This window comes from Lontra canadensis, unplaced genomic scaffold (genome assembly GCF_010015895.1).
Source record: "Lontra canadensis isolate GAN:19392208 unplaced genomic scaffold, GSC_riverotter_1.0 scaffold9, whole genome shotgun sequence".
In the NCBI taxonomy this organism is placed as follows: domain Eukaryota; kingdom Metazoa; phylum Chordata; class Mammalia; order Carnivora; family Mustelidae; genus Lontra; species Lontra canadensis.
In genome coordinates this window covers 15,932,356-15,993,303 of record NW_022631003.1, presented here as the reverse complement: position 1 = coordinate 15,993,303, position 60,948 = coordinate 15,932,356, and the positions used below count along the sequence as shown (strand labels likewise).

Genomic DNA, 60,948 nt, shown 5'->3' with positions numbered 1-60,948 from the left:
TTGGAATTTACCTAAGCATTAGGGGAATATATAGAATATACTTCTATTTGGACACTTTGAAAAAAGATTTTAAGTAATCTCTCTACCCAATGTGGGGCTTGAACTCATGACCCCAAGATCAAGAGCCACATGCTCTACCCACTGAGCCAGCCAGGTGCCCCTCAATTTAATTAATTAAAAGATTTATTTATTTGACAGAGAGATCACAAGTAGGCAGAGAGGCAGGCTCCCCGCTGAGCAGAGAGCCTGATGCGGGTCTTGATCCCGTGACCCTGGGATCATGACCTGAGATGAAGGCAGAGGCTTTAACCCACCTAGCTGAGCCACCCAGGCACCCCTAATTTTTAAAGATTTTATTTGACACACAGATCACAAGCAGGCAGAGAAAGGGGGGAGCAGGCTCCCTGCTGAACAGAGAACCCGATGTGGGGCTTGATCCCAGGACCCTGAGCTGAAGGCAGAGGTTTAACCCACTGAGCCACCCAGGCACCCCTCAAATTGACAGTGATCTGGCAACTTTATGGTTGTCCTCGAATATCTTGTTTTTCTACTTGGTTTTCATAATTTGTAAGATAAGAGGCAACCTCTTAGGTCAGGTACTGGCAAATCCTGGCCTGTTTGGTAAGTAAAATTTACCAAACATAACTACTCATACTAAGTACTGTGTTCCAACAGCAGAGATAAGTAATTGTGATAGAGACATCCCTTGAAGAACAAGTCTGTCAGCCCCCATCTAAAGTCCTTTGTTTAGGCCACTACATCACATGAATGGACATCAAGGGAAAGCACCTTGGAAGTTAAGCTTACTTGTACCTAATTTAAAGTCTGCCAGGATAAGACTTTTCCTGTAAAGTGGTAAACGCATAAAGATTTATCATTTTTCTCCATGGTGCTCATTCAAGGCTATCGGTCAGCAGGAGAGCATGTACAGGAGAGCTTTCCAGGTAGAGACTACGGCACCCAAGGAGGAAAGGCCTGTTCTCCAGTCTTAGGTGAGTGACAAAAAGATTAACCGGCATCTTGTCAGGATGACTACTTGTGGACTAAAACAAAGGACACATTCCCACTAGAACAGAAATAAATTTTAATTTGTTGAAAAGTGCAGCAGTGAACAGGGTCTTTTGAAGGGCACTTTCTAAGTCAGGTGACTGAGATGACACAAAGCCAGGGCAGAGTAACTTTTAGGAACAGATGACACAAACACAGGAATTCACAGAGGTCATGGGACCTAAGTGGTCAAAGTAAAGAACCCAAATACTCCATCTAATTCATTGGTGGATCAATGGTGGAAATATCCTTTGCTTTACCTTAATAAGGACCCTGGAACAGTCTATCTTCTTTGTTAAAGTACTAATCCTTAGACACCAAAAATATATTTAAGAATATTTCTCACAGATCAAGGTATCACTTCCACAGCTATGGTCAGTATTTTGTACAAATCCTTAGTATTGTGAATTAAAACATTTTACAACAGTACTGTTGGTCAAATTCAAAGATGCTCAAAAGGGGTTCTCCACTGGATATTTGAGGGGAAGCTTTTAATAGGAAATCTTATAAGGCAAAAGTCTCTGTTCATTCCTGTGGCCTTGGGTCACTCCTAATGGTTACACAATTTTCTCCTCTGAAGGGCACCAACCAGTCCAGACCTGGCCTTCGTAAAAGAGAAAATAATCAAAATCCAAATTCATACAGTTACGAGAGAAAGAAGCCAAGCCTCTTGCAATGTGTTCCTTGTACATACATTCTGTAAAGTTCAGTGCATTTTGTAGTCTGCTAGGCTACGAACTTGAGAGATGATTTTAGTACAGATCCAGAATGAAGCCAGTCTAAGAAAAAGTCAGATTATAGGCCATTCCCAGGTTAGTAGGAAATGTACCAAATACAGGAGGTACACAGAGCGGGCATCCCATCCCCACCACCCGAACACGGTCCGCTGAGTGTTCAGAGCAGTGTGGCAAGGTTCCTGTGGGCAACGGTCTTGGGTCACTCTTAATGACTTCACCAGCAGTGCTCTCAGGAGCCAGCATCAGAAAACTGAATAATAGGACATCACAATACAAGACCTGGTAAGAGTTGGTTTCTTTTTATTCGGGAATAACTATGGTCAACTTTGAGTAAGGTAGAAGTTGACTGATTAATGTTAAGAATCAAAGTGTAGAATAAAGCTGATACCCATATGTAACATTGTAGTTTGCTTTTTAATCACAAAATATTTAGAATATCTTCCCCTAAAACATTCACAGCAGAGGTGTTCATTTTACTTGCCAGTTTCACCTCTAAATACCACCACAGTTACTGGGATTGCATGAGGTAAAGGAACAACCCAAAGGCTATTAAACCAACATGGCTCCAGATCTGGAGTTCTGATAGAGATGTTGCTTACAGCCATGTCTTACAAAGTGCTTAAAGCTCGACCTAAGACCTTAAATAAAGCTAAAATCACTATTGCCTGAGTTGAACAGGTTATAAACCACAGCTCTCTTCCTCCTCCCCCTGCTGTTCCAACCACAGATTAGCTTTCTTCTGAAGAAACCAATAGAAACCAGATTGGTCTTGGAGCCCAGAAACCTACTAATGTAGGAAACCTCCTCAAGGTCTGGCTTTGACAGGGGAACAGTGAATGAGGCCCAAATTACGCGAGACTCCAAACCCTCAGGCAGAACTTCTCTACAGGGGAAGAGAGTAGGGTGAAGCAAGCTGGAACTCCGCGTCACCTGTGCTAGAGGAACAGAATGTCCACAAAATGCAGAGTCAAAACCAAACCCAGGCTCCTGCCACACAGGCACTTACGCCGTCCCAGCTGCAGCCCTTCCACCCATCAAGCTGTGAGCCCAGCCGCAGAGGCCCTCAAAGTGCAACCTTCACCAGCCCTTAGAAGTTCTTTCTCTCTGCTGAGATCCCTAAGCCACTTTGTTGTTCAGATCTCAGAGGGGTAATAATCGAGAAGAGACGTTCCCTCTTGTGGTTAGCGTGTGGTGAGCAGCCCCCCGGAAGGAGATGGCTGTCACCTTTTAGAACTACCTGGAATTAGCCTTTACCAAAAACTTACTGTTCTCTTTCAGTGTAGCACCAGCCCAGAATGCAAAAGAAACGAAAACAAGAAAAACCCAACAGAAAACAGTGCTTGGTTGACAGGTTTGGAATTTGTGACCTTATCACATTGTGATGTGGATATTATAAACAATGTATTTCCACTAATCTGACAACGGTGGTACTTCTTGCTCTGATGGTTATTCAAGGCGTGTGATGTTGGCATTTGTGAGAGTGAAGTGGTTGAGCTGTAAAATATACCCCCCTCCCAAAGTACTGCCGTTTATCTGAATGGACTTACAAATTCAGACTGACCACACGGGGAATCATCAGGAACTGGAACCCCAGGAAAGGGAGCATTTGTGATTAGCTGAACGAGGGATCAGGGCCAGCCATCCCTGACGGAGGGGCAGAGTTCACAGTTTAACACATTGCACAAGGTGGTCAGCTGACTGGGTTGCCTTTTCAGACAGGACCTAGAGCCAGTCCAGAAAGTCTTCCAGGCGCGGTCTTGCGGACTAGCTACAGATACCTACTACAATCACTTCTTCAGACAGAGGCGTGCGGGGACCCAGTGCAGAGGTTGCTACAGAGGAGGTTTTGAAAACCTTCGAGTCCTGACACTGCCATGATTGTTGAACATGAGACGAGGATCAAACCTGTATCTGGGGAGGGGAGAAAAAGGATGTCACGTTAACCCGAGTTAGCCACTGAGTACTTCAGTCAGAATGTTCAGTGGGAAGGATGGCAGGAAGGAAGATCAAACGAACCATTAAATCACTAGGAAGGAATCCAGTAGCAAAGTCTGTAGTACAAAACAGAAGCACTGGATAATGAAGAGCATTTTCAGCACAAGGAAGCGAGCACAGAACAATGTAGTGAAAAGCAAAGAGGAGAAAAACAAGGTTATTCTTGAGAGGCATTAGGAGGCATCAAGATTTGAGGTGGGGATCCCCCCCCCCTTTTTAGAGGCGGTTTGGAGGCATCCTGAGGGTTTAAAGCAGCCTAATGGCAGTCTAGCCCTTGCTGGAATCCTAGCAGCGGCTTCAAAGCCCTTCCAGTCACCGTTCAGACAGAATGACAGGTAAGAGCACAGGTGTGCACCTCAGACACAAGTAGTTTCCATCTGGCTCATCACGAACTGAGGTAGGTCATTAACCTATGGCTACCACTAAAATAGTAAGGCAGTTCAATTTCTGTGAAATATCTACCATTCAGCTTTTATTCTTTTCCTTTGCTGGTAAAATTAGATTAGCTGGAAAGACAATTTACACGTGTAGTCTAGACATAACACTGTATTTTACCTTTACCTGCAATTTTTTGGGATTAACTTAACCAGCATTATTTGAGAACAAGGGTGAGCCATACACTCTCTGTCCCAACGACTCAACTTAGTTACTGTATGTAAATGAATGAATGTGGCTATTTTCAAAGGGTGGTGGCTGGACTGGGCCTATAGGATCTAGTCTGCTGAACTCCATTTTCAGAGGATTCCACAGGCCTAGGTGTGTGGTGGGAAAGAATAAGCTACTGCTAAGGAATTTAAAAGCAACCAGGTGGGTGAAATAGCTGAGGCTAACATGAGGAAAGCCGGCATCTACAGTCTCGGTTATAAGCTTCATAGCAAGACAATTATAGTTTCAACAAACAATGCTTGCCTGGGAGTCAGGAGGTCTTGCTCTATCAGCTCTAATGGCGACGCTTGGGCAAATTTACCCGAGGGCTCAGCGCGGCTGCCGGGACGTTCTGTCTTCAGTCCTAACGCTTCAGGCCTGATGCTCAGCCTCCATTTGAGATTCAATTAGAGGATGGATTTAAGTTCCAAGAGTCATCCAGAGACTGCTCTAGACATCTCATTTTATTTGATAAAACATTCTGAGCAAAGCGGCTGCTGGAAACCACAGAATCATCATGTGTCAACCAGAAGTCTTGTGTCGTACTTTAGAGAATGAATTTCCTACCTCAAGGAATGGGCCTAAGTGAGGCTGCATTTCACTTACCTGGAGAAAAGCTCCAAGCTGGGCAGTCAGAATGCCTGACTGATGACTGCATTAACAGGGTTATCCATATAAAAGAAGGCTTAAGTGATATAAAATTACGATAAATATTGTCTTTTTATATTGTTACCTAGTTTGTTTGCTGGCCTCCACGTCTCTCTCTGACTCTATATGCAGCATTTAGGAAAAGTGGTTTTTTTTGGGTTTTTTAAAGATTCTTTTGAGAGAGAGAACAGGAGCAGGGAGAAATGGAGGGGAGAGAATCTTAAGCAGATTCTTGTTAGTGGAGTTCAGAGCCTGACGCAGGGCTCAATTCCATGAGCCTGAGATCATGACCTAAGCTGAAATGAAGAGTTGGGTGCTGAAGAGAGCCACCCAGGTGCCCCTACATTTCTTTAATAAACCATCTATGATCCAGTTTCTCTGCTCATCACATATATTACTAAGTTGTATATTACAATATACAACTTAGTAATATATGCTTATATATTACTGAAGACAGCTCACACAAAGCTAAATAATTGAGTTACTACTTAAGTTACTATTTTCCATCAGCTCAGGACATCAATCAAAATAACTAAATCCTTTTCTGGTGAAAATTCAACTTTAGAGTTCATAGTCTTCAAGCATAAAATGCCAAGTTTCTTGCTATAGGCAGCTCAAATTCATGGTGTGCTAAGACCCAGTGTCACTGGAGAGAAGTTATTTCAGAGTAATGAGTGGGAGGATGAGGGCTGGCTTAGTAGATGATAAACATCTTTTCTCCCTCCATATACTACGTGGTCTTACGCATTTCAACGTTTCAGAGTCTATACCTTCTAATTCATTTTGTGTATTTAGCATATTAAATTTACTGGCAAGCATTTAAGTTTCTCCAATTGGGGTTTCTGAGAAGTGAAATGAAGGCTTATCCTCTTGGAAGTGCTAGGGAACAGGGCAGCACTTGGTCGGCTTAAAGAAACACCTGTCACCAGTGCAATCAAGTTGGTACCATGACAAGAATCACACGAGGAAGGGGAGGGAGGAGAGTCCCATGTGGCAGCGAGCAGGGCTACGCCTCCAGCTAAAGCAGCAACTGGCACCGGAGAGCAGAAGTTTCAAAGAGCTTATTTTCTCAGCACAGGAGGTGAATGCACGAAGATGCAGTATTCCTACTACAAAGGAGAGTAATGAGAGAAACAGCTCAGAGCCAAAAGGACCCCTCAGGCTGCCTCTGGCTTCAAGAATGGCATGACTGCTATAGACAACTTGTCAAAGCCATCGAAGACAGTGGAAACTTACCCAGGGTCAAACACTCCTGGAGTGCGACAGGTTGGTCCAGAACAGGACTGTAACATCATTAGCCGGTAGTTCATTTTTCCTAAAAGCTCTGGGTCTATACTTTTAGCAATGTTTGTGATTTGGTCTGGATCTGCAGTCAGGTTATACACTTCTACAAATACCTACAAGAATGAAAAGATGGGGGAAGGTTAAGAGCAAGCGTTATAGTTGAAGTACTCCCCGTGTGCATGATTTCTAAACGGGAAGGGACGAGGTGGACAATGCAGTGCCCAGGAGAACACCGTCTGGTCTTCACGTCCTCAGAGAGCCCGAGGGTAAACCAAGACCACAGAGCATGTTCTTGGGTTAAGCGACTTCAGGTTCAAGGCCCACATGCTGGAAACGGGCCTCCAGCACACCCTGTGCTTTTCGGCAGAGACAGGAGGACAAATTTACTATCTTTCATAATAAAAGCAGAGAAGAGAATGCAGGACCCTCAAACAGCAAGGTCTCAGAAAGTAGACTCAGTGCTAATACTGTTACAGAAGTGAGATGTGACATTTGAAGGTTTATTTTTGTGTTAGAGTTGTTAAGACTCAAATGAGAATAAATATGAAAGTACTCTAGCCTGTGTTGTACAGATGCTATAGTTTCGTGTTTTAAAAAGCAGTTTTGGATGTCTGACACCAACTGGGAAAGGACACAATCCCATTATTTCTGACACTAGACAGATCTGATATCACTATTATCTCCCCTCCCCCCAACTCTGTACTTTATTCTCCAAGGGACAGGCCAGGAAAATGACAGTTAAACATTACAGGGAAGGAGGAACAAGAACGGACTCTGAACGATGCTCTTCTGCCTGCTGTCCAAAGTGCTTCTGACCCACAAACGAGTGGTGAGCAAGTCCATTTCCAAGAAACACAGTGAGTGTCGGCTCCACAGGGCATGATGTGGGATGCCAGATGGACGTGTGCTGATAAACAGTGTGAAAGCACGAAGGACTGCAGGGTGGGAGGTCTCAGTCCATACTGGTCTCTGGGTGCTAAAAGCCACCTTCTCACAAGGATGGCGCCTCTGGTTTTGCCTTTGATTGCCCACTGCTCATCTATTTGAGCAGCTCTGGGCTAGGCTGTTGTGGGGACCAGAGTTTCTGAACAAGCTGGTTGTTAGCCTTCTGGCATCCACAGAAGTTGAGGTGTCTTACTGTGGCCCCAAACTAGCAGGGAAGCAAACAGAGCAGGCACACAGCAATCTGAACAAGTGGACGGTGCCTTTACAGTGTGTGTGAGTGGTGCTAGGGGTGCAGAAGAGCCCATCCAGAAAGGGCACAGTTAGAGAAATGCAGTATGGCTTTGTGGAATTCTGTTTTTTGTTTTTGTTTTTTAAGATTAGCGAGAGAGAGCAAGCACACGTGAGTTGGGGGAGGGCAGAGGAGGAGGGAGAGAAAGTTCCCAGCAGACTCTGTGCTGAGTGTGGGGCCCAGTCTCAGGACCCTGAGCTCGCAACCTGGGCCAAAACAAGAGTCAGACACTTAACTGACTGAGCCTCCCAGGCACCCCTCTATTTTCTGAACTGAAGGAAGCCTCAGTAGAAGTACAGATAAGAAACCTATCTTCCTTAGAAAAAGGCCTTGGAATTGTTACTCTTCTGCTACCTCGACCAGCCAGCAGAACATCGGCACTAGCACGCAAGGGGGTGGGGGAGACAGAGGGCCTTCTTACCTCCTGGTCATCGAACTCACAATACTGTAAATTCCACTGAGCTGACAGGGTTCTCACACAGGCGTAGGTGTTATTGTAAGCATCTTCACAGACACAGTCTGGGAAACATTGCTGTAGGGATATTCAGAAAGTTAGATCAGGAGAGTTCTGTAGGAACAAATACCACCTGCCTACAGGGTCAACCAAGTTGGCTCAAGCCAGACCTACCACTGGATAGAAATTAGGGAACTTTCCACAGAGAAGTAAATCAAAGGTAGATGTGGGGCTTTGTTCCTTACTTGTGGCTCACTTGATTAAGGATGTTTGTGGTAGTTCTGCTTACAGACTCTTGCCATCACTGTCTGCTAATCTCATGACAAGAATGTGTTGTAGTGAGCAACTGGAAAATGGATGGGATAGATGCTAAGGAGACGAAATCAATCTCCTAGGAGTCACGTCTAAGGTCTATTAGGAACTGTCACCTTTTTTTTTTAATTTAATTGACAGAGATCACAGGTAGGCAGAGAGGCAGGCAGAGAGAGAGGAAGGAAAGCAGGCTCCTTGCTGAGCAGAGAGCCCAATGCGGGTCTCGATCCCAGGACCCTGGGATCATGACCTGAGCCGAAAGCAGAGGCTTTAACCCACTGAGCCACCCAGGGGCCCCAGGAACTGTCATCTGAACAGGTTGGAGAAAAAGGCTCAAGCGAGCTTTGTGGAATCAGCTGCAGGTAACTTAATGTTTTCATGTTGTCCTTACCGACTTCCTTACACTTTGGTATCGGGCTTCTCTCTAGAGTTGACTTTCCTATTTTGCATCATCCAAAGTGAGGCCAACATTGCTCCCACCACCTTCATGACCAGCCTGACTGCCACCAAGCAAGACACTTTATGATGGCAGTTACATATAACTGTGGTGACCCCGTATCTCTTCTGAGAGCTGCTGCTAACCTCCCCCATAAACAATGGTACCACTATTGGGAAGGGGAGGAAAACTAGAAGGGGAATGAAAAAGAATATGGGTAGATACACGTGCTGGTTAGGAAAACTGAAGAATTCAAGGTGCACATTCTGACAATAGGTCAGAAACATCATTTTCAGGATTACTAAATTTGTCTGGTCTACTAATTTCTAGTCAAGTGACAAAGTCAAGTGAAAGAGGACCAAGACTCAGATTAAGGGTTTTAATACTTGACACATCTAAGCCAATGCCTTGCTGTGCTACTGGTAAGAAAACTGTCTAAGCCAACTCAAGCTACTACTCACAGATACTCCAGGACTCAGCAAAGGACAGGTTGGGTCGGTGACATTACGGCCTTCTCCTTGATATTCCACCAAGACATCTGATCGCCAAGTCAGATTGCTGGCACCTTTCTGGAAGAAAGAGCAAAAGTGGTTTCTGTGAGGCATACAGACTGTGACTAGGATCACAGAGTTCTATTCTGCTAAAGGGGAGCGGCGGGTCAAAACGAATTGGACTATTCATTCAGTAGCTGCAGAGAATGGGAAAACCTCATGCAGATGAAGGCTTCTATCATGTTTGGTATTTCAGAGCACTTACAGATGACAGAAAATGCTTTGAGCATTAATACCTCTGTGAAGCAGGCTGGGAATGGAAACTATAAACTCCTAAGAATTCTTCTAGGGACACCTGGCTGGGGCAGTTGGCCAAATATCCAACTCAGGTCTGATCGTGGGGTTGTGGGATCAAGCCCTGTATCAGGTTCGTGTTCAGCGTGGAGTCCCACTTGGGTTCCTCTCCTTTGCTCTACCCCCCCTCCCAACATGTGTTCCCTATAAAATAAATAAAACATTAAAAAAATTCTTCTAAACCTATCTGATTTTATAGCCAAATACACACAAGGTTAAAAATTAAATATTAAAAAAGGCTAGTGTGCTAAGGGCTATAACAGGTTCTAAGTTTTTGGTTGGAATGAAGATACCATACATATAGAACTCACTTATTCTTCACTGTGCATTAGTGGAGTGAAAGGAAAGAAGCAACAGCACTTGAAATGGGAGAGTTTAAGACAGGAACACAAATGGTGAAAGGAATAAGGTTAAAGTAGTGAAAGGAAGTTTTGGATCAAAACAACAATATGAGCACGGTTTCCCAAAATCCAGCTTTTAGACAAGGAATGGAGAGAAAGGGTGGTAATTAGAATAAAATCAAGGCTGTGCTTTAGAAAAATCATCCTAGTGGCAGAATCTAGAGATGGAGTCAAGAGATGGAGGATAGGGAGATCAGGTTAGAATGCGCTCCTAAAATGGTCTACAGGCTTACTAATCACAGTCTGGCTTGTGGTGGTAAAAGGAAAGGGGAGGCCCAAAATGGAGTCACTTGTACTAAACTCCACATCAACAAACCAAGACTTAACACCTAAGCTAGTTGCAGTTGCAATCCTCCAGGAACGTAACTTCACCAGTCAACTTGGAATTACCTGGCTAGCACCAATGAGGTATTCTGCCCCACAGACCTTCCTGTTCCCCTTGGGAGGGTGACCTTAGCTGAAACAATGCATTCTTTGTTAATAATTTCCATATCCACCCCCTTTCCACTTTAATAAACTTTTCCCTTTTCTACAGCTCTACAGAGGCTACTACCTTCTATCGCAGATGAGTTGCTGCCTGATTCATGAATCACTGAATAGATTTTTAACAGATTGGATGGCAGTGCCAGGAGCTGAATCAAACCTCTGACAGCACTCTGGGACAATGAGAACCCTGGGAATGATGATACTTGCAAACCTATTTTTTTTTTTTTTTTTAAAGTAGGCTCCATGCTGGGACTCCATGCTGGACTTGAGGCTTGAACTCACAACCTTAGATCAAGACCCAAGCTGAGGGGCACCTGGGTGGCTCAGTGGGTTAAAGCTTCTGCCTTTGGTTCGGGTCATGATCCCAGGGTCCTGGGATCGAGCCTCACATCGGGCTCTCTGCTCGGCAGGGAGCCTGCTTCCCCTCCTCTCTCTGCCTACTTGTGATCTCTGTCAAATAAATAAATAAAATCTTAAAAAAAAAAAACCAAAACCCAAGCTGAGATCAAGAATCAGATGCTCAACCAAGGTGCCCCCTTACTCCCTCACAAACCCATTTTTGAGTTCATGGTCCTTTCACCATTTCTGAGGTTCCAAATTGTGATCCTAGTGTAATTGGCTTTCCAGTCCAGGACTTAGTCACCTTCAGCTGGCAGAATGTTCCATTCAGAACCCAGTTCCCCAACCCTTGGTTCAATTTGCATTTCCCAGTTATTTGGAACCTCTTTCCAGTCCACAGTCCCTATTTGCTGGAATTTGCTGGTTTAGTCCATGCTGGGAATTGCTGGTGGTACACACAGCCTTCTCTTGGCCAGTCTCCAGTAAACCTTTCTTAGTTACTACTAGTATGTTAAGGCACATATATATATTTTTTTTTAAATTTGACAGAGCTCACAAGTAGGCAGAGAGGCAGGCAGAGAGAGAGGAGGAAGCAGGCTGCCTGCCGAGCAGAGAAAGGCACATATTTGTCATCTTTTGTGTACATAAAAGCTATTGCTAATGAGGATTTTGGAAGCCAAAAAGCCACAAAAATGGGTGGACATGAGTGTCTTACAGTGCCTGTCTCCCTAAGACGACTCTTATGATAGGAAACTGGTCAAGAGATTGGTTACATGGACATTTGGTCACCCACCAACTTCAAGAAAATTTCTGTGCAACAAAGGTACACTGTAAAACACCAACCCCCAACCCAGTGGCACATCCCTTTTAGATACTTAGATTGGCACTGAGAAATCCAAAGTCTTAGCTAATTAAGTCTAGTGTACTGGCACACTTATATACTTTGTATCTAAAAACTATGGTTCCTGAAGTTAGAAGTATCTACAAAAGTGGCAAAATCTTACTAAAAACAGTCCAGAGTTAAAATGGGCCTTAATGGGGACAAGCAGACCAGATCCCTGAGTTAGGAAACACACTTGACCCTGGCACACCTGGCACACAGCTCAGACAGCACCAGAACCTTCCCAAGTGACCTCTTGCTGTGCCACACACAGTGGGAGGCTTTGCCTGGCATGAATGCACCTGCGGCAGGGTTGGGGGAGCAGCTCTGCACACGAGCGTTCCTGCAACAGCTGCAGCTGGACTTCGCAGCGAGCAGCACCAGAAGGCGGCCCTACCCACAGCTACTGCAGTCGCCGCACGGGAGAACTGCCCTGCATGCCGGGGAGTCCACACCAACCACAACCCAGCCAGGACAGGAGGGTGTGCACACCCCACAGGGACATCCCCGGGACACATGGCTTGGGTGACCTGGGGAGGTGGCACTACTGGGTCCCCTAGGATGCCTTTGGCATAAAGCCACTTCTTTAATACCAGGAGATGTAACTGATCTACTTAATACGTAGAAACAAATATATTTAAACTGAGAGGAAAAATGAGACAATATGTTTCAAAGAAAAGAGCCAAGACAAAAACCTTAAAAAAAAAAAAACTAAACAAAACAAAAACTGGAAGAAACACACATGCAGGCTAAGAGCAACATGCAATTAAACAACCAATGGGTCAACAAAGAAATAAGAGAAAAAAAATACCCCAAGACAAATGCAAATGGGAGCACAACAGTTCAAACCATAGAAGACACAGCAAAAACAATTTTAAGGGAAGTTTAGGGGCGCCTAGGTGGTTCAGTCAGTTACGTGTCTGCCTTGGGCTCAGGTCATGGTCCCTGGGTAATGGGATGGAGCCCTGCATCAGGCTCCTTGTTCAGCAGGGAGTCTACTTCCCCCACCCACTGCTTGCTCTCTCAAATAAGTAAAATCTTTAAAAAAGAAAAAAAGAGGGAAGTTTATAGTGATATATGCCCACCTCAAGAATCTAGAAAAATCTCAACTTTACACCTTTATAAAGAAACTAAAAAATGAACAAAGCCCAAAGTTAGTAGACTAAAGGAAATAAAAAGATCAGGGCACAAATAAATGAAACTGAGACTAAAAAAACAACAGAAAAGATCAGCGAAACTAAAAGCTGGTTCTTTGGGGCACCTGATGGCTCAAATGGTTAAGTGTCTGCCTTCCGCTTGGGGTCCTGGGATTGAATCCCCGAGTTGGGCTCCCTGCTGAGCAGGGAGTCTGCTTCCCCTCTCCCTCTGCTTGCCTCTCTGCCTACTTTTTCTTGCTTGCTCTCTATCAAGTAAATAAATAAAATCTTTAAAGAAAACCTGGTTCTTTGGAAAGATAAAATTGATAAATGTTTAGTCCGACTTATCAAGAAAAAAACAGAGACCAAATAAAATCAGAAGTGAAAGAGAAGTTACATGGAAAGGGACAACTTACAAGAAACGGGTAAATCCCTAGGAACATACAATTTTCCAAGACTGAATCAAGAAGCAGGAAATCTAAATTGACCTATTACTAGTAAAGAAACTGAATCAGTAATCAAAAAACTCCCACCAAACAAAAGTGCAAGACCAGCCTTCACAGACGAATTCTAACAAAGAAGAATTAATATGTATCCCTCTCAAACTATTCCAAAAATCAAAGAGGAAGGAATGCTTCCAGACTTCTCATTCTAGAAGGCTGGCACTACCTGGATACCAAAACCAGACAAAGATACCATACACACAAATTACAGGCCAATATCCTTAATGAACCCAGATGCAAAAATCCTCAACAAAATGTCAGTACACTGAACTAAGCAATACATTAAAAAAGATCATATGCCATCAAGTAAGATTTATTCCATGGATGCAAGGATACAAGTCAATATGATATACCACATTAATAGAAAAATCAGGGGCACCTGGGTGGCTCAGTTGGTTAAGTGTCCACCTCTGGCTCAGGTCATGATCTTGGGGTCCTAGGATCAAGTCCTGCATCGGGCTCCTTGCTCAGCAGGGAGTCTGGTCTCCCCTTCCTTTTTCCCCTCCCCACCACTACTTATCCTCTCTCCCTAAATAAAATCTTAAAAAAAAAAAAAAAAAAGAATCAGATGGTCAGCTCAGTAGATGTGGAAAAAGCATTTGATGAGATTCAACATTCATTTATAATAAAAACTTAAAGTGGATATTTAGGGAACATTCTTCAACATAATAAAGGTCACATACGACAAAACCACAGCTAACATCATAGTCAATGGTGATAAGCTGAAAGCTTTTCTCCTAAGACTAGGAACAAGACTACGATGCCTACTTTTGCCACTTTTATTCAACATAGGATTGGAAGTCCTAGTCACATCAGACAAGCACAAGAAATAAAAGGTGTCCAAATTAGAAGAGAAGTAAAACACATTTGCAGGCAACAAGATAACTATATATAGAAAACTCTATAAAGATTCCACCAAGAAACTATTAGGATAAATGAATTCAATAAAGTTGCCAGATACAAAATTAATATACATTAACTGGTTGTCTTTCAATATACTAATAATCTACCATGAGAAAGAGAAAGAAAGAAAGCAATCGCATGTACAATTGCAGCAAAAAGAGTACTTAGGAATGATTTAACCAAGCAGGCGAAAGACCTGTACTCTGAAAACCGTTAAGACAAGGATGAAAGAAATCAAAGATGACAAAAATAAATGGAAAGATACACCACACTCAAGAAACGGGAAGACTTAATATTGTTAAATGTCCATACTACTCAAAGGAATCCACGATTTAGTGCAGTCTCTACTGGCACAAAAACAGACACACAGGTCAGTGGCACAGAATAGAGTCCAGAAACAAACCCATGATTATACGGTCAATTAATATTTGACAAAGGAGGCAAGAACATACAATTGGGAAAAGATGGTCTTTTTTAAAGACTTATTTTAGAAAGAGAGAGCAGGGGAGGGACAGAGGGAGAGGGAAAGAGAAAATTCTCAAGCAGATGCCACACTGAGCTCAAAGCCTGACGTGGGGCCCAATCCCACAATCCTGAGACCACCACCTGAGCTAAAACCAAGAGTCAGACACTCAACCCACAATGCCACCCAGGTGCCCCAAGACAGTCTCTTTAATAAATGGTCTAGGAGAAGTAGACGGCTACATGCCAAAGAATGAAACTGGAGTAGTTTTTTTATACCATACACAAAAATAAGCTCAAAACTGATCAAAGACTTAAACCAGAAGCATAAAACTCTTACAAGAAAACAGGAGTATTTTTTTGGGCCTGTCTCCTCAGGCAAGGGCAACAAGGCAAAAACAAGTGGGACCACGTGAAACTAGAAAGCTTTTGCACAGTGAAGGAAGCAACAAAATGAAAAGGCAACCGACTAAATGAGAGATGTCTGCATATGATATAACTGATAAAGGGTCAATGTCCAAAATAGACCTCACACAACTCAGTATTTTAAAAAGTCCAATTAAAGGGACGCCTGGGTGGCTCGGTCATCAAGCGCCTGCCTTCGGCTCAGGGCATGATCCCAGGGATCTGGGACTGAGCCCCTCATCAGGCTCCCTGCTAGGCGGGAAGCCTGTTTCTCCCTCTCCCACTCTCCCTGCTGGTGTTCCCTCTCTCACTGTTTGTGTCTCAAAAAAAAAAAAAAAGTCCAATTGAAAAGTGGGTAAGGACCTAAGGACATTTCTGCAAAGATGACATATAGATGGCCAAGGCACATGAAAGATGCTCACATCACTCATCATCAGGAAATTCAAGTGAAAACCACAATGAGATCACCACACATCAGAATGGCTAATGTTCAAAAGACAAGAAATAACAAGTATTGGTGAGGAATTTCCATGCACTTTTGATGGGAATGCAAAATGGTGCAGCCACTATGTTAAACAGTATGGAGGTTCCTCAAAAGTTAAAGACAGAACTACCCTACGGTCCAGTAATCCCAATACAGGGTATTTATGTGAAGAAAATGAAAAGACCATTTGGAAAGATGTATGCGCCCCCTATGCGCACTGCAATATTTACAAACACCAAGATATGAAAGCAACCTAAGTGTTCACTGATAAATGGATAAAGAACCTGTGGTGTATATATACAATGGACTACTACTCAGCCATCAAAAAGAATGAAATCTTGCCATTTGAGACAACATGGATGGACTTAAGAGGGTATTATCCTAAAGGAAATAAATCAGTGAAGGACAAATACCATGACTTCACTTACATGTAGAATCTAGAAAAATCAAATGAACAAAACAGAAGCAGACTCAGATACAGAGAACAATCTGGTGGCTGTCAGAGGGGAGGATCATGAGGGGGTGGGCAAAATAGGGGAAGGTGATAAAAAGGTACAAACTACCAGTTATTAAATAAATAAGACACACAGTTGCCGCTGCCGCACAGATGCAGTGTGCAACACAGGGAATAGAGTTAATAATGCACTAACTTTGTACGGTGATGGAGGGTAGCGAGATGAACTGTGGTGATCACTTTGTATTGTATACAAATGTTGAACATATGTTGTACACATGAAACTAATATAATCTTGTACATCAACCATACTTCAATTAAAGAAATGTATTTGAAAGTAAGGGTTCCTGAATTAAAATGGAAAGAATGGGATACCTATTTTAATTGGTATGCAGAGGTTTCCAAAAGGCTTCAATATTCCAATATAGCCTCACTAGAAGATTCATTTCAAAAAGACCGAGGAGAAATTAAAGACACAGAGGCACCTAAAATAATGGACGATAGGACTGACTTGACTCCTCGCTCCTCTCTGTCCTCCTTTATGTGAGTACTCATGTTTTACTAATTTTTTAAAGGGTTTTATTTATTTGACACAGAGAGAACACAGCAGGGGGAGCTGAACAGGGAGAAGCAGACTCCCTGGTGGGGCTTGATCCCAGGTCCCTGGATCATGACCTGAGCCACCCAGGTGCCCCATGTTTTATTCATTCTGTCAAAATTACCTTTCCACTCTGAAGAGATTATTAAACTGTTACCTTTAATAATAAAATCACCTGATGCTGCAAGTGATCCTTCTCAGATTTATTTCACTCCTTGGTCAAAGACCAAACTAGGGGCCATAGCTAAAGAATTTCCTAAACCTACGGAAGAGCCTTGAGTTTTCTGAAGAGTTTAGAATCCTTATGAGTGCCTATGACCCCAGGCTGCCAGATCTTTACCAGCTTGTACACATGTTGGTAGAACCTCGTGAAGGCCAAAAATGGATTTGGGAAGCAGAATGGCATAATTCCAAGGATGAGAGTCAAGATCCTCAATCACCAACAAAGTCCTCTTATAGACCATGAAAATTTGGAAATAAATCAACTGATATTTTAAAAAGCCATTCTGAGTCTTCCCTGCCTGCACAGATTGCTCTATTATCCAAACATGGAAATAAAAGATGAATCTGTGGCAGAATCCCAAGGCTGTTTGGAAGTGTTCTTCCTATGGCACTCCAGATTCCATACGACCTGTTCAAGCTGCCCTATTTGCAAATGGATTATTTCTTGAGATTAGTGGGTTAATAAAAAGGCAGAACATAGGATGAGAGGCCACTGGCTTGACTGAACTTGTGACCACAGCAAAACACTCTGAGAGGACTTGAGCCAAAATCATAAACAAAGGTCCGCCACACTAATGGCCTTACCGGGTCTCCCACATCATACCCTCCTTGAAGTCCGTCATCAAATAGCTGGCCCAGGGTCCATTTTCTCATTTGTAATCAACTGGGGCACTTCAGAGAAACTGTCCTCAAAGGTCCTACACAAATTCCTCGATGCCCCCAAGGAAGAGCTCCCATATGGGCCATCTCCAAAACTAACAGGGCTCCAAGGCACCTTCCAGTAAAATTGCTATCAATAGTACCGTAAACATCCAAGGGGAAAGTAAAATTAATCAAGCATTTTGCTAAATTCTAGTAGATACCAGGGCTACACTTTCTACTTTAAACTGCACTCTTGGGCATCTGGGTGGCTTAGTTGGTTAAGCATGCCCGACTCTTGATTTTGGCTCAGGTTATGATCTCAGGGCCATGGGACTGAGCCCCCCATCAAACTGTGCTCAGTACAAAGTCTGCTTCAGATTCTCTCTCTCTCCCTCTGCCCCTCCCCTTGCTTGCATGCACGCTCTGAAATACATAAAATCTTTAAAAAAAATAATAAACCCCACTCTCACAGGACAACAGATCCCTCAGAGTGGAAAGAAGGTTTATATACGAAGGGTATCTAGTAAAGCTCTGACAGAATTTCTAGCTCGACCAATACAAATGACTATGGGGCATTTTACTAAAGCCGCCTTTTTTGTTCTGTGATACAGCCTCAATTTATTAGGTAGAGATCTCCTTTCTAAATTAAAATGGCTAATATATTTTGCTTCTAATGTGACTTCACCTTAGAATTTCCTGACCTGAAATTACATTTTGTTTTAAAGATTTTATTTATCTGACACAGAGAAAGAGATCACAAGTCGGCAGAGAAGCAGGTGGAGAGAGAAGGGAAACAGGTTCCCCGCCCCACCTAGCAGAAAGCCCAACACGGGGCTCAATCCCAGGACCCCAAAATCATGACTTGAGCCAAAGTAAGATGCTTAGCCAACTGAGCCACCCAGGCATCCCTGGTCTTATATTCTTTATGATTGGTCTTCGATAGAGATGAGAGATAATTCCAACAGAAATTCCAACAGAAATTCCCTAATTTAACTGAGATGCCTGAAAAATCTGTGGGCCACTTCCAATTCTGACATTGGGGGAATAACAAGTACAGAGCCTATAGAAATTCCGACAGATAGAATTAAACCTACTTCTGTATTGCCCTAATATCTATTAAGGCATGAGGCCATATAAGGCCTTACACCTTGCCCAGGGGTTAATCATTTCCTGTTCCAGCCCTCCCAACATGCAGAATTTGCCAGTTTGGAAACATAATGGGATGGGAAAGCAACTTGTCCAGGACCTGAGAGCTATTAACAAGTTATTCTCCACTGTTCCGAACCCAGGCACCCTTTTGTCACAAGTTCCACCAAACTCAAATGGTTTTCTGTTGTAGACTTGTTCGGCATTTTTCAGCATCTCTGTGGACTTCAACAGCCAATATCAATTTCTTTTACTTGGAACAATCAATAATATATTTGGACAGTCAGGCCTCAAGGATTCATCAAGGTCCCTGTCCCTTATCATCCCCCATGTACTCCACCAAGATTTCATTATCCTCCAGTTCCCTGGGAAATCCATCCTGTGATATGCAGACCGTTTCTTTCTATGCTCAGTTACCAAAGAGGTGTCCACAAAGGATTTGATATACTTGTTGAGTAGTTCACCGAAAAGGGACATAAAGTCTCTGAGGAAAAAAATCACAATTATTTCTAGACACTGTTGATTACCCAGGTCATAATTAAGCACTAAAAGAATTCAGTTATTTCGAAAAAGGATTAAGTTGAGCACAGCTTTGTGGATTTCTAACCTAGCTGGCTGTTACACACAATGGGTTTCTAATTTTTCTCTGTTGGTTCCCCACTCTATGAATTTACTAAAATTTCAGTCCCTGAACCTCTTGCATGGGAAGATAAACATGAGCAGTCATTTTTAAGACAAAAATAAGTACTAGAAGATTCACGTGCCCTAGAGTTGCCAAACGCAACCCTTTCACCTCATCTGTGCACGAAAGAGAACCAAGCCATGGAGATGGTCCTGTGAGAATACGGCAATGAACACAGGCCTGTCACTGCCTGTTACAGCATACAACTTTGATTCCGCTGCTACAGCCTATTCCAGCCACCATAAGGCTGCAGGTGTAGGAGAAGCCTCGTGAATTTAACTTTAGGAAAAGACATTTCTCTGTAAACTCCAAACACAGCTTAAAATCTCAATTCAGAATTGACCCAATACTTCTGCAAGTAGACTAACCTCCTGGGAGCTCTTTCTGCTCCTGCCGCCTCATTTGCATCTAAATGTCTGACCTGTCAGGTCTGCAATCTTGGGAAAATGAAATTTGTTCCCAGAGGCCTCAAACCTCCTCCTCCTGGCCCCTCTGAACAACTGCACGGTAGGGGTTACCCATATGTTCTTGAATGCATGCCTTCCAGATAGGCCGAAGCCCTTCCCTGCTGCAAGGCTGATGGCCTTACAATAGAAAGAGACAGAAAACATGTTTTCCACTTGTGGTATACCTCCTATAATTAATTTCCAGTGATTAAGGCATCCACCTCCCGCGGCAAATCACACAAGCCTTAATGAAAGCCTTGAAAACCTCTTGAAATGATCACTGAGCCAATCACCCTTGATCCTATCAGACAAGGTTGAGAGAACTAATAGGATCCTCAAATTCTAAACTTACTGAAACAGCTGTACTCCTTTGACCTAAGGTGTTAATTCATGTTGCCTCTGGCCTTGCTCACTATTCACAGCAGCCCTCTTAGGGAAACAAACATACTCCACATGAGACAGTCACTGGTAGACCAAGGTCTATTGTTATACAGCTTTCTGCTGGTCTCTTGTTGTTTCAACTTGGTCTGACTAGCTACTGTAAGTCTTTTAATGTTTTATGCTAAAGCCTATCATCAATAGGTTAGTGAAGCTTTCCTGGTTCCCAACTCAAAGGATCCTGCTAGTCATGGTCTAGAGCCTGGTGATTGAGTATTCTGGAAACATCATAAGAAAGTTGCCTTCGAACCTTGAAAAGACCTTACCAAGTGGCTCCTGACTACTGATTCTGCTGCAAAACTAGAAGGCACTGAGCCCTGGGTAAACACCTTACAGCTAAAGAAGGCTCCACCTGACATTTGGTCCCGTCCAGACATCGGAAATCGCCAAATCAAAGTGATGAGGCCAAGAAGCAGGTGACTTCAAAGTAGACTGCTTCCCCCGGATCAAGACTTCATACTTTAACTAACATGAAAACTTTTTTCCTTCTTCTTTCCTTCACTCTGGTCTTGGCCTGGAAAGGTAACACCCTCGATCTATTATCTCCCGGCCAGTGCTAAGGAAGGCAACCTTTCAGACTGCTGGATTTGTCATCAAAAAGTCTGATCTAGCCAAAAGGCTAGAGATCCCCTGGTCTTCCCTGTGACCAATTTCTCTTCTCTTCCCAATCACTACAACGTTACTACCCCCTCCTCCTTAAAAAACATTGTATACCAAGTTCAACTCTTAGGGCTAGAACATCCTGTACCTTTTACCTTTCTCCATTTATAACTGTTAGGTGCCTAATCAGACACAAGTAACTATGTAAATCTTGGCACACCTGCACCCCCAGGCTCTCACGATTGTGTAGGTCAGACCTGTCCCTTTTCACTCAAAGATCTCACCAGCAGCACACATCTTTGCAAGTCATTTAGAATGACCCTATTTCAAGTTAGGAGATTTTCTTCCCATCTGTGCTGAAAACCTAACTGACCCCTGGCTTGAATGGGTAAATGCAGCAAACTCTGTAAATGAATCCATTAATATGACCACTTTAATGGAGATGGTCTGCACCCTGACAGGGTTTGTCTTTGTCTGTGGTTACCACTCCCCTTGGGCCTGTGAATACCTAGCTAGCTGGCAACGGCTGGGCAATGCCTTAGGTTAGCTGTGCCCCTAACTTTCCACAATGAACAAAGATACCTCAACTGGTTGACTCTCTTGGATTTACATATCAAGTCACAAAGAAATTATTAGGAGACACTCATGACTCAGGAATAAGCTCCTTTTGCAGGGGCATACTTCTTTAGTTCTGAGGAAATGCAAATTAGAGTATGATTAGAAAGCTTAACTCAAAAATACTGCAGAAGCCACTGCTAAGACAAGAACTTTCCAACAAAGATCCTTAGATTCCCTCGTCGAAGTTGTTCTTGTTAACAGAGCGGCCCCTGATTGTATTTTGGCTGAGCATGGAGGTGTCTGAGCTACGGCCGACACCAACTGCTGCTGCCGAGTAACGCTTCTGGGGAACTGCAACTCAGCTGAACAACCCTCTTGGCTCAAAAAGGTGACTCCTTCAGCGGGGTCTTTCTCTGACTGATTTTGATTGGTCTAGGTCTTGGGGACTACAAACACAGGGATTATCCTGTTCACAATAATAATTAACTTCCTTCTTTTACGTGTGTGTTCACAGCCACTAACCATCAAGCAATGACCTCCCCCAAGACTGGAATGTCAGAAAAGGAGTGACAGACTTAAAAGATTTTGAACCTGAAGTGATGGCTTGTGAATATCACAGAAATTAAGCAAAAGATGTCACAATCTATGAATACCAAAAAAGGATGGACAAAAGCTGCCTCCCATCAGCTTAACTTTAATCAGTCAATCTGGATTATCTGATCAGTACTAGTGAGGTAATCTGCCCACTGGGCCCTTCCATTCCACTTAGGAGGGCGATCTTGCTTGAAACAATGCATTCTTTGCTAATAATTTTTTTCTGCCCCCTTTCTGCCTTTAAGATTTTTTTTTTTTTAATTTGAGAGAGGGAGAAAGTGAGAGAGAACATAAGAGGGGAGAAGGCAAGAGGGAGAAGCAGACTCCCCATGGAGCTGGGAGCCTGATGCAGGACTGGATCCTGGGACTCTGGGATCATAACCTGAGCCGAAGGCAGTCGCTTAACCAACTGAGCCACCCGGGCGCCCCCCTTTCTGCCTTTAAAACCTTTCATTTTTGGGTTTGGTGGAGCTCTTTTCTATTATCAGATGAGATGCTGCCCAAATAATCAATCACTGAATGAAGCCAATTTGATCTTTTACTTTACTCAGTTGGAATTTTTTAAAAGATTTTATTTATTTGACAGAGAGAAATCACAAGTAGGCAGAGCAGCAGGTGGGGGGAGGGGAGGAAGCAGGCTCCCTGCTGAGCAGGGAGCCCGCTGTGAGGCTCGATCCCAAGACCCTGAGAATAGGACCTGAGCCGAAGGCAGAGGCTTAACCCACTGAGCCACCCAGGTGCCCCCTCAGTTGGGTTTTTCACAGTAGTCTACCAGCAATACCTGGGAGCTTGTTAGAAATGCAGTCTCGGGCTCTACCCTACCCTTAATGAGCCAGGAGCTGCATTTTAATAAGATCCACCGGTGATTCATATGCACAGTAAAATGTGAGAAGCACCTCTGAAACAGTGGTGCTCGAGCTGCTCCCCCAGCAGCATTACCATCATGGGAGTACTTATTGCAAAGGGTGGGGAACCTCCTAGCTTGAAATAGGTCGTTCTAAATCCCTCATGGATGCTAGCTAGTCTGAGAACTCTGCACTAAGGACGTAAGTGGACCCACATAACCGGATGCACACAGTGGGAATGAGGGACAGCCTGTGCAAGGCCTTGGAATGCCACAGCTGCCTGGAAAGGGGGATTCGGAGACAGGATGGATTTCCTAACCAACTAATCTATAATGAATCCTGAACGATCCCTTGCAGGTCAAGGGCTCAGAAATCTAAGTCACAGGAGTACCCACTCTGCCAGCTCTGAGCCACGGAAGCAGGGATTCAGGGGAACAGCTTATCTGATCAGTGGTCCCAAGCTTTGCTATATAATAAAATCACTAGGGGGAGCTTTAAAAATCCTGAGGGCCAGGTTATATCCCGTGTCAATCAATATGGTCAGGAAGGCTCATTTAAACACTGTCAAAGCCAGACAGTAAATATTTAGGGTCTGTGCTTATGTAGTCTCTGCCACAACTACTCAACTTTGCTTTTGTGCCAGGAAAGTAGGCCTGACAATATATACGTGGAAGAGTGTGACTGTATTCGAATAGAACACTGTTCACAGAAAAGCGGGTGGGCTAAATTTGGTCCACAGGGGTTTGCCAGCCTCTGGTCTCTAGCAGCACTATCCAGAACTTTCTGACAGAAATGTTCTGTATGTGTGCTATCCGATACAGTGGCTCTGGGGACACCTGGGTGGCTCAGGCAGTTCAGCATCTGCCTTTGGCTGACCCCAGAATCTCAGAATCAAGCCCTGCATCGGGCTCCCTGCTCATCGGGGAGTCTCCTCTCCCTCTCCCCTTCACCCCACTTGTATGTGCTTCTCTCTCAAATAAATAAAATAAAAGAAGAGAAGAGAAAAGAAAAGAAAAATACAACAGCATCTGAGCACTGGATAGGTCGCTAGTGATATGGAGGAACTGACTTTTCCATTTTATTCCAGTTTACGTAACTAGCTACACGTGGCTAGCAGCTTGTCAGGGCAGAACTAGAGCTGACCTCTCTGCAAGCACGACACACCAGTAATTTCACTCGAGTACCTTCTAAAACAAAACAGGAAGAAGGAAAAGAGCCGAGTCCTAGTGGCACTTCCACAACCGTGCAGAGAAATTAAGTATCACTGACCCTTGAACAACACAGAGGTTAAGGGCACTGACACCCTAACTGGCTGAAAATCCAAGTTCAACTTTTGACTCTCCAAAAGCTTAATTACCGCCAGCCTCCCGCTGACTGAAAGCCTTACTGACAACATGGCTGACTAAAACACGTTTTGCGTAAGTAGCATATACCGTATCCCTACAAAGTAAGCTAGAGAAAAGAAAATACCAAAACAAATCATGAGGGAGAGAAAATATATTTATAGCACTGTATTTCTCACACTGTAAGTTTGTCATCTGTTTACAAGATGATCTGTCTTCCTACATTAATAACACCTCACATGATACGCACACTGTACACCTTATTCAGATTACTAATACTGGACATCAAAAATAAAAAAAACATGAAAAAGTAACTCATGTTTTTTTACAGGTATAATGACTCACACACTGGTAACAAAGCAGCAGCACTATGATTGCTTTATGGTGACGCAGGGTAGCTGACACAGCTCTGATAGCCTAGCTCAATGAATGTGTCGTTGTAAAATTTCTAGGGCAAAAAAAAATCTATGGCAGACTGGTATGTCATATTCATAACACAGCACTGGGGACACTGTTACATTAAAAAAACTTACTGGTGATGACAGGCTGATACTCCTGTTTCTCCAGTTATGAGGGAGGGAGCCATAGTGCATGGTAACGTAATTCTTTGAAAGCAAAAACAGTAAGCAAACTACATTATTAATTTTATACTAAATACCACTCACCTTATGCCTATGTATGGACAGACTACCCGCTTCCATACAAGTCTCATACACAGTGTTCTAAATGGTGAATTCTTAGGTGATGCTGCTGCTGTCACAGTTCTTGCTGCACAGTTACTAGATTTTTGCACAAAGACACAAACCTACACAATGTAAATTTATTAACTGTACGGTGTGGTGACTGTTCACTATTCAGTGGACCATCATAAACGTCTTCATCTTGGTCATCTTCTTGTTGAATAGGCTGAGGAGGAGGTAGAGGAGGGGCTGGTCTTGCTGTTTCAGTGATTTCAGAGGTGGAAGGGGAGGCAGGCACACTCAGTGTAACTTTACAAAACACACAATTTTTGTCTTTTCATTTCCCTAAAAATGTTTCCATATGGTACCAATCCTTCTTCCACTGTGTGATTTAGCTTCATTGCTTGTATCATAGAAGGGTCCATGTTATTAAAGTCAAAAGCAGTCTTGAATAATCAAAATGCTTCTGCCAGACTGTCTGATGTCAAGTCTCCAAGATCTTGAAACCCTTCAACACCCCTCCCAACTTTCTGCCACATCTATAATCTCTTTCACAATTTCCTCTATTGTAAATCTTGTGAAGTTAGGCACATTTGGACAGAGGCAGGAATTTACTATTCCAGCAGGAATTTACTATTTTGGCCATGAAGGCTTTTTCTGTAACAACTTCTTCAATGGTATAATCTTTCCAGACTTTCATGATATTTTCTCGGGGTTCTCCTCCATAGTTGACAATCCTTTCCAGAGAGTAACTGTGTGTAATGAGCCTTAAGGATCTTTATGACCCCTCATCTGGAAAGTAAATTAGGGACATTGTGTTTGGGGGCAAGGAGACCACTTTGATGCCTTCAGTGTTTAACTCCTGGGGTTCTGGGTGGCCATCCTCATTGTCCAATATCAAAAGAACTTTAAAACACAGTCCCTTATTGGCAAGGTACTTTCTCCTGACTTCAGGAACAAAACATTGATGGAACCAATCCAGAAAAATGGTCCTCACTATCCAGGTCTTCTTATACAACCAAAAGACCGCGTAGCTGGTATTTATCCTTTCCCTTCAAGGCTCAGGAGTCCTCATCCAACTTCATTGGCACATAGGACTTAGCCTACAGCTTCCTGCCTTAAATCGTGGTGTTTGCTTCTCTTTCTTACTAATAAATGTCTTTTGTGGCATTTTTCTCCATAATAGAGAATTTCTATCTGTACTAAAAACCTGTTCAAATAGATATTCTCAATGATTAAGATCTTATTTATTTGAGAGAGAGAACACGAGCAGGGGGTGGGGGGTGTGGGTGGGGAAAGGCAGAGGGAAAGGGAGAAGCAGGCTCCCCGCTGAGCAGGGAACCCTGATGTGGGGCCTGATCCCAGGAACCTGAGATCATGACCTGAGTTGAAGGCAGACGCTTAACCAACTGAGCCACCCAGGCGCCCCTCAATGATTTTCTTAATGGCATCTGGGAACTGGTCTGTCGCCTCTTGGTCAACAGAAGCTACTTCTTCTGTTACACTGACATTTTTTAAGCTAAATCTTTCTAAAATTACCAAAACATCCTTTGTTGGCATTAAATTCTCCAGCTTTATATCCTTCATCTTCCTTTCGTTTTCGGTTGTCATATAATGACTTTGCTTTTACTTAATCATATTAGTTCTATAGGTATGCCTTTCTTAGAGCAATCCTGCACCTACACAAAGCTACATCTTCAATACAAGATAAAAAAGTATTTTGCAAAAAGTTTAAGATTTTCACACCTGTTGGCATACCTGCCATGATGGCTTCATGAAATTTTTTTTTTTTTTTTTCACAGTGGCCTTTACTGCTGGATAAATTTGTCTTGAAATGGTGGGCAACCAAAGCTGCAGACCTCAACCTACGGTACATATCAAGCAATTCATTTTTCTTATAATGTCGTAACTTTTCTCAGCTTCTCAGGAGCATTTCTAGCGTCCCTAGTGGCACTTTGCATGGGTCCCATGGTGTTATTCAAGGCTTATGGTATTGCATGAAACACAGTGAAAAATACACGAGAACTGGATGAGATCACTTTTTACAACGATACAAATTTACTGGAGAGACAAGCTATTCATGCAGAGATGATTAGCATCACACAGCATTTTAAGCAGATACTCGCAACACTTAAGCTCACTGTAACAGCAACTGGAGGTGGCTAGGAAGTGATACAGTAATACAGTATGGACCACAGTCGATGATTTTATGCAGTTATAATTTAATACTACATCATTGTATTTCTCTCGACTAAATGGTGCCATGTATATTCTGAGTAACTTTTGATGAACTTCAACTTTTTAGAACAGATTTGTATACATTTTATGATCGTAAGTAATAAAATAGTATCTACATATATTTTATGCATTCACAACATACCTAGTTTTTCTTATTTTCTTCAATACTTATAGGCTACGTGGTTCATCTGCTAGTTTTTAAAAATTGTTGCAAATCTCCAAAAAATTTTCCCATGTTTATTAAAAAAAAAAAAATCTGTGTGTAAGTGGACCCACACAATTCACACCCATGTTGTTAAAGGATCAACTGTGTATGCTGCAAATAATTTCACCCCCACAGTGAAGACTTTTTTCCTAACTAGAAATAAACGAGGCACATAGTATAAAGTTTGTGCGAGAACATTAAAAGATGTAAAATTTCCTCTTACTGGATCTATAGATTCAATGCAATTCCAACCAAAAATCCAACATGAATTTTCAGTTAATCTTCAAAGCTGTTCTAAAGTTTACATAAAGAGTGGTAGCTATGGTCCCCACAAGGGCAGAGAGGTCTGCCTTTACAAAGATTTAATTACACAGCTTTATAACAAAACAAAATGATACCGTTACAAGGATAGAGAGATCTGTGGAACAGAAAAGACATCTGAGTATATATAGAGAAAAAAAATGAAATTGGATCCCTGACTCATACCATACCAGAAAATCAAATCTACGTATATCAAGGACTTTTATGTAAGAGGCAGAAGTACAAAAACTATTCTAAGAAAACTCAGGAGAACTGTTTTTTGACCCAAGGTTCCAAGCAATTTTATAAGCAAGACACAAAGAATACTAACCATAAAAGAGACGATTTATACATTTAACTCCTGTGTTCTCAAATCTTAATGTAGAGGAAAGACAAGTCACAGACAGGGAGAACATGATGGGCAAAAAGGTATTTCACAAGGGAAGCAACACAAAAGGCATGAAAAACTGATTCACTCGTCAAAAACTCAATTAAGGGGCACCTGGGTGGCTCAGTCTGTCTGTCTTCAGTTTAGGTCATTATCTTGTGGTCCTGGGATCAAGCCCCACATAGGGCTCCCTCCCTGCCCCGCCCCTTCCATGAGCATGTGTGCTGGCTCTCTCTCATCCCGAGGTACGTGCTTTTTCAAAATCTCTTTTTTAAAGATTTTATTTATGTGGCCGCCGCGCAGTTAATGGTGCACGCGGTTTTGAAAGTGGGGAGGGTCCTGTCCCAACGAAAGTTACAGAGTGCTTGTGTTTAAAAAAAAAAAAAAAGAAAGAAAAGAAAAAGGATTTTCTTTATGTATTAAAGAGACACAGAGCACTCATGAGATTGAGACAGAGAGAGAGAGAGCGAGCGAGGGAGTGAGCAGGGATGGGGGAGAGGGAGAAACAGATTCTCCGCTGAGCAGGGGGCCTGATGTGGGGCTCGATTTTAGGACCCCAGGATCATGACCTGAGCCAAAGGCAGATGCTTAACTGAGTTACCCAGATGCCCCTCAAATAAATAAAATCTTTAAAAAAAAACCCCAAAAAACAAATTAAAAAATGGGCAAAGGATCTAAACAGACATATCTCCAAAGAAGATACACAAATGTCCAATAAACACACAAGATGTTCAACATCATCAGTCGTTAGGGGAATGCATATATCAAAACCACAGTAAGATACCACTTCATACCACTACAATGTAATAAAAAGACCGTTAACAGCAAGTGCTGGCAAGGATGTGGAAAACTTCAAACCCTTGTACAGTGCTGATGGGAATATATAAAATGGTACAGTTGCTTTAGAAACAGTCTCGTAGTTCCTCTAGAGATTAAACATAAGTCACCACACAACCCAGTAATTCTATTCCTAGGAAAATAGGTATGTACTCAAGAGAACTGAAAACATTCGTCTGCACAAACACTTGTACACAAGATATCCACAGCTGCATTATTCGTAATAGCCAAAAGGGAAAACAACCTATCAACTGAGGAATGGATAAACAAATGTGGAATATCCATACAGTGGAGTATTATTTGGTAATGAAAAAGTATGAAATACTAATACCTGTTACAAAGAGGATGATTTCTGAAAACTTTATACTCAGTGTAAGAAGCCAGTCACAAGAGCCCACATATACATGATTCCATTTATACAAAACGTCCACACAGACAAATCTATAGCACTAGAAAGTAGATCAGTGCTTGCCTGGTGCTGAGAGAGGGAGCAATGGGGGAGAGACTGCTAATGGATCTGGGGTTTCTTTTTGGGGTGATGAAAAGGTTCTAAATTTAGATCATGGTATAGAGGCACAACTCTGCATACACCAAAAACTACTGAACTTACTATCAACTTTAAATTAGTGAATTGTATGAATTAAGGGAATTAAAACTGTTAAAAATGATTCATTTCACTAATAAACAAGGAAATGCAAAGCAGGACCAAATACAATTTTGGTCTTTTCTATCCACCAGATTGGCAAAAATTAAGTTGTCTGACAGTTTCTTATAGAACAAAGGGAATTCTCATACATTGCTGGTGGGAATGTAAGATGATGACGTTTTATAAAAATAACTTGGCAATATTTATAGAAATGAACAATGTGCAGTTCTTGTATTGGTATATATACATGTTAACTGGAAGACAGGTATAAATATCAACTAACAGCACTGTTTTTTTGTTTTTGTTTTTTTTAAGATTTTTAAAATTTGAGAGAGAGCAGAGCAGGAGAGAGAGGGCGCAAATAGGGGGGTGGGGGGCAGGGAGAAGCAGACTCCTGCTGAGCAGGCAGCCTCATGTGGGACTCAATCCCAGGACCCTGGGATCTATAATAAGCAGATGCTTAAAGACTAAGCCACCCAGGCACCCAACATCATTGTTCCTAAAACAAAACTAGCACAAGAGAACAATCTACTGACTAATAAAAAAACAGATAATGGGGACGCCTAGGTGGCTCAGTTGGTTAAGCGGCTGCCTTCGCCTCAGGTCATGATCCCGGCGTCCTGGGATCGAGTCCCACATCGGGCTCCTTGCTCAGCAGGGAGCCTGCTTCTCTCTCTGCCTCTGCCTGCCACTCTGTCTGCCTGTGCTCGCTCTCCCTCTCTCTCTCTGACTAATAAATAAATAAAATCTTTAAAAATTAAAAAAAAAAAACAAAAAAAAAACAGATAATGAAGTTTTGATGTGTTCATACAATGGAGTATTAGGCATATGTGAACAACATGTATCAGTTTGGAAACAATGCTGAATTGGTAAAAGCCCCAGATTACATTCAGGTGTTTTTTGTTTTTTGTTTTTTTAGAGCCAAAAAAGTATCAAAACTAAGGTATCTTGTTTAAGGATACGTACATGATAATTACTAAAAAAATAAAATCCAGAGAATGATAACCATGAAATTCAGGAATATGATCACTGCTAAGGGGCAGGCAAGGGACAGATAGGTAGGATGGGGAGAGGCATATAGGTAGATGCATCAGTAGTGGGAATATGTGAGTTCTTAAATGGGATGATGAGTTCCTGGGTATTTCTCAGGTTTCATAACTTATGTGAGTGACATGTATTCTCCTGAATGAAGCACATATTACCTAGTAATAAACTGTAACAGACTCAGACAAATCAATGATTAATAGTCACCTATAATGAGTTACCATTAATGACTAACATATTTTAACACTGATTCTTCCGATTTAATATTGATCGTTCCACAGATCCTTAGCTCTGTGCAGAACCATACACACAAATACTTAATGTGTATTCTATTTTTTTTTTTAAATTTATTTTTTGAAAATATTTATTTTAGAGAAAGAGCAGAGTGAGGGGCAGAGGGAGAGAGTGAATCCTGAAGCAAACTCCCCACTGAGCAGGGAGGCTGACGTCGGGCTCAATCCCAGGACCCTGAGATCATAACCTGAGCCGAAATCAAGAGCTGGCTGCTTAACGAACCGACACACCCAAGTGCCCCTAAGATGTTATTTTTAAGTAAGCTACCCCCAGTGTGGAGCTTGAACTCACAACCTCAGAATCAAGTCATATTCTCTACTGACTGAGCCAGCAAGGTGTCCCTTAAGGTATGTATTCTGAAGTGAAAGGTCTTGTCAAATTAGCCTCCTGACAGCTCATACTGACTACATGTTTATGAACCCAGTCTAAGTAGTTTTCATTTTCTCAGACTTCTGCAAATACTCAGGTATAAATCTTTTTAATCTTTGCCAGTTCTGTAGGCAATAAAGACCTCCTACGGTTAAGCATTTCTTTGATCAGCACCAGAGCAATCTTTTTTGCACTTACTGTAGACATTTCTAATTCTTCCATGAGTTGATTAGTTCCTTCTTTTGCCCACTTTTCTACTGGGATATTAATCTTTCTAAAAACCTATCTACTACGGTGAAGAACTCATCAATTGGGACCACGAACCCTTTTTCACATATGTTGCAAATATTTTCCTAATTTCTCATCTGTCCTCACTTTGTTTATGATGGGTTTTTGGGTGGGGGAGAGGGGAAGAAGGGAGGATACAGATCTGTTTATAAATGGTCCAATTGGTCTTTTAGAAGCTCCTTCCCACCAGAGAGAAGAGAAAAATTCTATTCCTCATTCTCCAAATTTCACAGTTTGATTTAAGATTTAAATTTTTAATTCTAAATCTGTACAACCTGGAATTTATTTCAGAGTCTTGGCTCAGGCCCGATTGAGGGCTTCATACTCACCAAAATGGGCAATAAAGACATCCCATCCATCTGTGTCTTATTCGGGTTATATCCAGCAATATCCAAAATAGTAGGACCCAAGTCAATGTTGGCAACGAGCATCTATGAGAATGAGGGAAGAAAAACAAGCAATCTAGAACACAGTTGGTCTGGTTTTCCTTTTCTATCATACAGCTCTTCCCCCACCCCACCCATGAGACAAACAGCATTTGCTATTATCTTTTGTACAGCCCAGACTTACTGAGATCTTACTCATTGATTCATATAATTATAATAATTCAAAAAATGAAACATAAAGGTTTCTAAGACTTGTAATACATGCCCCTGGGAACTTATGTATCTATTCAACCCACACCGTTATTGAGCAAAAAACATTTTTCAAAACATTTTTCGTAACTTCTTTGGGACTGCCCAAAGTCTGATGAATCATGAGAAAATGTTGCGCTATTTTACACAAAGTGTTTACAACATGTATTTCTACAGTTCACTAAATTTGATTTCAAACAGACTCCTGACATTTTTGAAATCTTCAGAGGGTGAATGCTTCTTTTTATCCTTTCCTTTTTATTTTTTTTAAAAGATTTTATTTATTTATTTGACGGAGAGAGACACAGCAAGGGAGGGAACACAAGCAGGGGGAGTGGCAGAGGGAGAAGCAGGCTTCCTGCTGAGCAGGGAGCCTGATGAGGGGCTTGATCCCAGGACCCTGGGATCATGACCTGAGCCAAAGGCAGATGCTTGACAACTGAGCCACCCAGGCACCCCAGGTTGAATGCTTCTTATCAAGGAAGATATTAGCCCTTTTTGTAGTTTCTCAAAGTGGTAACACTATTAAAAAATGTTTGCAATAGGAAGGTAGAGGGGAGGGATTTAAAAAAAGATTTTTGTACTAGGCTTTGGAGACTGCAGAAAACTCATTCCAACAGTGTACTGACAGGAGTTTCCTTAAAGAGCACAAAACTAAGATGGGCTAAATAAACACTTTAGGCATTAAAGTCACTGTCCTGCATTTACACCTTGCCTTATTCCTTTGGTCTATTAGTCTATTTTACTTCTGTATACAAATCCTCTTTAGGACCTAAACCAGCAAACTCCCACAGAAATATAATAGGACCACATATGTAATTTAAAATTATCTACTAATCACATTAAAATAAAAAGAAAAGGGGAAGAAATTCATTGTATATATTTTATTTAACTTGATATGTCAAAAATAGTACTATTTCAAATGTAAGCAATGTAAGACATTTAGTAAGAGTTTATCTTTTTTTTTGAGCTGAGTCTTTGAAATCTGGAATGCTGTACTTGTAACACATCTCAGTCTGGACTATCACATATGTTTTGGCTCACCAGGCACGGTGGCTGGTGGCCACTGTGGTGGACATGCAGGCCTAAAGTCACTTAAATCACAGGCTAGGGAAAACTCAGAGTGGTGAAGACAATCCACTAGGGATACCAGGGGAGCCAAGGTTTACCAAGCACCTATTCTGTGCCAGGCTTACGGTTTATCCTCTGTTAATCCTCGCTGCCACCCCAGGATGCAGTATTTCCCCTGCTTTACAGATGAGGAAGTGAAAGAGAAGTAACTGAAACAAAATCAAAAGCTCGTAACTTGAAAAGCTACCATGTACTGAAAGGAAATAAAAGTCTTCAGGATTGTTGAGACAATGCAGAGCATCGTAGAAAGGCCAAGGTGGGGGGGATTAAAAAAGTGAAACCTAACTCAGGAACTTTTCATTTAAAAACAAAACCAAAAGTACAGACATAAAAGGCAAGAAAATGTCTTCAGAGCACTGTTCATCAGGGGCCAGGTTTCCTGGCAGCTATGAGGGCTCGTACAGGGCTGAGTAATATACTTATCTTGGCTCTGAATCAATTAGTTTAACGCTAAGCTTCCAGAAATCACCATTCAGTGGTAAGCCACTCACGGGAAAGGCAATCCTTTCTTTACTTTTATACTTAAGTGATAAAAGTTAGGAAATTAGATTCTAATTCTAGATTCAAGAATTAGAATGGATACTATGGGCCCATGAGCGTAATGACTTCTAGAAACACTAGCAATTCAAGTCCTAAAATAGTACTGCTTCTATCACTAAGTATAAAAGTTACTCAGGAAAAAAACTCACAAAAATGTCCCTAGGGATTATCCAAGACCCAGGGTAAGAGATATCTTCCCTAATTCCAGGTCTCCCAGGCAGACCGAGCTGCTCTGAATACAGTCAACGAGAGTGGGTATGAATACAGAAGAGATCACAGCAGGAGAGACGAGACAAGCAGAGCTATAACTTCAAGACTCGGATCAAAGCAACAAGACCCTGCCGTGTGACTCAAAGACCTTCAGTTATGTCTAGAACATGAGTGAAGTGAAGCCAAATCCACAGGTATTACTAACATGTCCAAGGCAGTTTTTATAAAGAAGAAAAAAAAAAGTAAACACCAAAATTGTAAAACCTACAGAGATTTAAAATGGTGACTGCCTGTTTCATCAGGAAACGCCTGAAGAGCCATCAATTATATGATGGGAGGCTCTCTCAAATGGCAGTCTCCTTTGTGGGGAGAAAGGTCTGGAAGTTAAAGTACAAATCAAGAGTCACTAAGATTTGTCCCAAGTATCACAGACATCATCCCAGGACTCTGTTCCCAGCTATCTGCAATAATCACATTTTCCCTAAAAAGTAACAAATTCTCTTCCCTTTTAGGCTTTAGTTTGACTAAGAGAGAAAGAATCTCAAAACCAGCAAACTACATCAGAAGATGGGAGACTTCCAGAGGATACTGAGCATGAGTGAAGAATCCAACAGAGACTTCTGTCTCTGGTTTTTACAAACAAGAATCAGAATGGATACTACAGGCCCATGATTATAATGACTTCTAGAAACACTAGCAATTCAAGTTCCTAAAATGGTACTGCTTTTATCACTAAGTATAACCTTAAAGATTCATTTATGGATTGGAATTAAGAAGCACTGACAAGACCAAAAGTAAATTATTTCATAATCGCAGCCTCACAGCTTGGGAATGTTCTTAGGATTTATGTATATAGATATTCTGATCAAATAAAAACCCTTAGAAAATTCTGGGGCATGAAATCAAAGGATATCATGCTTTGGAGCTGCTCATTTTTTTAGCTCTAGAAGAATGACAGTGCTATAGACAATTACGCAGAAAAAATAAGACTGCTCTACGAAGGATACACTGGGTTTCCAAATGGACATTTAAGCCCTGATATTACCGAATTCATGTAGAGTTATCAAAGGAAAGACTGCAAGCACACCAGACAGCACCTCAAATCCACGCAGCGAAAAGCACTGAACTACAGAAGAAAGGAGAAGACTCCCCACATCTTCGGCTACTCTGCATTTATCCCTCAAGCCCAGCTTCCCTACAGTGAAGAAGCCAGGGCGTCACTGAGTTACAGTTGTGAATTCTCCACTTACCATTCTCCCAATTTCACACAGGGAAACAAGGCTTACCTGGCCAGTCTTCAAGCCAATATGTTGTCTTCTTGACCCCCCAGTTCAGTTCTATTTCCCCTGGATCATGCTGTGTCATTTTTTTCTCCTACTAACCTTTTCCTTTCTTAAAACCCTTTTGATGAATTTCTACCACCAAATCTGAAGCTAGAATCACTTCCAGCCAGGAAAGAAAACCTCAGTAGGCCAGTCTTTGGCATCCACGCAACCACTTCTGTTCTGCTTTCCCAATGGCTAACACAAAGCTAAGCCCACTGGTCAAACGTACCCTGTTTTGACCATCAGCTTTTGACAGCTCAGCTTAATATGCCCAACTCATAACCCTGCGCCTCTCATGCAGGACGAATGGCACTGAGACAACTATCCTGCCAACACAGGATAAATGACCCACCATCTCTGACACTCTTTGTGCTAGATGGAGACTGAGCATTTCATACTTCTCAAACTACATCTGTCAGCCCAGCAGCCCCTCACCTCAAACTCCACCCCACCATGGATTTTGAGGAGACACAGTTAATTTTCAGTCCCGGTTCTGCCACTTACTATGTGACCTTGGTAATAACCAAGGTCAATTGGCAATTGGTCAATTCAGGCAACATGGATGGCCCCCAATGCGTGTTAAGGGCGGGGTATTCTAAGCTTAGACAGTGCCTCTCTTATAGGAACTCCCCCAAGTAAAAAAACACAAACTCAGCAGGGTGTGGTAAGTGTGAGGGCAGCCAGGACAGGGCAAGGGCACCTACCCCAAGTGGGGGTGGGGGGTGTAGTGACTTTCCAGGCAGAAACCCCAAACCAAAGCTCTCAAGGACAATTAGTGAAGTGGAAGGGGCATTCATGGGGCATTCCAAACAGAAGGAGCAATCAGCAGACAAAGACAAGGAGGTGAGAGAGATGAGAGAGAGAGAACCACTTCACTTAGAAGTGACAGTAGTTCGGTATAGCTGCCATTCTGTCCCCTGAGCAAGCCAAGCTCATTCTTCGATGTGTGCCTTCCCATTTATTGTTCTTCTCAGAATGCCCTCCCACAGATCTCTGCAGGACTAAACCCTTTCCAACACCCAGGTCTCTGCTCAGGTGCCTCAGAGGCTTTCACTGACAACTGTAGTGGAAGCATCTGGCTCTCCAGACACTGGGAATTAAGAACTAATCTTCCCTGACTGCTCAGTGCTGTGTAGCCAAGCCTGCTGGCATAAGATATTTAAATATTTTCTGAGCTATACTGTAATGGTTAGGTACAGACTCTGGAGCCAGACTCCGATATTTGATAGCAGACTCTGATATTTTATCTTGGGCATGCCATTTAACTTCTATGCCTCAGTTTCCTCACCTGTGAAATGGGTGTAACAGTATCTCTAAGTGGGTTCCTATAGCTAATACACTTAGAATAGCACCTGTCACACACTAAGCATTCAGTAAGTGATAGATATTCTTGTTGAAATGGTTTCCTAGGAACCAGGTTTCATTCAGACTGCTTGGAGAAGGTGAACTTTTCTGATTTTAATATTTAGATGCCGCTGTTAACTTGAAGATAAAGGGAATGGTTTGGTTGGTGGGCAGCTGGCTGACACATTCCATTCCGTTCTCATTCCACCTCCTTCCCCACGCTGGTTAGAAATGGCCCTAGCAGCCCTGCTCCTTGGAAATGCGCCCAGCTGCCAACATGTTTTGAGTCCACTCCAACACCAAGACCAAGAGAACACTTTTAAGACTAAGCAAAATAAGTCAATCAGAGAAAGACAATTATCATATGATCTCACTGACATGTGGTATTTAAGAAACAAGACAGAGGATCCTAGGGGAAGAGAGAAAAAAATGCAACAGGACAAAACCAGAGAGGGAAACAAACCATAAGAGACTCTTAATGTCAGGAAACAAACTGAGGGTTACTGGAGGGGATCTGGGGAATGGGTTAACTGGGTGATAGACATTAAGGAGGGCACATGATGTTATAAGCACTGAATGTTACATAAGAGTGATGAATCACAAAGAGACCTGTACCCTTGGGGCAAATAATACATTATATATTAATTTTTAAAAAAGAGTGATGAATCACAAACCTGTACCCTTGAAACAAATAATACATTATATGTTAATTAACTGAATTTAAATTTAAAAAATTCTAATAAATAAAGGGCTAAAAAAAAAAAAAACAAAACCCAGACTTAATGGTCCTCTAAACTTGCCTATCTCCTTTGAAAGGAGACCCATTCACATGGTACTGGATTTGTAGTGGGAAATGACTGGCTTTAGGAATGTAGGTGTTAAGAAAAAAAGAAAACTCAAAAGAAATTATGAAAGCCATTTTACCTTTCTGAAGAATTTCAACAGAATTCCATCATGAGCATTACAAAAAGAAATAAGGGAATTACATTTAAACATTAACCTCCAAAATTAGACTAAAGTACCTAGTATACCCAGAGAGTCTGGCCAATTTTCCAATTCTAGCTCAAGTGATGTATTTGCTCATTTTCTTTTGTCTCACAGAGCTGGGACTGAAATTGTGTTATTAGAGAAGACACAACTAGTAGAACCTATCAATTCTTACCTTCCAAGCATTAGACCAAAGTGTTTTGGATCAGAGTGTCTAGAATCTCTAGGAAAAACGTGCCTCAGTATTTGGTACCAAGTTTGGGAAAAGACACTGAAACCAAATGGGAATGGCAACAAAAGAAAGTGGTATATTATGACAGTTCTAGGAGAGAGAATCAGTAAAACAGAAATGCATGTGGGACAAGCAGTTCCACAGAGAGAGGGAAAAAAATCCTCAGAAGACATGCTTTCTATAGCCTTATATTCAGTGAGGTCAGACTGGCAGCAGCTATCAGCGGGGAGGTCAGATATGCAGAATCAGAATCTGCATTTTAACAAGGTCCCCAGAGGTATCTGCCTGAGCTCTGATCTACAGGGTAGTGGGCCCCAAACTGGGCTGCTTCTTTGTATTACCTGTGGGCTTAAGAAAAAAAGCAGAGGCTGGGTCCCTATTCTAGTCCAAGTGAGTCCACTAGAACCATTCTGGATGTTGAACCTTTCCCAATTTCAGAACATGATGTTGAGGACAGTGGTAAAAAGTCACTGCTCCAGGACAAAGTAAAGATTTACAGTCTCGAAGGACAAATCAAAGCTACTCCTAGTGATATATGTATATATGGGAGGATGGAGGGGGAGAATACAATTAAAAGAAGGTGGCCAGGAGTTTAAATAAATAAATAAATAAATAAACAAACAAACAAATAAATAAATAAGGGAATCACCGTCTCCAAGACTTATAAATACACTCATAAGATCTTAAGCCGAACACAATTCATCCTCGCAGGAGAAGTCTAATCAGCCTCCTCTTCAGAGAACAGCCTTCTTTTCTCAGGCAAATGCTACCTGTAAACAGCGTCAGCTTCTCAGGCACCTACCTTGCTTGTCTGATTTGGTTTGATCCCAGGTCCCCGAACCAGCAGTGGAACTTTGATATCAAACTCATACAGCTGTCTTTTGTCTATTGGCAAAGAAAACTGTCCTGAAAACAAAATACAGAGGGTAAAGAAGGAGCTAGGAAAGAAGTATCACACACATATTCAATCAATGGACAGTAAAAATGCAAACAACTCTGTTCTATTTATGGGGCTTTAATAGAAAGTTTACAATCGCTTAGGTCTCTTATTACTACAAGGCAGGAAATGAGTTCATCTTCTTTAAACAAATGCCTAGGGGGACTCCTTGGTCTAAGATAAGACAAATTCAGCAAAAACAATGACTGGAATGTACTGAAACACAAATACATAATTTATGTATGATACTCAACCTGACCACAACTGAATGAGGTTACTCTAAAAACTGTCAATAAAGAGCCAAAGCATTTATCTGACCTTTCCTGAATAAACTGCATTTCAAGATAACCAGTTGAGCTCTTCTCTAAGGAATTCCAACTAATAAATGCAAAAGGACAGTTATGAAGTCAACATTTTGCCATCTTTGAGAGAATAGTAGATTAAAGCAAGAATCCTCAATGGAACCTTCAGCCACGAAAGGTTCACAGGGCGGCTCAGGCTGACACCACATGAGCCGTCAATTCACAGCAGCATCGTGGAAGCGGGCCAACCAGACACCATCGCCAACTGATGTAACAGAAGTACGTATCAGTATCATCAAGGAAACATTCTTTCTGAAAATGGCGATTTTTAAAAAAAGATCTATTTATTTATTTATTTATTTGACAGACAGAGATCACAAGTAGGCAGAGAGGCAGGCAGAGAGAGAGAGGAGGAAGCAGGCTCCCTGTTGAGCAGAGAGCCTGATGCAGGGCTCGATCCCAGGACCCTGGGATCAAGACCTGAGCCGAAGGCAGAGGCTTCTGAGCCACTCAGGCACCCCTGAAAATGGCAATTTCTATTAAGCCTCTAGATCTAACTACCCATCTATAGAAAATGCTGACTAAAGAAACACAAGTTAAGGCATCATGAGAATGCAATTAGCCAGATCTAGAATGTGAGATATTCTGAACAAAAAAAACTTTTCCCAATAAATCAGTGGCAATAACAGTCTCAGGGCACATGAAAAAATACAGGTAGCATGCGGACTTCGTCTAGATCCTGATACGTCATAGATTAGTCAGAGGCACAATGGAGTGTTCATGTACAGAATCACAATGTCTGAAGTTTCTTCAAAACCTTCTAAACAAAATAAAGACAAACATGGGGAAGATAGGAATAATTCAAAAGACTGGCCACACATAGCTGAAAAATGAAGCTGGGAATGGAAGTTATTTTATTAGTCTTTACTTTGAGTGCTTAAAAATATTTACAACGAAACATTAACTGCCTCATCAATCTGCTCCCATGCCAGCAAGCCCCAGGTCAGTAGTTTTCAAGTTTATGAAACTGATAGGCTGGGAAAGAAGACATTCATTTTTAAGAATATCCAAGTGGAAAAAGGGAAAGTTAAGGATATGGGGCTGACTCATATAGAGTTTTAAAAAGACAAAACATAAAACAAAAAGATACATATACATACACACACACAAAAATCAATAAAACACCTCACAATTTCACAAGAAAGGGGTTTTCCCCTAAGACAGCCTTCTCCTGGTCTTTTTTTTTTTTTTAAGATTTTATTTATTTGACAGAGAGAGAGATCACAAGTAGGCAGAGAGGCAAGCAGAGAGAGAGAGAGAGAGAGAGAGAGAGGAGGAAGCAGGCTCCCTGCCTAGCAGAGAGCCCGATGCGGGCCTCAATCCCAGGACCCTGAGATCACGAGCCGAGCTGAAGGCAGAGGTTTAACCCACTGAGCCACCCAGGCAGCCCTCTCTTGGTCTTTCTATGTAAAATCTCTTACCCCTAGTCTACTTGCCCTTTAAATCTAGTTCAGTTTCAGGGGGCCTGGGTGGCTCAGTCAGTTAAGCGTTTGCCTTCGGCTCAGGTCATAATCTCAGGGTGCTGGGATAGAGGCCTGCAACAGGCTCCCTGCTAGGGAGCCTATTTCTCCCTCTTCTTCTACTACTCCCCCTGCTTGTGTGTGCTCATGAGTGCGCTCTAATAAATAAAATCTTAAAAAAAAAAAAAAAATCTAGTTCAGTTTCTTCCTTTTTTTCCTAAAGCCTATCTCTAATCTAACAAGGTCACTCTCTACTCCCAACTCCTAGAACATCATGTAATTTGGCACATGAAATAGCAAATAATGACACTTGGTTTCCCCATGTTTGAATGAGTTGACCCTCTAACTAGAGGAGTCCTGAGGGCAGGAGCCTCCCCCTCTGGCCTGCCCACTGCTATAACAGGCCTAGAGCTCCCTGCTAGTGCTACTGACTGGGTGAAAAAGGAAAGGCACCTAATCAAGGCCACAGGAATATGCCAGTCTGCCCCTTACCTGTGTGGTAGCCGTTGTCTGAGGTATAAAAGATGTAAGTGTTGTTTATTTCCCCATTGAACTCAAGTCTCTTGACCAGTTTCTCCACAAGGTCATCAACTGACAGTAAAGTTTGCCACCTGCATGTACACAGAGAGTGACAATAGGATTTCAGAACAATAGCTGAAGGAATGCTATCTTGCCAAAAAAGCAGGAGCAAAGTCCAAAACAAAACCACCCAAAGTCCTCAAACCTCCTTTCCTCAGACCCCTCACTGCGGGGAAAAACGATTAGAAAATCCCAGAACATAATGAGTTCATTCCAAATTTAACTGTTTCCAAAGAAATAAATGAGGCTTTTAAAAGCAGTTAGTTTTATTAACACTGGTGATGACCGCAGAAAATGGAATTGACCCCTAAACTAGGGGTCAACAAGCTATAGTGATGGGCCAGTTTGCCCACTGTTTTTGTTTTTTAAATTGTGGTAAAAAAACACACAACATAGAATTTACCAACTTAATAAATTTTAAGGGTACTAACAATAGTATGAAGTATATTTACACAGTGAGGCAGATCTCCAAAATCTTTTCATCTTGCAAATCTGACACTCTGTACCCATTAAACAATTCACCGTTTTTATACAGTTTTACTGGAACACAGTCGTGCTCATTCATTCACATAATGCCTAGTTCTACTCCAAAGGCAAAGCTGGGTAACTGCTACAAACGCTGTCTGGCCTGACACACTATGATTATTTACTCTCTGGTACTTTACAGAAAAAGTTTGCTAGCCCCTGATATAATCTAAATACATCTTTAGAGAGTGTAATGAATTTTTAAGAACTGACTTAAAGAAATTCCTTGAAATTCCAAATAGCAACAGCAAATATTCTGCTCTAGTCTAAGTCTTTGGGTCTTATGCAAATACTAGGCCTAATGTCTCACAAAGTGACCTTTTCTTCAGACACAGATAATTTTTTTTTTTTAACCAAATGGCTCCAGTTTGTAATTCTGTTTTAACAAGTCATGAAAATGAATTGTTTTATTAGTCCTCAGGTCCAAAGACCACCTCCTACACCTTCTGGGGCAGCAGACCCCCAAACAGTCTCTCCCATCAACTTGCTACCTATTGATTTTGTGTCAAAGATAACCATATTGTGCAGTCCCCTGGTTCATGGACTGATTTGGAAGGTCCTCAAAGACCACCCAGATTGCGCGAGTAGCAGCGCTTACCTTTTCCGAAAAGCATTATCTAAAAACTGTATTGAAGAATTAGTCATTGGGGTCTTGGCTTGCCTAATTAACCAGTGCTTGTTCTAAGATTTAAAAGAAAATAAAAAGTTAGCATGAAGTCATACAATCAAATAAACTGCTAGAGTACATAATGAAAAGGAACATTTTATACTTCAGCAAAAAGGAACTTACTGGAGCATTTAGGGAACTTCAGACTTCCTCTTCCCTGCCCCATGTGTTCCTAAAAACACTTTCTATAGATTATCACTCATTTTTTATCTTCCCAGTGCTCCCTAATGAAAGGAGGCCTGGGCTCCTTGTTAGCAGCATTAATCAGCATTTAAAGATATTTAGTGAAAGATACTGGGAAACTACTGGCTAAAAGGAGACTAAATCTGTAACATTGAGTCTATGCTTTGGGTCTACTAACCAAACTATAAAATGGTAAATATTAACTTTACCTTCCAATAATTTTTGCCCTAAAAATTTAGCCATTACTCTATCACCCTCTATTTTCCTACCCAAGATACTGATTATCCTAGAACCTTGGGAAAATCTCATCATAGCAATTTCCTAAAACCTCAAGCTCAAATCTAGAGAGTTCTTCTCATTTAAAAAAGCACTCATGGTTCTAAAAAACAAAAACATTCCCATACATCATTAATTCTCTCCTCTCTACTTATAAAGCCCTAAGTTACCACCTCCCAAACTATCAGCCTCAAAGTGTTCTTAGTTAATATGTTTGGGAAGTGTTATACAGCATATCCTCCTGCTGGAAATTCATGTTGGAACAGGAGTAACTGAGAAATTCTGCAACAGAGTGACTTAGTTAAAATTTCTAAACTTACTTTCTCATGAGAACTTTTATTAACTTCTTTTGGAACATAGATAATGGCCCTCTAGTTCAAAACTCAGTTCTCTCAGCTTTAAAAATCCTACCTAAGCACTTGCCTACTTGCCAGGCAACATGCTACGTATTTCTATGTTCTTCAGTCCATACTGCAGCTGCATGAGGAATCAGGACCTCCCACTTTATTTCTCCCACTTTAAACAGAGAAGCAGAAGTTAAGCATCTTACTCCCAGCTGGGTCACTTGGCTCAGAAATGGTAGTGCTGAGCCTAATCCAAGACTCATTCTGTCTACTACACCTCCCCAGCAATTAAGATTTCTGGGTAAAAGGCAAGAGGCAGTATAGAACTTCTGCCTTTGAACCAGTGAACAACCTACCCTCTGTGCCAAGGTTAGTGTAAGTAACTGGCATAGGAGGCAAATATTTAGTTTGTGGCCCTTAATTACATTCCCCGCTCTGGCTCACTTCTCCATTCAACTTCCCTTTCCAGTCATATTGCACTATGTCACCCCCTCTTTCCTGTGCCTCAGGAAAGGTGAGGGCCACCCACAGGAGGGCGTTGCAGGCCTAGCTCAGCCCCACGGGATGTATCTGAGCCACTGCCACATGGGAGGAGAGCTGGCACAGAAATTAGGAGAGCCTGTAGTCAGTAAAGATAGCACTTCTTTAACATTTCCTATAGATTCTCCAGCTGCTAACCGGACGCGTGGCAAGATTATCTCTCCTTCTGAAGCAAGTTTACGCTCTCTATTATACTCAAGACAGGCACAATTACCTTTAAAATATCTCGAAGAAAAACCAACTACATGGCTCAAAAGCTCCCTAACGAGGTAATATATAGTTACTTATATCAAGTGTGGTTTAATTCAAGGCTAGGGGAAGCTACCGTTCCATGGATGTTGAAGTTCTTATTCCTTGGTGCAAAGACGTTCTGGAAAGTCTTCTGGTACTGAGGTGCAGCTGTCCAAGGAGAATGAGGTGCTGGTGTGGAGATCATCATGAAGAATGGCTCAGAGTTGGACTTGTAGTCCAGGAAGCCCAAGGAGATATTAGCCTGAGATATACAAAGATCTGTCATCTTCTACCCTACTCAACAGTTCAGGACTTGAGAGATGCATATATACAGGGGATATAGATTTATATTAGCTTTTAATCAATCTTAAGAATTTTAACAATCTTAATATTAACACAATCTATGCCACAGTTATTACAAGTATGTTGCTGAAACAAATATTAGGGTTTTAGGCAATACTTATTTAAAAAAGTGGAAAAGCATACCATCCTAAGAAAGCAAATATGATCTTAGTGATTTCACATGATCTAAAAGTTGTTGTGCCTCCCATTAGGGTAAAAATAGTAATCTGGCTTTTTAAAAAAGAATTATTTTGCACTAATACGGCCTAAAGCATGCCTCTGTTGCCTTAAAATATATAAAAAGAGAGTCAATCTAATTCACAGTAGGACAGGTGGATTAAGTTACCTTAATCTTGGAAAAATATACAGAACATAGATATCATAAGTTATGCCAGCTCAAGCAGCTAAGCTAAATGAGTAACATTAAATCCAAACACATTCTACCAGCATTTTAACTTATATTGACTTACATTTTTCATTTGCTTATCTGGAGCTACATTATGAAAATGAAAGCATCCCACACACGTTATGTTTTAATTGTTCTAGTTGATTTATAGCGTCATTTATTCCCATCACTAATCTCAAAGGATACTGACTGCATCAATTTCTACGCACCTGGTTACTCCAGGCCTGTCAGAAGCCTGTGGTTCCAACATGCCAAGCACACTTCTGCCTCAGTCCCTGCAAACCCCTAATTCCCTCTGTCTGTGCACCCTTCCCACTGATCTGCACAACTCACTCTCACCTCTTTAAGCATTATCTAAGTAACTCCCATACCTTGCCAGATTTATTTGTCTACCTGATCACCAAGAGTGACTCTGTTTACTTAACACCTGCTATGCTGGGTGCTGAACTATTTGGTGAATGAATTCTCTGTGAAGGGCCTGTCATTAGAAACACCTTAGACAGGAAAGGAAAGTCCTAAATTCACCCAGTTTCAGGAATTTTATATAAAAATCCACAAAACCTTAAGAACTCCCAGTCCCTAGCTCCCCACCCTCATGGCGAAGCTGCCATTTCCTAGCTTGTGAGTGAATCTGGGGTCAAGAGTAAGAACCTCTAAAGTAAAACCTCTTCAAAGTAATCTCTATAGTCTTAAGAGATTAGCCTTTGGAAAAGGATTTGTTGCTGGAATTTCAAGAACATTAACTCTGAGCCTGGCTTATATACAAAGAAAAAGTCCCTCAGGAGTCTTTAATCAGTTGGAAATACTTTTTGGCAGTTAAATGAAGTTATTATTCATTCACATTACTCAACATGACCAAGTCCAAAGGTTTTCTAGGCAGAGGTTTCAATCGTGAGCCAAACTTGCAAGGACAGAGCCTTGATAACTCACCAGAACATCTGTCAGATAGTCCACACTGTAGTTTTCACCATGCTTCCGTGCCTTCCCATTGATAGACAGCGTATAGTTATAGTATTTAGAATTCTTTTCCTATTAGACAGGAAAGTAAAATTTGTTAAGCGGTCAGCACACTAGAAAGTCAGAAATCATGCTGGGCTATACTCTGTTGTAATAGGGATAAGACATTTTGGGTTGCCTGGGTAGCATGGTTGGTTAACCGTTAGACTGTCAGTTTCGGCTCAGGTTGTGGATCTCAGGGTTGTGAGACTGAGTTCCATATCGGGCTGAGACTCTCCTTCTGCCCCCCACTTCCCCAGCCCCAGTCAAATAAATCTTTAAAGAAAAAAAAGGCGTTTTTAAAAAAAGGTAATTACTTATTTAGTACTGAACTGGATTTTTTGACTAGAGTTTTATTAACTATTAGCACAGTTTCAATAATCTGTCGTAGTTTAAAAAGCCACAAGTAGATCAGATAAAACAGCAAAATATGTAACTAAACCTGGTATGATGCAGGAAAAACATCTCCCAGAGGAGTGACTCGCAAATCAACAGACTTTAAGAGGAGAAAATAGCTAATCATAAACGCAGAGCAACTTATGTCAAAATCAGAGCTAAATGAGAGAGGAAACATATTCTACATCTGTAGGGCTGTGTGTGTAACTGTCACCGGCTTCAATCATCACTCACCAAGGCATACCAGTAACTCCAGCCGAGAGGGACGTGTTCTAGTCCACCTGCATCTGGGGCTCCATACTGAAAAGCAAGACAAGCAGGACATCAGAAATGCTTAGCTATGACCAGATCAATAAGAAAGAGGAAGCTTTTAGAATCCTTTCAGATCAGTGCCTGAAACCAGATGTTCAATTTTCCCAAACACATGAACCCAGTCAAAAAGTAAAGAACACGAAAACCTAGGAACTACTGAAGGAGGAGTTTGTAAACTATGGCTGTAGGCCAAATCTAGCCAGCCAACGGTTTTATATCATCAGTAAGCTAAGAATTTTTTTCCATTAATAAATACAAACAGCAATCAATAGAGGAGTATTTTGTGACACGTGACAGTTATAGGGAATTGAAATTTTAGTGATGAAGTTTTTTTGGAACGCAGGTGCACTCATTTTGGTTTGTGTATGTCTATCTACTTTCATGCTACAATGGCAGAGTCAAATACAGGAGTCCCCCTTATTTGCAGTTTCATTTCCCATGGTTTCAGTTAACCAGTGGTCAACCGAAGTCCAATAGCAAATGAGCCTCCTGCCAGAAGGTGTCAATGCCTGTCATTCACCGCTCTTCTTCTTAACACGTAGGTATTTTATCATCTCACATCATCACAGCAAGGGTGAGTATAGTGCAATAAGACACTTTGAGAGACACAAGACTCACATAATTTTTATTGCATTCTATAGTTGCAATTGTTCTATATTGTTATTAGTTGTTGTTAATCTCTTACTGTGCTTAATTTCTAAGTTAAACTTTATCACGGGTACATATACATAGATAAAAACAGTATATGTAGAGTTCAGTACTATCCGTGGTTTCAGGCATTTACTCGGGGTCTAGGGAAGCATCCTCATGGATAAGACAGTGGGTGGGAAGTACTGTCATCACAAAAGAAAAGCTCAAAATATTTACTTCTGGCCCTTTCTAGAAAAAGTCCATATAGCTTAGGCCACGAAGTTCATTTCCGGAGTTACTGAAGGCAAAGACTGAACACTCCAACTGACCTTGTGGTTAACGACAACCAAAATAATCAGACTATGAGCTCTCAGCTTATAACTTCACTTGTCCTGATGATGAAACCTATTTTTGGAGCTCAATTTATTTGATGAGATGAATTAAGTGACCAGAGACTCATCCCATTTATCTCAACAAGGTTTAGTATTGCCCATTTAAGAAAGAATTTAATTTATGAGAAATCTTTGTATTTTAATGAATTTCTCCTAATTTTGTATACAGAATTTTTAAAAAAGATATTATTTATTTATTTGACAGAAAGTACACAAACAAAAAGAGTGGCAGGCAGAGGGACAGGGAGAAGTAGGCTTCCCCCTAAGCAGGGGGCCCGATGCGGGACTCAATCCCAAGACCCTGGGATCATGACCCGAGCTGAAGGTAGACACTTAACCAACTGAGTCACCCAGGTGCCCCTAATTTTGTATACACATTAAGTGATCTCTGATATGCAAAGTAGTATAAATTCTCTTTAGGACCCACATCTTATCTCAATAACCTAGTATCTGTACTTATTTCTCATGATTCTTTTCAAACTGACTTAACCTTCCTTCCAACTCACAAGGTTGAAAATTCTCCCAATTGTTGTGGGGAGGGAAAGAACAAACAGAAAATTCAGATTAAACATTAGTATCTTTAGGGGCGCCTGGGTGGCTCAGTGGGTTAAAGCCTCTGCCTTCAGCTCAGGTCATGATCCCAGGGTCCTAGGATCGAGCCCCGCATCAGGCTCTCTGCTCAGTAGGGAGCCTGCTTCCCTTCCTCTCTCTCTCTGCCTGCCTCTCTGCCTACTTGTATTCTGTCTGTCAAATAAATAAAATGTAAAAAAAAAAAAAAAAATTAGTATCTTTAGCAACCATGGATAAAGTATGTAAAAAAATGTACATCTTTTCTTTGTCCTGCATCCCCAGTTTTACTATGAGAGAGAACCCAGACACTCCCAAATAAACTATTTCCTCTAAGTTTGAACTCTAAGTAAAAGCTAAGGCCAATGTGGTGAATCTGGGGGCCATGAAATCTGGACTTGACCAGCTATAGTGGGTATCCCTTCATCCAGGCACCCAAGAGGCCAGCACATCCACCACTAAGCCAAATGCTGTAGTGGCCTAAATATCCCAGGCTCTGGGTATTTTCCCGCCATCAGTGATCACTCCACATTTTCGAAAATGGGAACAAACAGGGATAAGTCTGAAGTTGTTATAATGCAGGAAAGGTGGTAGAAGGAAAAAATTCTTCATTCTCTTCCTGATAAAGGGGAAATGGAGACAAAGATACCATGAGACGAACATGACAAGCAAAATCCTTGAAGAAAAAGGGGAAGATGCATCAGACAGCAGTAGTCATAGGACAATTAAAAAAAAAAATGCTATGAGGCTATCTAAAGGAAGAAGAACTATAGTACTTAAATCATGTAAATATTTATGTAAGTAAATTCTTGTTTAATGTGCAGATTAGGAGAAAACTATACCAAAAACATTTTAACATGACTCAAATGGATAATAATTTAAAAAAACATGAATTACATTAATTTACATTTATAAAGCTTTTTTTTTAAAAAAAAAAAAGGAATAATGAGATCATTCAACCTACCTCATTTAAGTATTTCCCTGCGAAAAAGGTTTGATAACCACACATTGATCTGAGAATTGCTGGGAACGTATTTGGTTCTTGGATCTTCTGCCAAGACTTACTACTGCAGTTTCCCTCCAAAGTGTTGTTAACGACGTGATGATTATGTGGGTACTTTCCTGTCAAGATACTGGCTCTGCTCGGGCAGCAAAGAGCACTTGGCACATACTACAAAGTGAACAGAAGCAAAAAACCCAGTTACACAAGAAAAATGGATTTCTCCTCATTTCTAAAGAGAGTAAAGAAAGCTGCTTAATACTCTAACTTTGAATTTCTAGTTTCCCATGGAATAGTTTTTTGGGTTTTTTTTTTTTGGTAACACATGACACACTTCAGAGCTACTTTAAATCACATAGTGGAGACCGTAAACAAACCAAGAGAACAGATTTCTTTTTCAGCTGGTTTCTTTCTGCAGAGTAAGTTATTCCAATCTCATCTGCCAAAGAATATTTACATGGTAGGAACTAGGTCTTTTTTTTTTTTTTTTTTTTTTTTTTTAAGAAGGCTTCATGCCCAGCCTGGAGCCCAAAGTGAAGGTTGAATTCAGGACCCTGAGATCAAGACCTGAGCAGAGATCAAAAGTTGGACGCTTAACCAACTAGGCCACCCAGGAACCCCTAGGAGCTAGATCTTAACCAAAAATAAAGACTACTACTTGAATCTTACGTAGCTGAGAGGCACAGGTGCATTTTCAGGATAATCTGTAGCTTTATATATTTCCTATATCAATACACTGGACAGAGATTATTTTTTCTACTCTAATGATATTTCTATTAGCTACTATCATCAATAAACTTAGCCCATTTTACCTATTATTTGTGTATATCTTAGTACACATCACCAAGCCACTTTACAGAGAATAATACTAGTTTCTACCCGCACCAGCAGGGAAGGAATGCTCATTCAAGTACACCCTTGCCAAAATTATGTATTATCCCTCATTAAATACTTGGCATTTCTTTGGGCTTTCAAATTGGATTTGGCATTTTTAAATACTGGTGAGCATGAACATTCTCCACATGCATACTGACCAACTGTGTTTATGTAAATGACTTGTTCATGTGCTTTGTACATTTTTTTGGTACATTTTTTTCCTGGGGCATCAGCTTCTTATTACATAAAATCTGAGTTAAGGAAGGATTCCGTCATGTTACAAATATTTGCCATTTATTACTTTTGCTTTTTCAATTTTGTCAGATTATTTGACTTCTGTAATTTTTACATTGGGAAGACTTTTAATCCTTTTGCTTTTTTGTCTGCTGACCTATTTTTTGGTCGATATCACACTGTTTACTGTATCTTCATATTACATTTTGTTATCTGGGAGGGCAATTTCCTCCTTTAAGAAATTACCTTGATTGTTCTAACCTATTTATCATTCCAGATAAATTTAGAATCACTTTATTCAGCCTGAAAAAAATCTTGTTGGGATTTTGATTAGAATAAACTAATGTTGGGTCTTCCTGCTGAAGATGATGGGTGTGTCTACAAATTAAGTATTTTTATTAAGTAGTTTTATTACATTACAAATGAAGTTCTGTAACCTTATTTATAAACATAGGTCTTAACCATTACTGACCAGCAGCTATACCTAGAGTCTGCATTTTCCTGCTGTATGAATGGGCTCTCTTCTCTCTCCTCCCCAGTACTTCTCTAACTGGTTATATAGGAGAAGATTATTTTTATTTTTTCATTTCTATTTTACTAAACTCTATTAATTTAAAAAGTTTTCGATCAGCTCTACATTCTTTGGGTAGAAAATACAAAGAAGTGGAAATAATAATTAGGTCTTTTTCCAATATTCCAGTTAATTCTGCAGGACTCATGCCAATCACGACAATTCAGAACAGCATTAAGTGACAAGTATTAGGCCCTTGTCTCATCTCTAACAGCATTGGCCTGAGTCTTGCACCTTAACTATAAGGTGTGCTATTTGTCTGAAATACTCATCATAATAAGGATGCATTCTTCTAACAGTTCAGTAAATTATCAGGAAAGGATGCTAAAATTTCAAAGGGTTTCAAGCATCTATTAAGATGAACATTACCTTTTTCGTCTTTCAACTACTGATCTTGTTGGTGGACAATATAACAACCACTATTACATAGTATTTACTGCAAGTCAGCACAGTCAGGTGCTGATATAAGTGCTTGCTTTACTTTAAATATATTCATTTAATATCACAAAACCCTGAGACAGATTTTAGGACACCCAGTTACAAATGGGAAACTAGAGAGGTTAATAACTTGCCCAACGTCAAACAGTTAGAAAAGAGGCAGAGAGAGCATTCAAAACTAGGTGATCCAGCTCCAGAATCTGTGCTCTTAAGCACAACACTGTGTTGCTGTTTAATGATTTCCTGATAAACTAGGCTACTACTTACTTGGTTATGTGCATTGTTCCTGAATTTGATTTGTTAGTATTTTATTATGGATCTTTGCAACTCTTTGCATCTCCTTCCTTCCCTCATCTGGGCTCCACACCAGGCCTGAACTCCTAACCCTGAGATAGACACCTGAGCTGAGACCAACAGTCAGATGCTTAATTCACTGAGCCACCCAGGCACCCCTGCATCTATGTTTATATAGACATAGCTATTTATACCTCATACATGCACATATATGTGTATATACACACACGAGATACTGGTTTTGTTTGGTTGCTATTATCTTTCTCAGGCTGACTGTCAGGGTTAATAGGGCTTTGTAAAGCGGCCGGCAAGTGTTGATCACAAAGCAATTTACATAGCATAAATGTTACTTGATTCTTACAATCCATTTTCAAACCTCAAACAGTAAGGCTTTAAAAAAATATTCTCTAGTTCTGAGCTATAAATCAAACTGGCTTAGAAAATACCTACAATTAAGGTTCAAATTGTAAAAAGTAATATTTCAATTAAAAGCATTTAAATCACATTAAATAAAGTCCTTCCTTTAGATCAGGCATTTAACTAGGGCTCCCCAAAAGAGCATGCTTCTTCTTAGAACATCAACAGCAAGTCTCACAAAATTAAGTTAGCTTTAAAACTTACAGCACTGGAGAAAGTCATCCCCATTTCTCCAATGAGAGCCTTGGTTTTCTTTAGTGGTGTCTGTGAAGTAAATAATCATCTGTTAAACCATTTCCTCCAATTAAAAAAAAAAACACACACACAGACCAAAACTCATGTTTTTTGCATCTTACTCGCAATGATCAGCTCCATTTGACACTAAGAAACCGCCAAAAGAGTTCTGTTTCTGGAGATGAACCAAACAGGTTTGGTTACAGTCAGTTATATCCCATGCAAAAGAGCAGTGGGGTCACAATGCCTGCAGGAAGGGAAAGTTCACAGCTGATAGCATTATTCTAGCAATGCTGATTTCAATGTAATGAAATTTTGGTGCTCTCTTGTCACCAGCCCTCTCACAAGACAGATAGGGCAGATCTCCACTAATTCATCTTTTAGGAGCAAGATGTGGGCTAAGAGATGAAAGGAGCCTTCCACTCTTTAAAGCAGGGAGGTTTTAGGTTCCGAGAGCCAGCTAAGGTCCCGAAGCCCAGAAAAGGACTCAAATATCATCAGTGATGGAGTCCAAATGCATCCTTTTCAATCACAAGCTCAAAACCCCATGCACTAGGCCAATCACGACCTCAGGTAAGGACTTGAACCAGGTGGCAAGTAGTACAGACAATAATCTCAAATCCTAGAGTAAGGATAAAAGTATGAAGAAGATCATTCAAATACAAATAAAAGGAAGACTACCAATCTTTATTTAGATTCCAGACAACAAAAAAGGACCACTAAAGAGAGTCTAATTTTAGTTGTATTTTATGAATCAGTTCATGATGATTTTGAAGTACCTTTGAAATCTGAGACCATATTCAGTATAGTTTTAAATATACCTTATTGTGCAGTAATTCCTTAAAGATCACCTAAATATGTGATTATGTTAACAAGGGTCTTATTTATAATACTGTATAAACGACTCTCCCCCACTGTTTTATATAGATAGTAAAAAACCTAAAGAACCCATAAGCTCAAAAGGATGAGAATTCTAACTTATTTAAGAAGACCTTTCGTAAGTGCATGAATAGCTGAAGAATAGGTTTCCAAGGACATGCTACAGATCTGTAAGTCTTCGTTAACCTTCAGAAGCAATGTCGCCAACTGAGATCCTCCAGAAAACATCACTGGTTGCTACTTTCAGGTGAAGAATATTGGGCTGAATTAAACACTGGTTTGACAAGAAATCTGAGTTATGACAACAGAGGGAGGGGAAATGAGAATACAAAGTATAAATGGGGAAAAGAACATTGTGAGTTGATTATATGGGACTTAATCCTCAAACTGTTGAATAAATATGCAACACTACTGAAGAATATCTCATTATTTTTTATTTTTATTTTTTGAAGATTTTACTTCACAGAGAGACACAGCGAGAGAAGGAACACAAGCAGGGGGAGTAGGAGAGGGAGAAATAGGGAGCCCGATGTGGGACTCGATCCCATGATCCTGGGACCATGACCTCAGCTGAAGGCAGACACTTAATGACTGAGCCACTCATGTGCCCCAGAATATCTGATTTATAGTAAGACTATAGTATGTGATTATAACCCATTTGTTAAATACTTAACGTGTGTCAGGCACTGATTGAACAAAAGGATGAACAAAAGACAGAAAGTCCTTGATCTCATGACCTCTGTATTCTTGGGGACTTAACCAACAGGTAAACAATCATTTCAGGCAGTGAAAAGTGCTACGAACACAATAAACCAGGATGATGTCCTTTAACTGGTGGGAGGAAAGGCGGAAACAACTTTAGTTGGGTGGTCAGGAGAGGCCTCTTTCAGGAAGTAACTCGGGTACTCAGAGTCACATGATGAGGCCAGCCATGCTAAGATCCAGGAAAAGGTGCTGGCCTGATTCAGGCTAAGTGAATAGCAAAGACAAGGACTGCCAGAGAAGACGCACATGTGAGGAACAGAAAAAAGGCACATGCGGTGGAAGTAGCACAGCAAGTAGACTGTGGGGTAAGACAAGGTCAAAGTGTTAGGCAGGAGCCAGCAGATGATGCACAGAGATTTTAGTGTCAATAAGAATTTGTATTAATGACTGTAATTTTTATGCTAACACCAGTACTGTGATAACCATAATGTCTGCTAAATCAAACAAATCCTAAACAAGAACCACACTGTACTGAAAATGTCTGTGTCTATGCTAATCTGAATGCTAAAATGGATCCTTAAGATATCAGCAAAGAGAGTTACAAGGTTGGTCAGGTCAAGATTGTACAACACTGCTTAAGGAGCAGTCAATCTGATACCTGGATATGGGTAAATGCGTTACTTTACTCATCCAAAGCAAATCCCTTCCATAAAAATCCTAAGGAGTCATTTACTTTTTTGGCTCCATGAACAGCTGCTCTGAAATAAAATTTTAACATTTCTAATAATCTTTGTTTTCAGCAAAGACATGATGTGTTCGTCCTCTACATTTCATCATGGCTCCTTCCCTTATTTCCTTGAAATTTTGACCAAATGTCACTTTTTCCAGGGTGAATGATTTTAGAAAGAGCGACCAGTGAAGAAGAGTGTATCCATCCCACCATGACATTCAAGTAAAATAAAAAAATAGGAACTATTCCCTAAGCAAAAACCAGAGTCCCACAGATGATACCTGCAACAAATACAGGGAAATGTTCAAGATGATCATAAAAGACTATTTCAAAGATGACTGAAAGATTCTACATGAAACACTACATGAAGCACTAGAATCCTTCTACCTGAGCTGGTCTGGTGGATTGGACTGCGGTTTATTTTGCCAACGATGGCAGCAATTCATAATCCTTTTTGAGCCAGAGACCTTATTCTCCACGAAATTGAAGATAAAATACAGAGTATTACGTATAAATTAAGGACTTCCATCATCCCCCTGGTGTTCCTAAGTATCGTCTTAAGAATCTCTGATCTGAAGTGTAAGTGAGTAGCTGATGTGGGTATGTGGAATGACATCTGTTAAGCCAGTATTCTAGAATATGAGAAAAATGGGGCTTCAAGATCATAAGACACCAGGCTGTGCTCCTTATTAGCTACATGAACTTCGGCCAAGTTACTTAACACCCTCTAAGTATTAGTTTCCTCTCATTTAAGGGAAGGACAGTATGTACAGCAGAGGACTTTATGACTGAAACACAAGTATAAAATACTCCACACTCTTACTGCTCCAAGTAGGTTTTCAAATGCTGTTACTGTCTTAGTGATTTCCCTTCAAGTCCTGATGACAACTAGTGGTAGAATACCCTGGAAAAGGATACAAGAGAAGCCAGAATACCCCAGAGAGTTGAGAGCATTAAATTTGACTTGTTCCCCACTCAATTTTGCCTCTTTAGTATAAACACCTATAATAAAGAATCTGATCCTGGTTTAAAGAAGCAAATACAACATGCTAAGGAGAAGATACCTCAAAGCTATACAGACCACATCTGTGTTCTGTGAAAATTAAGAAACTCAATTCTGAACACCTTATATTTCAGTGATAAATTTTTGTTTTCACCAGAGATGTAAAAGCTTGACCTTTTAATTGTCTTAGTCACTAAGCTATTACTAATTTTTGATAGAGATGGCTTGCCTTTTCTAGACAAAGCACTTTTCAAGGACGCACACACACAACGTTTTTTTGAAGGAATTTTGTGAGGAGGGTCAGTGGAGTGGTGGGAATGGAAAAAACAAAGTAAATTCCAGGAGGGCAATTAAGTCAAGACTCTTCAATGTCAATGTGGTGGAGTAGAAACTAAAAGGCAATGAGGCATATGTGGCACGAAGTGTAAATGCAAGCACCTTAAACATAAACTGGAAAAGTTTCTCAGCACTGTGAACACAGTCCTGAGTAAGAAATACATTTTCATTCATAATCCAGAAATATATATATGGATATGTGTACCTTTATCATATATACCCACATGTATCACACCAACATTTTCTATTCTACTTTATTTCACAGGAAAGTAAAAATCTGGTAGCTACTCACTAAACTGATTTCACAACTCACTTATGGGTTGAAATCGGCAGTCTGAAGAACACTGAGGTAGGGTGTTCCCAGACAGTGTAAGTTAGGAACCTCTTGGGTGAAGTATTTTCATAGTCTCAGCACTTAGCTGAAAACAAAGAGAGAACTGAAACGAAGAAATAAAGGACATCTATATTTTCTTAAAGATAAGAAAAATGCCATAACCAGGATCAGAGCACTCATCAGAATTTTGATCTGCTTCAACTACACAAGTGCCTTGGGAAAGCCACTTTCTGGGGCCTCCAAGAGTAGGGGGTTGGGTAATGCTCCTGAAAGTCATAAATTCCAGAACTCTAAGATAAAGAAGCAAAATTCACTCTGGGAAACAATGAAGTCTCATGACAAAACACATTTAAAATGGAACATGGACAATAGTAGCGAATGTATCAGCCAGGTGTTCAATTAAGCTAATTGAATTCTCTCGATTTTTGTGAGGCAAAGCGCAGCCTGAAGAGTTTGACAACCTATCTACCAGATTAGTTCATCTCAGCACTTATTAAATATCGGGCACAGACATTGTACATGGAGACAAACACAGAGGTGGCCTAGGTCCTTTGAAGAGAGAGCTGGATTTGTCCTCAGATCCTCTAAGCCAAAAGAAAAACAAGGCTTGCGTGCTCTTTGCCAGCACCTGCTCCTCCTTGGTCCAGCCCATCCCTAACTGGCGTCCACCTGTTTATTTTGAGCTATAAACGCGAACTCCGCAGCACTAAGGTCCAGGCTCGAACCTCTGTGTGGTGCGTGAATGTGTGCCTACTCAAAAGAGACGCGGGGGAGAAAGGAAACAGAGTCCTGCGGCCCCTCAAACTTGCGTATGGGGTCAGGCGTGGCAAAAGCAAAACTATCCAGGGTCAGGCACCCAGCTCAGGGAATTGGGGGTGGGGATGGGGAAAGAGGACAAGAAACCTGGGGGTCAGCCGGGGAGGCCGAGGGGCGGGGCAGAAATAGAAGCGTTACCATGCCGCCGAGCACTTCGTCCTGGTCGTCGGTGAGGAGCAGCACCACATTGGGCCTCCGAGAGCCCGTCGCCACCCCAGAGACCCCCAGGCAGCTGCTCAGCAGCAGCAGCAGCGCCGGGCTGCAGGAAGGCAGGTGACGGGGGCTGTTCCGCCGCGGCCCACTTGGGGCCAGAGGCAGGAGCCACATGGTAGACAGGGTTCCGGGGGTGGCCCCGGGATCGAGTGGAGGGACGCGCAAGTGTCTGAAGACCAAAAGGCGAACGAATGGCAGAAGGAAAAGCGTTGCCGGGAAAGGCCGGGGGGCTGGGGTCAGGCGTTTTCTCCCCTAGCACGATCACGTGAACCGGAGACAGGGGGCGGAGCACGCCTTGCGGTCACGTGAGGACCGACGGGGCGGGACTGCGAACGGAAAGGGAGGCAGGGCGGATCCGTGGGCCGGAAACCGGAAGTGGGCTCAAGGATCCAAGAACCGGTCGGCTTGGGAGGTTTGCACTTGCTTTAGTCTCAGGCTCGGGTTAGGTTCTCCAGCGATGTGTATGTGAACGCTTGGTGCGAGGGTTGAAATGGAGAGAAGATGAAATGAACGAGGGAATCAGCTCACAGTAAGCGGTTAAGAGAAGGGAGGAGAGTGCTTACCCGATAGTACGATCAGCTGGTGGGCGAAGTCTGGTCTCTGTCGTATTTTATTCTCGAGTCAGCAGCCACTTACGAGAGCCCTTATGTTTAATCATTTCTCAGTTTCTCTACAGCTCACCTGTTACACTCGAAGCTGGATTCTGGCTCAGCTTTCTTGACTCCAAGCCTCAGCTGATAACGTGTTTTCAAACGATTTAGGGATATCCTGACAGCCTAATACTACTTGGTGAATTTTCGAAAGCCCTCTTAGAAGGTGTTGGAGGATATGCACATTGAACAAAACAAAACCCCTGAAACATGGTTACCCAACCACATTAAGTAATCTTTAGGGGGAAACATTCCATGTACTAAGGCTCCAAATATTTCTGTGATACAGAAATACAGGTACAGCTCTACCTCAACCATCTGCTAAAGTCTATGAAAACAGAATTATCCCTGGCAAGGTGAAGGGTCAAGCTTTATTCCCAACTTAGAGTAACAGCCTATACCTCCTGGCTCCTAACAAAGTGTATTTTCTCTAAGCGAGACCATCTGGCTTGAAAAGTGTTTTAAAACTCATGAAAGCACTATAATGAGTTAAAAATAATTGTGGGAGTACTTTGAAGTGTCATATATACAACTGTAAGTCTTATGCAAAAGGAAGTGTTAACTTTCTGAAAAAAAAAAAGTGTTAACTTTTTGGGAAAAAAAAGGCAAGAGAACCTTTACAAAATGAAGTAAAGTTCCACTGTAAGAAAAATTATTCTGGGAATCTGATCAGAGTCGTTCCCAGCTGGTCAAGGTACTGGGTTACAGCCTCAAACTATGCTCATTTTGCAAACTGGTGTAATAATCCCTAGGAAACCAAGACTTCCAGGAGACTTCTGGCACAAAGAAGAACCTGCATTGATGCCCCAAATTGTAGGATTATATCACTGGTCTTGGTTCAAGGCTACTTTATGAACTATCTGATGGCAGAGATTGTATAATTAAGAGCCAGCTTTATTCCAGATGCTAGACTAATGCTGAGGAGACACTCTTCCTTTTTCATGGAACTTGTAGTCTAGTTGCAGAAAGATATACAATCTAATAATCACAGCAGTGTATAATTACAAATAAGGAGACATGCTATGAAGGAAAAGTAAAGAGAGAAATGAACATTTTAAGGAGGTGGGGGGCTGACCTAATTTTTTAAAAAAGACTATTTATTTGACAGAGAGAGAGATCATAAGTAGGCAGAGAGGCAGGCAGAGAGAGAGGTGGAAGCAGGCTCCCTGCTGAGCAGAGAGCCCAATGCAGGGCTCTATCCCAGGGCCCTGAGATCATGACCTGCGCCATCCAGGCATGGGGCAATTTAAGGATTCGCTGAGGAAATAAATTTTCTGTGGCCATGAGGAATTTAAATAGGAGATAATTTGTTAATGGGATAGTGGGTTGGTAGAATGTCTCCTAGGCACAGGGTACAGCATGTGCGAGGATGTTGAGGTAGTGCAAAGAACTAAAAGATGCCAGTGTAGCTGGAGCAGAGGAAGAGAAGGAGATAGAGAGGTAGACAGGGCCCAGATTATATGTTAAGGATTTTGGTCTTCGTCATAAGGCTAATGTCACTTTAAGAGTAGGGGAGAGGGGTGCCTGGGTGGCTCAGTGGGTTAAAGCCTCTGCCTTCGGCTCAGGTCATGATCCCAGGGTCCTGGGATCGAGCCCCACATCGGGCTCTCTGCTCAGCAGGGAGCCTGCTTCCTCCTCTCTCTACCTGCTTCTCTGCCTACTTGTGATCTCTGTCAAATAAATAAATAAATAAAATCTTTAAAAAAAAAAGTAGGGGAGAAAAAATCATACATGAATTTGTATAAGGTCCTTTATGCTGTGTTATGGTGTACAGATTAGAAGAGGACAAGAATGGATGATAAGAGAACAAATCCAGATTTTGTGGGGTGTGAAGCTTATATGTATGCAATTTGGTAAGGGTGGCTCCTTAAGAAAAAGAGTGACAATATAAATATAAAATTAGGTGCAAAAGTGAATATTTATTTAGAGTAAGAAAAGAAATAACCATATTACAGATTTTTTAAAAGTTGAAAAATATTACAAATTGAAATGCAAAATTTTAAAATACAGTATTTTTTATTAATGAACTACAGACACACTTCTCCATGCTCCTCCCACCACCCCGCATTTAGCCTTTTCTCTAGCATAGTTGATCAATTCATTTTTTTATTATTGATAGTTAAGAAATTGTTTTTCATCCTCAGTTCATTATTGGTTATACACACACACACACACACACACACACACACACATACTTACTGTAATCATGTATTATGAGTTTATATCCTCTGCACTGATGTCAACTTGAGGTCAAGTCAGAAAGAAATTTAATATTTTTAATGAGTTTATATGATTCACTTTCTTCACAAATTATCAAACAATTCAAGAGCCTATTACTTTCATTTTCAATTTATCTCTTCTACAATTACTGTTTTCATTATCATCTGAAAAAAGTGATTACTATTTACTTTTCAATGTCAGGACAATTTCTTTTGATTTTCTCACCTTTATCACTTTGATTTCATATTCATGAATTTTTTACCTCAATTTTATCTCGATGCTTTTTTTTTTTTTAAAGATTTTATTTATTTATTTGACACAGAGAGAGATCACAAGTAGGCAGAGAGGCAGGCAGAGAGAGAGAGGGGGAAGCCGGCTCCCTGCTGAGCAGAGAGCCCGATGCAGGCCTCAATCCCAGGACCCTGAGATCATGACCTGAGCCGAAGGCAGAGGCTTAACCCACTGAGCCACTGAGGCACCCCATCTCAATGCTTTAATAAAATAAATTTAAAAACAACATAAGAAGGTGCCTGCCATGTATGTCCACATCAGGAGTCTAAAATTTATCAGTTGGAATGTTCCAAAGTGTCTTTCTAAATGACAGTTAAAATGTTATGTTTGGGTTTTATCAACTGTTAAATAAGTTTGTATTTTTTTAAAGATTTTATTTATTTATTTGACAGAGAGATCACAAGTAGGCAGAGAGGCAGGCAGAGAGAGAGAGGGAAGCAAGCTCCCTGCTGAGCAGAGAGCCCGATGTGGGGCTCGATCCCAGGATTCTGAGATTATGACCTGAGTGAAAGGCAGAGGCTTTAACCCACTGAGCCACCCAGGCGCCCAAGTTTGTATTTTTTTAAAAAGACTTTATTTATTTATATGAGAGAGTGGGGAGGAGGGAGCAGAAGGAGAGAATCTTCAGGTAGACTCCCTGCTGAGTGTGGAGCCCAGTACCCGGC

The 60,948-nt window shown here is 41.3% G+C and overlaps 1 protein-coding gene across 1 annotated transcript; it reads right to left on the bottom strand.

Annotated features, from left to right (window-relative positions):
• Positions 1-2,062: 2,062 nt before the first annotated feature.
• GNS (glucosamine (N-acetyl)-6-sulfatase) lies at positions 2,063-57,390 on the bottom strand. Its single transcript, XM_032854907.1, has 14 exons — positions 57,048-57,390; positions 52,077-52,136; positions 49,007-49,213; positions 46,376-46,441; positions 45,680-45,778; positions 44,096-44,263; positions 42,359-42,441; positions 41,149-41,267; positions 38,700-38,803; positions 31,823-31,924; positions 9,254-9,361; positions 8,012-8,122; positions 6,309-6,469; positions 2,063-3,695 (listed from the first exon to the last, which is right to left on the bottom strand). The coding sequence occupies exons 1-14, from the start codon at positions 57,234-57,236 to the stop codon at positions 3,617-3,619; spliced, it is 1,656 nt and encodes a 551-aa protein (XP_032710798.1). The 5' UTR covers positions 57,237-57,390; the 3' UTR covers positions 2,063-3,616.
• Between the last annotated feature and the right edge of the window lie 3,558 nt (positions 57,391-60,948).

What these genes read in the sequence shown, in the direction of transcription:
- GNS (XM_032854907.1), bottom strand. Translation starts at nt 57,236, where the DNA reads ATGTGGCTCCTGCCTCTGGCCCCAAGTGGGCCGCGGCGGAACAGCCCC. An exon ending in ACTATCTGACAGATGTTCTG is followed by an intron (nt 44,264 to 45,679) that starts GTGAGTTATCAA and finishes TGTATATCTCAG; the next exon opens with GCTAATATCTCCTTGGGCTT. An exon ending in ACTTCAACATCCATGGAACG is followed by an intron (nt 42,442 to 44,095) that starts GTAGCTTCCCCT and finishes TTTAAATCTTAG; the next exon opens with AACAAGCACTGGTTAATTAG.